The sequence below is a fragment of the Enhydra lutris genome, unplaced genomic scaffold (genome assembly GCF_002288905.1).
Source record: "Enhydra lutris kenyoni isolate GAN:26980312 unplaced genomic scaffold, ASM228890v2 scaffoldscaffold34, whole genome shotgun sequence".
NCBI classification, from domain to species: domain Eukaryota; kingdom Metazoa; phylum Chordata; class Mammalia; order Carnivora; family Mustelidae; genus Enhydra; species Enhydra lutris.
The window spans coordinates 21,321,292-21,391,715 of record NW_019154118.1 but is presented as its reverse complement, the minus strand read 5'-3'; the positions used below and the strand labels follow the sequence as shown (position 1 = coordinate 21,391,715).

General features: G+C 39.3%; 5 protein-coding genes across 8 annotated transcripts in view; 3 read left to right on the top strand and 2 right to left on the bottom strand.

Moving 5' to 3' along the window:
- Positions 1-11,980, bottom strand: part of LOC111153900 (interleukin 18) — a 19,398-nt gene extending 7,418 nt beyond the window's left edge. Inside the window, exons 1-4 of one of the 2 annotated variants that reach the window (XM_022513204.1) lie at positions 11,701-11,759; positions 5,872-5,979; positions 1,916-2,002; positions 1,087-1,098 (exon numbers count right to left, since the gene is read on the bottom strand). In XM_022513204.1, the coding sequence (XP_022368912.1) occupies positions 1,087-1,098; positions 1,916-1,994 (91 nt within the window). In that variant the 5' untranslated portion in view covers positions 1,995-2,002; positions 5,872-5,979; positions 11,701-11,759. Of the gene's footprint in view, positions 1-1,086; positions 1,099-1,915; positions 2,003-5,871; positions 5,980-11,700 lie in introns of both variants that reach the window. The other variant, XM_022513205.1, reaches the window with a different exon arrangement.
- Positions 11,981-16,703: 4,723 nt separating this feature from the next.
- Positions 16,704-18,731, top strand: LOC111153686 (testis expressed 12). Its single transcript, XM_022512838.1, has 4 exons — positions 16,704-16,766; positions 17,543-17,654; positions 17,740-17,791; positions 18,587-18,731. The coding sequence occupies exons 1-4, from the start codon at positions 16,704-16,706 to the stop codon at positions 18,729-18,731; spliced, it is 372 nt and encodes a 123-aa protein (XP_022368546.1).
- Positions 18,732-21,404: 2,673 nt separating this feature from the next.
- LOC111153876 (beta-carotene oxygenase 2) lies at positions 21,405-57,168 on the top strand. 2 transcript variants are annotated; one of them, XM_022513151.1, is made up of 12 exons: positions 21,405-21,761; positions 25,709-25,914; positions 38,471-38,682; positions 38,880-38,995; positions 40,275-40,377; positions 45,219-45,347; positions 46,365-46,525; positions 47,441-47,608; positions 53,126-53,263; positions 54,750-54,932; positions 55,610-55,720; positions 56,770-57,168. In XM_022513151.1, exons 2-12 carry the CDS (start codon positions 25,724-25,726, stop codon positions 56,881-56,883), a joined length of 1,626 nt encoding a protein of 541 aa, XP_022368859.1. In that variant the 5' UTR covers positions 21,405-21,761; positions 25,709-25,723; the 3' UTR covers positions 56,884-57,168. The 2 variants fall into 2 exon arrangements, with proteins under 2 accessions (XP_022368859.1, XP_022368861.1); XM_022513153.1 differs by lacking the exons at positions 21,405-21,761; positions 38,880-38,995; positions 40,275-40,377 and having other exon boundaries at positions 25,721-25,914; positions 38,471-38,715; positions 56,770-56,927.
- Positions 57,169-60,048: 2,880 nt separating this feature from the next.
- On the top strand, positions 60,049-67,174 carry LOC111153903 (6-pyruvoyltetrahydropterin synthase). 2 transcript variants are annotated; one of them, XR_002641049.1, is made up of 7 exons: positions 60,049-60,153; positions 61,889-61,968; positions 63,240-63,262; positions 63,643-63,699; positions 66,218-66,288; positions 66,471-66,647; positions 66,852-67,174. XR_002641049.1 is itself a non-coding variant. In XM_022513208.1 (6 exons), the coding sequence occupies exons 1-6, from the start codon at positions 60,065-60,067 to the stop codon at positions 66,592-66,594; spliced, it is 444 nt and encodes a 147-aa protein (XP_022368916.1). In that variant the 5' UTR covers positions 60,049-60,064; the 3' UTR covers positions 66,595-66,663. The 2 variants fall into 2 exon arrangements, 1 of the variants encoding a protein (XP_022368916.1); XM_022513208.1 differs by lacking the exon at positions 66,852-67,174 and having other exon boundaries at positions 66,471-66,663.
- Positions 67,175-67,801: 627 nt separating this feature from the next.
- LOC111153902 (high mobility group box 1) lies at positions 67,802-69,004 on the bottom strand. The gene has a single exon (XM_022513207.1). The coding sequence runs from the start codon at positions 68,905-68,907 to the stop codon at positions 68,260-68,262; it is 648 nt and encodes a 215-aa protein (XP_022368915.1). The 5' UTR covers positions 68,908-69,004; the 3' UTR covers positions 67,802-68,259.
- Positions 69,005-70,424: the final 1,420 nt, after the last annotated feature.

Sequence of the window (70,424 nt, the reverse complement as noted above, 5' to 3'; positions counted from 1 at the left end):
GTCTCAAATACTTCCTCTGGCTAACTCCGATTCACTCTTCAAATCTGTCCCTCCTTCAAAATGTCCCTCCCAGAATCTAATGGACTGAATTAGGTGCCCCTTCTATGTGTTCCCATAGCATCCTGTGCCTTTGTAAACTCGATATACCATATTCCAATTGCCTTTGTGATGTGCCTGCTTCTTCCCATAGGAACCATGTTTTGTTCACCGTTGTAACCTACTGCTTAACCCAGTGTCTGGGATACAGATGCCAACATGTATTGAATTAAATAAAAGGAGAGTAGGGGAGTCTTTAAGAAACACGACGAGTTATATGTCAATTATATCTCAATAAAGCTGGGGGAATAAAAGAAACATGAAAAAAAAGCTTTTTTTTTTTTTTCCAAAAAAGAAGCTATCTTCTATTTCTAGTCCAGTAAGGGTTACCTTAAGAATGGGAAATGTGATATTTTTCAGGAAAAGCATGAGAAACTAAAGGGCTTTAATAATCTGGGAGTCTGTTAGAGGATCACAGACCAGGCATGGGTATGATCTTACCTGAATGCCAGGACGAGGAGTGGATGCATCCACATCTTAATAAGACTCAATGACTCAGCCTCACAGCTCTGCTTGCTCTACCCTTCCCCATCTCCTCTATTTCCAGAATTCTCTGCCCCCTGGGAGCCTCCGAGGTTTCCTCCCAAAGCATTTCTGAGAAAGAGGGTTGAAGAAGGAGGATTCTCATGATTTTGGGCAATTATCTTCTTCAATCCCTTTTTCCTCCAGAAAATTCATAACTTCCTGCTAATCTCAGGATCTGTATAACAGGTGAAGTCTACTTTGTAGATTCTAAGAGCTAGAGCATTTCCTAAGATGTAGAAAGCAGTATATTTTGGTGGAAGTTCTTCTTTGTATTCCTTTTGGTCATCTTTATTCCAAGGCAATGCTATGGAGCCCACATTCCTCTGTGGGAAGATTCGCCTCTCAAATATACTGAAACTGTACCAGTTTCTCTCAGCTGAGAGTGATGATATGGATGTGTCTGAGAGATGCTTTCTAAAGTAGTTACTTATTTTACAAAGATAGAGAAACAAATTTATACTTTACCATCATTTTCAGCTAAAGGGGAAAAAAGAGAAACAAAATATGTTAAATTCTATATTTCAATTCAGAATATCTTTTACCCTACCATTTCATTACTCTCCTGTCACTCCCCAATATTTAACCACTATTTTACCAATGATGGCCTTTATAGGCCTCCACAAGTAATATTATAAAATCATCCCAAAGGTCCTGTAAAATGAAGCTCATTAGACTTAGTGTGTTCTCAGGTAAATTAGATATAAGACCTATATGCAGGGTTTATAAATTCAAATTTTCAGTTAAAAGGAAGTTTTATAAAATGATAGATTTACTCTTAAGTTGATTGTTTAAGTGGAAAGTCACCTAGGGACTTTCTATGAAGCTTTCAAAGGAAGCCAGCCTTTCAAGTGAAGCCAAACTGCCCATCAAAGATTAATCATTAGAATCTGTTTTTATATTTCAAATATATTTACATAAAATGGTATAACTCACTCACAGAACTCTAGATGTAAGGTATTTCTTATATGATTTGCCCGTTTGTTTTGGGAAATTATATTCCCTGAATGTGCCCAATTCTGTGGGATTTTCATGATGTGCACCTGAAGCCACCTTATGAGTTGGCTACTATTAACTAAAGAGCCAGGACATGTGGTAGGATGAGGTGCTAGAATATGGGACATATTGTGGCTAATTTCTAGAAGCCCATTTCTTTTTCTTTCCAGAGAAGAGCATCATTAGTATTACAATGGAATTTGGTGACAGAAAAAGAAGCACTTAAGAGTTCACCTCACACATATTTTCTAGCTGCATACATTTATCTGAACCCTTATTTGGCCTATGGCTTTAGGCTTACCTACAAAGTAAAGTGTATTGTCAATAAATTTCATTCCCACAAAGTTGATGCAGTTGTCTTCTACTGGGTTAGTAGCCATCTTTATTCCTAATGAAAGCAAAGCATCATCTGTGAAAAGGTAGTGGTTGTTCCATTTACACAAAAAAAAACCCTTTACTACTTACTGCCTCGTACTACTCCCAATTCAAAAGTCAGTGTATCACCTAGTATGCCGATGAACACGTTGGACATTTAATAAATGCTCCGGTCTTTGGCCTATGAATACACATGTTCAGATGTTCTTTTTTTTTTTTTTAAGATTTTTTAAAAAATATTATTTATTTGACAGAGAGAGAGAGAGATCACAAGTAGGCAGAGAGGCAGGCAGGCAGGGGGTAGGGAGAGGAAGCAGGCTCCCCGCTGAGCAGAGAGCCTGACACGGGGCTTGATCCCAGGATCCTGAGATCATGACCTGAGCCGAAGGCAGAGGCTCAACCAACTGAGCCACCCAGGCGCCCCCACATGTTCAGATGTTCTCTTGCAAACCATTAAGATATTTGGAATCTAGAAAGCATCTTCTCATAAGACAGAGTTATAAAGGATAGATAAGTGGTCCACTACTGAACTGAAATACTGTCCTAGTATCTTGGGGGAATATATTATCAGTATAAACACAGGATGCCTATCATTTAACTGTGGATTGGCTCTCTCTCTGTCTTTCAACCAATGGGTTCATGTGCATGGGAGATTGAAGGTTTGTGACTTCACTGTCAAAGTGCTAAAGGTGAGACAATGACACAAATGGTGTTTCCTCCTGGCAGTGAGGGCAGGGTGGTGGGGGTCTTGGTGGGGGGAGGCTGAAGGGCTTGGCATCTGGTGGCCTTCTTTCTCCCTATGCAGCCGGAGCTTTCGACCTGGAGTTTAGGTTATACTATGCTTTTTCCACAAGGAATACATAAATATATAATATTTCCGTAAAAAAACGACAACAAATAATTTAGAATTTGAAAATGTTAAAACTTCTTTTTGCTCTTCTCCTCCGCCCCACCCTACTCCACCCCACCCAGTCTAGTGTGTACCCTTCCAGACCTGTGTCTGTGAAGCAAGGATTCTCTATCTGGGAAATTTCTGAATGTGGATGTGAAAAAAATTACAGATTTATTTTCACCAACTTCTAACGGAAATTTAGCAGTTCCTTCCATTATGGTGTAGGGAACAAACGTATTAATAGCAATACCTGTAATGTCACTAATAGAAATACATATTTCCTATTGTATTATCTTGAGATCTTGAAATAGGGTTTAAACTCCTTTCTGTTTTGAAATATACAGAAGTTATTGGTCCTACCAGTAGATTTTGTGATTTATGTGTTAATAAGGAAGCACACATATACTATAACAAAATTTGCTAATTTTTTGATAACCCCATTTTGATATAATAGGTTTTCTTTATAATCTTAAGTATTTAATGTTATGCATGTAAAAACATTATTTTGAGAAGGGGTCCATAAACTTCGGATTTGTCCATGAGGGTCCATGGCACAGAAATGATTAAGAGGCTCTACTCCAGAGTTCAGCAGTACTTTGGGTTCTTGAGGGTAGTTATGGTTGGGGCTCTAACTCTAAGGCAGGTGCTTGGGTCACAGTTGTCACTGGTATTTATAGAGGTATTTAAGTTGAAGCTCCTAGGTAGGATACTGGGTCGAATATTTTTCTGGCATAGTCTGCTGAGGCCAGATATATATGGTAGAGGAAGCAGGAAATTAAAACTCAGTTAAAAAACTTAATCCAAATTAAGTTAACCCAAGACACTTGTCGGTTGGTGGCTATTCATCAGTTTAATCTATATTATATTAATTATATTATATTAATCTATTATATAATTATATTAATCTATCCTTTATCCTATCCTATTATATAATTATATTATATTAATCTATCCTTATACACATACAAATGTGGATAGTTATCAAATTTATACAGATATATAACATACAAGCATATGAAATAATGGCTAGGCGATCTTCTCTACAAACTTTAATATTATGTAACGCCCTCATATTTTTGGAAAATGATTTACCTGAGACGTACAAGTAGTACATGCAGGAATTGGATGAAATTACTTATGTTTACTACAGGCAGTATTCAGTCAATGAGTGAATAGATTTAGAGGATACTGTTACCTTAAAAATAACATTACACAATATTTGAAATCATCAGTTAATTATCGAGCATGCACTGTGTGGCAGTAATGGAGCTTGAAAGCTGACAAAACATAATACCTACCCTCCAATTACACAGAGTCTGGTGAAAGACAAATATATAAACAATTGCAAAACAGTATAAATGCTATAAGAGCTGGATTTATAAGAGATCCTCCGTCTGCCTGGCAGTGTTGAGGAAGACTTCTTAGGGGACGTGATAATTGTGTTGGCTTATAAGAGAGACAGGCATTTTCAAGGCCAGGGGAAGAGCTTTCACAAAGAGGGAACCATGTGAGCAAAAGCCAGCAAGCAGGGAATTCTGAGAGAACATGGCTTATTTGGAGCCTTTTACTGTAGTTAATGCAAATGCAGCCCCATTTTACAAGAAGAAAAGCATTTTTGAAGATCTCACAAGTTCAAGATTAAATTTTCCCTGGGAATAAATAGAAATATATGTAAAGAGATATCCTTGGAGTACACAAATCTACAACAACCAAGGTGTATTCTTGCTTTCTTTCTTTGTTTCAACTTTCTCAGCATTATAAGTAATGCTTTGCGTAGTGCTCTCTCCACACATTCTATCATGATTGTACTTTGGCCCTTTTACCATTGTTTTCTTGCACCTGTTTTTCCAACTTATTTATCTGGAGGTGCTTCTCAGCACAAGCAGTAACCATACTCCTCAGCACTTTGATAGCATTACTATCAGATATAAAAATATTTAAAATTATAAGAGTAGTGAACATTTTTTTTTAAAGATTTTATTTATTTATTTCAGACAGAGAGAGAGAGGGAAAGCACAAGTTGGGGGGAGGGGCAGAGAGAGCAGCAGGCTCCCTGCTAAGCAGGGAGTCTGACATGGGAATCTATCCCAGGACCAGGGGACCATGACCCAAGTCACAGGCAGACGCTTAACTGACTGAGCCACCCAGGCGCCCCAGGAATAGCGAACATTTAAAAAACAGTGTCACAGTAACCAGTACGTCTCAAGAACTTCTGGGATATTTAAAGAATAGCCTAGCTTACATAATATTGACATGGAAGTAGCTAATTCTATCAGGTGTAAGAGACACTTAGGTGTGTCAAGAGTGTTAACAGTTCACAACTCACTTAACGTACCAGCTCTGAAATCGTGTCATTCTAGATAAACTAATTTGGGGGACTTGACATATTTTCATTTTGCCTGTAAAGTAAGAGTATTATTTTTATATTGTATGAGTTGATTACGCCTAGTTCAATTCACATAAAATGCAACTTGCTGTGTAGTTCAGTTTGACAAAAGCTCCCAAAGAAGAGTCAGATTATAAAGGCCTTGCTTGGGGCGCCCGAGTGGCTCAGTGTGTTAAGCCTTTGCCTTCGGCTCAAGTCATGGTCTCAGGGTCCTGGGATCGAGCCCCACATTGGGCTCTCTGCTCAGTGGGGAGCCTGCTTACCTTCCTCTCTCTCTGCCTGCCTCTCTGCCTACTTGTGATCTCTGTCAAATGAATAAATAAATAAAATCTTAAAAAAAAAATAAAATCCTTGCTTAAATAGGCTAAAGAATTTGAACTGCTCTTCTGAAAAAAAAAAAAATACTGACTTCCTTTAAGTAGGAGAAAGACGTGATCAAATTTATGTTTTAAAAAGCTCTCCCTGGCAGTGGTGTAGAGGATGGATTCTATGGGCAAGACTGGACAGAAGCCAGAAAACCACCTCAGAAGTAATTTTGACTTAAAGTACCCGTTGATGAAGCTGTAAACTAAGGTAGTTTCTGTGGGGATGAAAGGATATTTACCTGCAGGATTTTTTAGCTGATTGGTTGTAGGTCAAATGGAAGGAGGAACTGCAGATGACGTCAAAGTTGCTGGCTTGGGTAGTTTGTTGAGTGGTTACCTTATTATAACTAAGAAAAAAGAGACTGACATGCTTAAGTAGAAAATGTGTTCAGTTTTGCAAATACTGGAGAGAAGTGATAGAAGGCAAGGGAGAAAGGAGCTTTAAAGAAGAACTGCTTGAGGGAGCCTGGGTGGCTCAGTGGGTTAAGCCTCTGCCTTCGGCTCAGGTCATGATCTCAGGGTCCTGGGATCGAGTCCCGCATCGGGCTCTCTGCTCAGCAGGGAGCCTGCTTCCCTCTCTCTCTCTCTCTCTCTGCCTCTCTGTCTACTTGTGATTGCTCTCGGTCAAATAAATAAATAAATAAATAAAATCTTAAAAAAAAAAAGAAGAAGAACTGCTTGAGATCAGAAACTGACGGGCTCAAACTTGCTCACTGAATTTGGCTGTTAAGAAGTTAAGGAGTCGAAGTGGGGAATGTGGAGGGAGCAGAGGCATGCTGACAAAGATCTAGGGCAGAAGGGGTGGGGCAGGATGGGATGTGAGGTAAGACAGCAAATATGAAGTATTCTTTTAGGGAGTCTGGCTCTGAAGCGTAGAGAGGGTGGTAGCTAGTTAGGGGGGAGGTGTATATAACTTGCAAATTTCAGTTTCTGGCTCCAGACCCACAGTCCAAGTGCAGGATATATTAATGAATTACTTTCCAAAACATGCCCAAGTACCTGTCCCAAATGGAAACCTGGGAGTCCTCCATTCCTTTGTCTAAACTACCTCATAAATATTATAGATTATAACTCAGAAATATCTTTAGAATTTGATATCTTTTCTCCTTCTCCACCAGCTCTGTTTTTTAAAAAATAATTAATTAGTTTTAATGACTAATCAAGTTCTTTTTTTAAATTTAAATTCAATTAATTAACATATAGTATAAGTTTCAGAGGTAGAGTTTAGTGACTCATCAGTTGCATATAACATCCAGTGCTCCTTACATCATGTGCCATCCTTAAAGCCCATCACCCAATTACCCCATCCCCCCAACCACCTCCCCTCCAGCAGCCCTCAGTTGTTTCCTAGAGTTAAGTCTCTTGTGGTTTTTCTCTTTCTCTGATTTCATCTTATTTTATTTTTCCTTCCTTCCCCTGTGATCCTGTTTTGTTTGTTAAATTTCGCATATGAATGAAATCATATGATAGTTGTCTTTCTTTGATCTATTTATTTCACTTAGCATAATACCCTCTAGTTCCATCTGTGTCGTTACAAATGGTATAATTTCTTCTTCTTCTTTTTTTTTTTTTTGGATGGCTGAGTAATATTCCATTGTATTTATGACCACATCTTCTTTATCCATTCATCCGACAACGGCCATCTCAGCCCTTTCCATACTTTGGCTATTGTGGACATTGCTGCTATAAACATTGGGGTGCAGGTGCCCCTTTGGATCACTACATTTGTATCTTTGGGGTAAATACCCAGTACTACAATTGCTAGGTCCTACAGTAGCTCTATTTTTTTTTTAAAGATTTTATTTATTTATTTGTCAGAGAAAGAGAGAGAGAGAGCGCACACGAGCACAGGCAGACAGAGTAGCAGGCAGAGTAGCAGGCAGAGGCAGAGGGAGAAGCAGGCTCCCCGCCGAGCAAGGAGCCCGATGTGGGACTCGATCCCAGGACGCTGGAATCATGACCTGAGCCGAAGGCAGCGGCCCAACCAACTGAGCCACCCAGGCGTCCTGGTAGCTCTATTTTTAACATGAGGAACCTCCATACTGTTTCCTGAATGACTGTAGCAGCTTGCATTCCCACCGGCTGTATGAAAGGGTTCCCTTTTTCTGCATCCTTGCGGAACATCTGTTGTTTCCTGACTTGTTAATTTTAGCCATTCTGACTGCCCACCAGCACTGTTTTAAATCCAGCCCTCATCGCTTCCAGTATCTTCTATTTTAATACTCCTCGACTTGGTTTTCTTGCTTCGAGACTCTCCCGGACTACATACCGTTGTTGTCAGTGTCATTTCTCCTGCCAGACCGTACCTTTCCTGCTTCTGCTGCCTGCCAAGCCCTTCATTCTTCATCTTCTAGGTCCCCACTCAACATTTTCTCTAGGGAAGCCTCCCTGACTCCTCTATTTCTACTTAATCATTCTCTCCTCAGTGCCCCCCCCACCTACCTCTTCTCAAATAGCTCTTACTATGCCGAATAAGATTATTTTGATTACAAATAGGTCTGCCCAGCTTCCATCTGAGTTTCTTTATGATGAATTGTCCTTTTTTTCTTAAATCTTCAACATCCGGAAGAAGTTTATGCACATGAAGAGCTCAATAAATGTTAAATGAATAAATGTTTGCTATGATAAACTGTGTTGCCATGACAACAGTGTGTAAAGGGACTGGTAGAATTTTTTCTGTCTTAAAACCGTTACTCCATCTGAAAGCCAATGAGAAGGAGAAGGAAAATCTGAAACATATTTTATTTTTTAAAAGATTTTATTTATTTATTTGAGAGATAGAGAGAAAAAGAAAGGGACAGAGAGGGCATAGGAAGAGGGGCAGAGGCAGAGGGAGAGGGAAAGGGAGAGAATCCCAAGCAGACCTCAAGCTAAGGGAGGAACCATATGCAGGGCTGGATCTCACAACCCTGAGATCATGACTTGAACCAAAAGAAGAGTCAGATGCTTAACCCACTGAGCCACCCAGGCGCCCCTGAAACATATTTTAAAATTAGAGTAACTTCTCCAATATTTAAAAAAAATTTTTAAAAATAGAGTAATTTCTCCAATAAGCTCCCTCTTTCTTTTTTTTCCTCTAGTGCTTTCTTATTTCATGTGTTTATTTTCTTACCACTCTTTTTGTTAGATCTCAATACATCTATGATTACAAGTGTTGTGCCTCTTTTCACTCCTCCCCTCAATTTTCATCTTGTTTTGTCATCCATGTTCCTTTGCTTTCTTAACTCTGGTCTATGAAAATTATAGTTCCCATTAGATAAAGATGCTTTGAATATTTCATCTAAAATTCTCAGATTATTGAGTTTTTCTTCTTTTAAAGTTACAAACCACCTCAGAACCATCCTCCCAGGAATATGCAGTGGCAATTGGTTCTTTGAAACAAAAACCATTTTAGTTATACAAGACCTGGAAAACTAGCCAAAGGCTAGCGGATGATAGAAAATCATGATGGAAATTAGGCCACAGGGTTTGCAATCTTGCCTGGGGCAAGTCACTTAATTTTGAGGGTCTCAGTTTCCTCATTTCAACAGAAGAAGTGAATGGTTAATTTTTCAGGTCTTAACCAGCTCCAGCATTCTGTAATTCTAGATTCTAGAGAAGGCTGCAAGGATAGAATCATTAATATGCAGCAAATATCCTCATAACCACTTCCTCCTAATTGTAACACAACATGTATTGATTGAATATTTACAGTATAGCCAGTGTTGTTAAGTTGTAGGAGTTAAAAAACATACAATTAGATTGAAAGTAAAATTGTCCTGAACTTGAAAAGCAATCATGTTTATTCTTGCTGTGGAATTACAATTTTGTGGCATAGGCATGGGATGTAATGAGAAAGCATATTACCTAATTCACTAAAATCAGGTATGTAGTCATCTTTTTTTTTTAAGGTTTTATTTATTTATTTTGAGAGAGAGAGGGAGCATGAGCGGGGTGAGAGGCAGAGGGAGAAGCAGACTCCCTGCTGAGCAAGGAGCCCGCGCAGCACTGGCTGGATGACAGGACTCCAGGACTCCCGCATCATGACCTGAGCTGAAGGCAGATGCTTACCCAACTGAACCACCCAGGCACACCCATAGTCATCTTGATAGCAGCAAGATCAAAACCTAACTATTCAGTTCTAGAAATCATTTTATTCTTGGAAATATTGTCATTTAAAAAAAGAGAAAGAGAAAATGTTGTCATTTTATGAATATATGCATGTGCGTGTGGCAGAGGTAGGATGGAAGAAGACCTAGGCAAAAATTTAGGCAGTTAATGATAAAAGGTGTGTACGTAATCAACGGCTAAATACAGACTCAGAGCAAACAGCCAAAAGGGAATGGACGTAGATGGAATGGCCTTGTGTGAAAATGAGAATTGAATTTAACCTAAAGAATGTTTAAGATTTGAATGGATGGAAAAGGAGATGGAAGAACATTTATGTGACCATTAAAACAATGTTGTGGTGAAGGATGGACTGAGAGGCCATTTTTTGGACTGCAGTGAACTCAGTGTAGGGTGGGGTTAGGGCTTTGGAAGGCACTAGAAGAATGTGGATTTATTTATTTATCTATCTATTTAAAGCACATTTATTTTTCTTAGAAATCTTTACACTCAGTGTGGGGCTCAAACTCAGGACCCCCAGATCAAGAGTTGCATGTTTTTCTGACTGAGCCAGCCAGGCTTCCCGGAAGAATGTGAATTTAATCTCGCAGACAATAGGAACGCAGATTACTGAGTGGGCAAGTGCATTATGAAAAAGATAGAGACAGGCTATGACACTACTGTAAGAATTCATGTAGGAATTCACATAAGAATTCCTAATATTCAGGTAAGGATATTATGAACAAGCCAGATTAAAAAAGATATTGTGGAGGAAGATTTAATAGAACTTGAAAAAGCTGGATGTAGGCAAAAAGAAAAGAGGAGTTTAAGGAAGTCCTAATTTTTGTTATTCGTACTTCAAAATAGAGATATTTATTCAACCCTTTCCTTCTTGTGAAATAAAATTCTCCTGGGGAATGCTATAATTTTGTACAACTATAGCCCGGCTAAGGGTGTTGATGCAGATTCCATTAAGATTATCAATCTCCGGCAAAATTTTTTGTTTGCTTTTAGAATCATGGATTCAGAGTGGAGACTCCCTTTGAAGAGGAGCTTGCTTATTTTATTGTTTTGTTTTATTTTATTTAATTTTATGATTTTATTTGTTTATTTGAGAGAGAGTGAGCTAGAACAAGGGGAAGGGGCAGAGGGAGATGGAAAAGCAGACTCCCAGTTGAGCACGGAGCCCCCCTCCCCCACCGGGCAGGGAGCCCGATGCAGGACTGGATCTTAGAACCCTGAAATCATAACCTGAGCTGAAGGCAGATGCTTAACTGAGCCACCCAGGCACCCCTACTTTTTTAAAGCAGTGATTCTTAAGGTGCTCATGAGGTCAAAGCTATTTTCATAATAATTCCAAGATATAATTTTTCTTTTTCACCTTCTTCTCTCAGGAGTGTACAGGACAGTTTACCAGAGGCTACATTCTGTGTGATATCGCATAGATTGAATGCAAAAGCAGACAGAAATGCAGCTGTCTTCTATTAAGCTAGATAATAAAGAGATTCATGAAAATGAAAAACAATGTAACTCTTCAGAGTAGATTTTTAAAAATATATAGTTATCTATAATTTAAAATGCTATTTATGCTAACCCATGATGTGCTTACTGTTATTTTAAAATAAATGAAAAGGTCGCTACTTTAAAATTTTCTCAGTTTTAATTTCTAATACAGTAAATGACAGCAATGCAGTAAATAACCTAGAGAAACAAAACTTTTTCAGGGTCTTCAGTAATTTTTAGGAGTGGAAAGAGGTCACAAGACCAAACAGTTTGAGAACATTTGCTCAAAAGTGATACACTCCAATGTTGGTTAAAAGACAAAAAGTTTCCACTCCGACTTTGCTGTGTTCCCTACATTGTTACTCCCTGCCCATCATAGTGGTGTCAGAAGACTGAAATTGCTCTCAAACGCTTTTCTAAGCTTACTTACTTCTAAACCATGCCTCATTTCCAAATAAAGAGGAATGATTATTTCTTACCTGTGCTTGACAGTTTCCTACGAGGGGAAGGGATCTGGAAAGTTTGAGGTCTCTTTCTTTTCTTGAGGCTGTGGAGATGGGAAAAGGTGGCAGTCGCGTCAGCAGCTGAAGCCGGCAGCTGGGAATGCAGAAATCTGCTTTGGAAAGCAGAGCGAGCTGGTTGTCAGTTCTAATTGCCATCTAGGAGGAGACCAAGCCTCTGGGGGAGGAGACCAAGCGACTCCGAGAAAGGAGGAAGAAGGTGGAGGGAGGAGACTGTTCTGGTACGCCTTGAACCCGCCTTCAAATGTCCTAAGTTCTAGGGCAATAGAACTTAGAGTAATGTCAGAGAATATGGGTACTACTTCTTTTAATGTAAAATCACTATTTTAATGAAATAATTTTTTCTGTAAAAGTTGGAGTTCTGGCCCTCCCAAAGCTTGTGCCTCTTTCAGAAGTACTGTACTTCCAAGCTTCTCCCTTCTTTAAAGTTTTGTGTGTATTGGTGTTGTTGTTGTTGTTTAGAATTACTTATTTTAGAGAGAGCGAGCATGGGTGGGATACAGGGAGAGAATCTCAAGCAAACTCCCCACTGAGCAGGGAGCCCAACAGCGGTGGAGGTGGGGGGCTCCGTCTCACGACCTGTGAGATCATGACCAGAACTGAAACCAAGAGTCAGATGCTTAACCGACTGAGCCACCCAGGTGCCCTCCAAGCCCTTTTAAAAAAGCACCTGCTTGGTCAGTTAGAAGCATCTTTTCTCACATTAATCTCTCTCTGTTTTGAGACTTTCTTTCTTTCTTTGTTTTTTTAAGATTTTATTTATTTATCTGAGAGAGAGAGAGAGGGAGAGGGAGAGAGAGAGAGAATGAGAATGAGAGGGGAGAGGTCAGCAGGAGAAGCAGACTCCTTGCCTAGGAGGGAGCCCAGTGTGGGACTTGATCCCAGGACTCCAGGATCATGACCCAAGCTGAAGGCAGTTGCTTAACCGACTGAGCCACCCAGGCGCCCTGTTTTGAGACTTTCTATTCACACTAAAGCACAAAAGTTCTTCCTTATCTTCCAGTGCTGAATTATCAGCCCTATTAGAATAACCCTTATAATGTAATAATAGCACCTAAAATGTAACTTTAAAAAGGGAGAGGAAAATATTACAGCCTTGAAAATAATTAGCAGAAACAAAGTTCCTTGGACAATTTTTTCTTGAACATGTGCTAAATTGTATTACCTTGCTAGCAAGGGAATTAGCAAAGTGACTTTCTGTTTTTGCTTTTTTTTTTTTTTTTTTTTTTGGCCAGTATAGAGCCTGGATAGAAACAGAGGGGTTCTAGAATTAGGAAGGAAAATGCTTCCATAAGTAGCTAGTTGGGTGTTTTGTTTTTTAACAAAATAGGGTTTTCATTTTATAAGGTCATAAATACATCACATCCACAGCAGTGATTACAAAGGAAGCCTGTGGTGGGATGGTCACAGGTGCTTGGTGCAGAGACTACTGGAAGAAGAAAAATCACACATTTAAGAAGTATATGATAAGAATACACACATGATTGAAATTGAACTAACAGATTTCCATCCTCCAACTATAGTGTATGAAAGCATGAAATGGAGTCCAGTAGTGATCAGAAGCAGAGCACCAGACAAAATAATTTTAAACGGCCCATTCCTGATGATTTCTCTTCAACTGTAAAGATGTAGAATGCACAATTTACCCACTTCTTAGTTTGGGGATAAACATTTTTTTGATACAGAGCAACTCAGATGTCTTCATGTCCTGCCTATTTCACAGGATTATTTGTAAAGATTAAATGAGATGAAGATAACCCTTTGAATGTTTTAAAGCACTAGACAACTATAACTCTCCACACACTCTCATTTATTCTTACTCATTTAGCTTATGCAGTGGAGATAACATTTTAAAAATAAAATAAAATGTCTCTGGTGTTCTTTTAATCTGGTGTAAACATTTATGTATTCGGTGGAATCACTTTTCCTTGAAATATTTTATGAACTAGATAACTATATAGTTAGATATCATACAAGGTGAATAGAAGAGGAATAGATGAGTATTTCCCAGACTTTTGGGTTTAATGGACTATAAAGAGTAATGACAATAATGATAATAATGCAGAAGAGATAAACACTGAGTGGGCAACTTTATATTTTGCCAAGTAAGAGCAATAAATATCTTAAAAATCTTTGTATTTTTATTTCATGAATGACCACTTTAACACCAAAAAAAAAAAAAAAAAAAAAAGTCAAGAAGTACATAATACCAGAGTAAAGGACAATTCTTTCAAGAGATGGTATGGCTTTATGAAAAACTCATTACTTTTCCCCCTCATTTTACACACATAGTAAAAATTTCAACACAGATTGTTATCAGTCCTCAAAGAGTGACTGGGATCCTATAAAGACTGTCAATAATAATTCCCTATATTTAATCCAGTCTTATTAAGTGATTTATATATCACAATATTAGCAAATCAAGTTAAACTGAGTACCTATTTTCTGGGAACTTACTTAAAACGAATGACTTTCTCACAAGGAGGAAAAAAAAAAATACACACAGAATTCTTTACGTCAACTAACATTGAGATAAACCAAAGGGAAAAAACCTTGTTGACTGTAGTTTGCTAAGGTGCAAGAGTGTGTACCTGAAATTTATGGACGATGTCATTGACCTTTGTTTTATGAGGTGATATTTTTTTCCTTCCACATCAACTAACTGTGCATAACCTTAGAATGTCTGAAATTGCAGGTCAAAGTCGCCACATGAAAGCACTGCGAAGTATGTGAGCCATGTATGTTAGAAAGTATTTTTTAAAAGCTGCCAATTAAGGTGACCAAACCTATTGACATCAGGAAAGGAATCTTCCAGAAGGGTGTGATTCTTAAAGTGTGGTTGCATCAGAGAAGAAAGAGGCGAATGAATGGATGTCTGGGTCTGGAAGTTGCGAGCCAGGAGAACTCTGGCTTCCTTCAAACTTCCTTCAAACAAACCATCTGGAATATTTATAGTTTTATTTGAGTAGTAGTGTCGGGTGTCCCATTTTGTGTTCCTTTACAGACATTGCCAGAGGGTGGGACACACCCCACCCAGCCTCGTTTAGGCAATTCTTTTTTTTTTTCCTGAGAGGCTAGTCTCAGATTTTTCCCATCTTCTCCACACACTCGGAGGCAAGGAGAGATGTTTGTGTCAGAGGTAACAAGTCCAGGGGAACAGCGGGAGACGAAAGGAAGAAAGCCGCCCCTCTGCGAAATGCCAGAGGACTCTTGGCTGGGCGCCGGGAGCCTGCGCAGCACCTCACGTGATTCACGTGACTCACGCGCTGACTGCTGGGAGTCCGCGGAGACTGCGCACTCGAGTGCGGGAACGCGGTATCTTCATTCCCGCGCTTTCGCTGAGGAGGAAGGTCACGACGCCATGTAGTAGACTGGGCTTGGGGTGGGGCTGGAGGGATGCGTGCACTTTGGAGTGAGAAACCGGGCAGTGAGAGGATAGACGCTTCCTCTCAGGGATGTTCGTGGGGGGATTAAATACAAGTAGGGAGGAAAAGACAGCAGGGAGGGAAGTGAGAAAAAGGTAGGTGAAATGGCCCCAGGGGCCCACTAGGCGTTGAGAAGAAAGAGAAGAGTAGGCGAAAGAAGTTGCGTAAGGTGCAGGGTCATTGCTTTGTAAAGTCTAGGTCACCAGGGCATTGGATTGCATGGCCCAGGTTAGCATCTGCGAATGGGGTGTCCCAGGAGGAGCCGCAGCCTCTTGACCGAGCCTGGGTTCAGCAGGGAGGCCTTATTTTATGACAGAAAAAAAAATGAGGGTGGTTTTTTTTTTTTTTTTTTTTTTTTTTTGCAGAAACAGAGTTCCCTAACTATAGAAGTTTTCATTTGCCATACAGGCACATTCTGTTACTCTGAGAGAGGAGAGAAGAGGTGTAGAAGGAAAACGGAAGAGAAAAAGGGGAAGGGAGAAGAGAACAGCTCTCACGTTGGCTTGCTTCTCTTTTGGAACTTCCCAAGGCAAAGTGAGCAGACAGTGTGCGTGTAGTGTTTTTCTGCATGCTGCTATCACAGCGCTTACATGCTGGAAACGCACTGACAGTAATGTAGGAGCACTACGGGGAATTTCTTAATTGCAATTTGTTGTTGCTATCTTTCTGTCTTATTTATATGAACGTATGACTAATCAGTTTCACTACAGTTATCCAGGTCGTCATAGTTTCTGCAAAAAAACCAAACAAACCAAACAAAACCAAAAAACAAAGTAAATTAATAATTGAGTATAGATTCGGCTCCTCATCGTTTAAGACATGAGGGCTGTCCCCTTGTAGGTTTCTACGTCTTTTTTTTGTTTAAACGTAATCTTTCAGATTCCTAGGGAAATGATTTTCAGAGTTGATGGGAGAGTAATTTAAGAGTAAAATTTGATGCTATATTAAGGTAAGATAGGGCAGTGGAAAGTCAGACATGAAATCTTGGTTCTAGTCTGGCTCAGTTTTACTTGTTTGAACCTGATCAACGATCTCTGCCTCTGTTTTCATATCTGTGAAAAATGACATTGAATTAGATAAACTATAAGATATATTTTAACATTAATATTTTTTGAAAGTAGAGGAATCTTAAATTCTGAAACAGGCACAAGTGCCCAAGAGACTAGTTTGGCTGAGGGAGTAGATGAAAATCATAGGAACAGTAGGTTGACCCCATGTGATGTAGGACTTTGGGCGGCCATACCATGGAAATTGAACTCGTTCTGGAGCAGTGAATAGTGGGAAGGTTTTTGAGTTAAGGAAATATGGTAATCAATTTTGAAAGATTGCCCAAACAGCAGTTGATAGGATGGAATAAGGCAGGGAGAAAGTGAGTAGTTCAGGTAAGTGACAGATAATGAGAGCCTAAAAGAACAATGAGAGCCTGAAATAAATTGGTGGGACTGGAAAGAACAGGAAAGACTCAAAAAAGCTGTAGCATGGAGTTTGTACTAAATTTGGCATTCCTCTAAACCTTTCAGCTCTTGCCTCCAGAATATGACGACAAGTCACATTTTAAAACCTGATACTCGAAATTGCAAGAGACCAAGAGAACTGGAGGTAATCCATATGCTCCTGGAGCCTTAATCTTTGGTTTTATTTTTTATACTTCTCAAATTTTTTTCTACTTAAGAAAATTCTGTTGATGAATGAAATTTAATGTTTTCATATTCCCGAAGTGGGATTGTCCCAGCGGGAACTATGTTGACTCCATCTGTTTTTTTCACTAAATAGTATAGGCCTTCAAGAAACTATTGGGAGATGGAATTTCTTTGTTGTAATTCATGAGGGAGAAACAGAAATGGCTTCGTGCCTATATGAAACATAGGATTTTAAGTAATTGTTTTGCTCTAAAAAGTAGGATACCTAGGTACTATAGTTGCTGATATTTTAAAATTTAGAGTGTTGCATTCTGCCCTTCTTCACTACTCCATCTGTTTGCATTTGGGACATTATTTGCTTCCTTTTAAAGGTTATGTTATCTTGCAAAATTTTGCAAGCATTTGGCTATTGTCTAAATGAAAGTTTTACTGTATTGCTATGGAAACATCTGCTGGTTCAAGATACAGGAAATTTTTTCATCAAGGAATTAATATATTCAAAGTGTAATGTAAAACCAAGCAAAATTTAGTATGTTCGACAAGGTGCTTGTTAGGCCTAAAAGTTTTCTTGATAATAAAATTTCAAATGACTCATTAGGACATGAATGCATATAATTTCTAGCATGTTTGCTTTTTTCCTGAAAGATGTTTTATTTGCCTTTTTGGGGGACAGAATACATATTTCCTAAGGATCTTGTTGACTATTTATCTGTTTTCTTTACTTTCTTCTATTAGCCTCAAATGCCAGATAGTCCACAACTGTCCTCTCTTGGAAAATCAGATTCCTCTTTCTTGGAAAGCTCTGGACTGTTTTATAAAGATGAATCCCTGGAGAAAGATTTGAATGGTGATACATAAAATGCATATATTTCTAAATACTGATTTTATAATACAGAAAGTTTATAGTTCATAACAGTAATTTTTTTTAACAGATATGAGCAAGGAAATTAATCTAATGTTGTCTACATATGCAAAGATCTTAAGGCAAGTACTTATAGCATATACTCTTGAGTCTTTCTCTTAGAAATAATGTTTTTCTGGAAACTCCATAATGAGAAGTTTAGTTCAGTGGCTGCAAACCTATCCAGAAATTGTAATTTCAGAGTTTTTTATTCTACCTTAGTTTTTTATAATAAATTAGTTGGTTATTTTCAAAGAATAACCCCAACTTTTACACGAAACATCCTTTGTTTTGTTATTACCAGAACTAAAGACTAAGCTGGATGTATTTTGGTCTCTAATTAGATGATCTAACATTTAACATTTGATGAAAAAACTTATTTGAGAAAAATGCCATTCATTGAAGATAATGCTAATAAGAGTGATATTAAAGATAAATATATTTATGAAATATTTAAATATTATGTCTATATTTGAAGACTGAGTTTAATATTTTATTGGCCTGAGATTATCATGTTTATAAGATGTTCTTTTTTGTTGTTTTGTTTTTTAAAGTTTTTTTTTTTTTTAAACTACTGGACAATCATTGTGTTTGGATGATGGTTTATGTGGTTGTTAAAATAATGTATATAGTTTAATATTAGAATTACAATGTATTATAAGATACATAGTCTGCAGTGTCAGGAGACTGAATTGTCAAAAATATTTACATGACTAATTTAACTTTTACTGAAGACTTTCTAAATTAATGAAGCTTTTTGACGTACAAAGCTATTTAAATGAAGTAGCTAACAAGTATAACATAATAAAGAACATCACTGTGATAGTGTCACTAGACATTCTATTTAGTTTAATGTAATACTTTTTTTTCCTCATTAGTGAGAGAGCAGCAGTAGATGCATCTTATATTGACGAGCTAGATGGACTCTTCAAAGAAGCCAATACTATTGAAAACTTTCTAATACAAAAAAGAGAGCTCCTGAGACAGAGGTTTACAGTGATTGCAAACACACTGCACAAATAAAATTGTGTACTTAAAATAAGCCGAGAATTTAAGCCCATTGTTGTTGTATTAAAAGAATGACATTTATGCTCTGAAAGCTCTCTAGTTGTTAAAGAAAATGTGTGCCTTAAACATAGAAGGGGAGAGTCCTTGAATTTCTTTTCTAGATTTAAAAGGGGCTTTAGACTGGACATTAATATGAAGTATGTAGTTTTTTTTTGAGGGTTAAATATTTGGCATATTTCATAAAAGTGTAAAGTATTTTAATTACATATAGATTCTTTTTTCCCCTTAAACTTCCTAGCTTTTCTTAAAATCCTAAAAGAAGACTCAGTGAGTTAATTTGATAATATTTCACAGTATTGCACTTTTTCTTTTAGAATACTCTGTCTAAATATCAGATAGCTATGGAGATAGTTTAAAAATGTTTTTCATGGCAGTATTATAAAAAGCTAAAACCTCAAGGTAATTTGTCCAGTTTCACAATATGTAATAAAATATGACTAAGGTATTGCTATTTAATGTTACCATTTGATTATTTTCACTATTAGTTATTCTATATGACTAATAAAAATTCTTGGTTTAAAATTATTTTCTTGTGGTAAAAGTGATAAAATAAAAATGAGAAATTACTAACCAGAACCTTACATGAGTTGGCTTTTTTACATATCAACCGTATCAATGATGAAGTTAATAAATTATATTTAGAGCCTTAGCATCTGTGTGGCATGGGACAAAAATTAGTGATCCAGAAGTAAAAAGATTGCCTTAACAACAAGGTAACCTTGGTGAGTCATTTCACACCTATTATAAATTGAATAAATTGAATTTCAATTAGAGGATCTCTAAAACTCCTCTAGCTTAAAAAAAAAATCCTCTAAAAACAAGTTGGAAGGTATTGCTATGATTTTATTGAAGAATTTTAATATGTTGTATAATTCTATATGATAACTATTAGATGTGATTAACTATATTAATCAGGTTTTTAAAAATCACAGCACACATTTTTCAATCATATAGATAATTCAATCTATTTTATGTATATTTTACCAATATAAGTAATCACAAATTTGTACATATTTACAAATGGCACCACAGGGAATTTGGTATTCCTTTGGTGTATAGCATATTTGCCTTGCTACCTTCTAAATGGTAAAATCTCATTTGATAAATAAAACAGCAATCAGATTACTATTTTAAAGCATATATACCACATTACATAAATACTCAAGAAAAGATTGAAAACATTAAAATAAAATATTAACTAAAAATACTGGTTAAGTGGAAAAAATTAGGTTTGCAGAGGGATATGCTAATGGTGCAGGGTAGGTTGGAGGTCAATGAAGTAACTATTAGTATTTGAATTTTAAAATACTGAATGTAAACAGAAGACTATATTTGAGTTAATATGACATGTCTCCTGGAGTTTGAGTTATTCTGTTAACTTACAGAATTTTTTAGTGTTCTAAATACAAAGATGTCTCTACTGACACATCATAATTCACACTTACTAACTAATGAGAAAGACAAGGCTAACGTTATTTCAGAGGGCTTTTCATAATGTGCTTGTTATATCTTGATGGTGTCACCATTGTTCAATATGTTCTTTCCTATGCTGGCTCAGAGAATTGGTTTGATCATTTCATTTGGTATGATTAAGACTAGGGAACCGATCTTTAGTCACAATGTGTTTACTGGTCAGAACAGCTACATCCTAGGATAAAAGTTCTTGACAGCCGATAAGACTGATTTTTTATCAAATTTTGATGTCTTTGGTACCATCCACACAAACAATAATTATCTCTGAATAATTAACAACTGCAGATATGCTATTGCCCTTTAATTTACACTTCTAATACTCATTTCAATAAAATTTCACAAGTTTATAAATTATTTCTCACTGTTTACCAATAAAAATAGATATTGAATGTCTTTGTACATCAATATCTGCTAGGCACTATGGGGAATACAGCATAGTTTAAGGAACTCTTTGTTCTCCCTTCTGACAGTTGTCAACACTCCTTTCTCGAAATACACTTACATGTCTTTGCTAGGAAGACATGATAGGTAAATGTTAGAAGTGTGTCTGTGCAGTGCTAGTTAACTCCTTTCGGTGGAAGTTACTAGAAGAGTTTGCAAAGGGGTCAGAGAGGTAGTGAAATGGGTTTTTGATAAGGAAAGAGGGAGGATATTTCAAACAGGAGAAAGTTTGTTAAAATGGCACCGAAGAACAAAAGTACGTGCTATGTTAGATAAGATTTTTCCTGAGCTGAGAATTCACGAAGGGCATCATCTAAACTGCTGGAGAGCAGGGACTGAATCTTGTTTCCTTATATTCTTAATTTGTAGCACAGTATTTGATGTATTGGTGCTCAAAAGCGTTAAATGAATAAAAATATACATGATTATATGTTTATCAAGGGCATACCTTCACAGAGCCTTATTCGTACTATATTGTCAGAAACTGTTTTGTAAATTATATAAATGGAAAAGAAAAGGAGGGATGAAATGCTAGAAAGCAGAGGGGCAAAGATGGAAAGGTAGGTGTGGCCAGATTGTAGAGTCCTTTGTTGATAGACTACAATTGGACTTTATTCTGTAAGAAAAGAGATATGACTCTTTCAGAGGCGAGAGGTGGCATAATGAAACTGAGCCATGGATCAAGGCGCTTAATCGTAATGTGAGAAGAGGTTTGAAAGAAGAAAGTTTAGGAAGGGAGACCACCATTGGTGGTCCAGTTTCAGAATTTCAAACAGCTACTTATCATAAGTAGGTAATTGGGATACTTCTGGAAATGCGGCCAAACAGGAGAGATTGCAGGTTCTGGAAGCCCTGTCCCTTGTCTGCCCTCCTTGGCTTCCTCCCCCATTCCCTCCTATTCTGTCAGTGAGCCAAGGACAGCCCAGGAAGTTAACTGGGAGGTTTTGGAAATCACAGGATCTGTTGCTTAATTCAATACCAGAACGTTTTTTCAGACCTTTCTCCATTTTGTCAGCAACCTTTCTACCATTGCAGTGGGCTTGCTTTCTGTGGTAGTACACTCGATCCCAGGTAGGGGATTTGCCTCCCCCCCCCCCCCCCTTCCTCCTCTTCTTAGCAGCTTAGGCTTTTAATTCTGTGCCTCTTTCTGAAGAGTACTGGGGGCTTCTAAGCTTTTCACCGTAGCAGATACAGGCAGCAACACCACAGAGCTGAGAGTTAAGGAAGAATGAGTCGATTTCTTTACCTGTCAGGGAAGCAGTCTTGTATTTATATATTTTGTATAACATATGGGGCAGGATTCAGGGTGTAGGGATTCTCTTGGATCTGCAATAGGAAGAATAGTCACTATTTAGAACCTTCTCAATTGAAAATCACTGCTACATGTCCTAATGTAAATGTTCGGTTCTTCTGTTTGCATTCTGGGGGACTGCCTTAAATTCTTAAATTCTGGGGTTTTTTTGGTTTTATAGCTTTCTATTACAGCTACTATTGTTACATGATTTTATTTCTTGAAATTGGCTGGTGTTGAGCTATCAAAAATCCTACTAATATGCACTATAAACTTGAAAATTCTATAATTCAATAATTTAGTGCTTGCAGTACGCAAGGCACTGTTTTAGGTACTGGAGTGGGAGTAGAAACAAGTGACCCTTTACTCAAGGAGTACCAGTAGTAGAGGTTATAAATTGTATTCATCTTTATTGCACAAGAGAGAGTAAGATGAGTGCCGTAACAGAGCTGAAATAGGTGCTGTGTGAGTTCAGACTAAGGAGAATCAGTTCTTGCTATAGGAAATGGGAATGTTGTGTTTAAGAAGTGGGTGATGTGGACACTGGATCTTCAGTGATCTTGAAGGATGAGTAGGGTAAGTGAATTTCACCTGGAGGAGATGGGAAATATCCTAGATGAAGAGAAGGATATAATTATGATGAAGAGGAGAGAATGGGGAGTGGTTTAGTTTGGCTGGAATGGAAGGCATTAGTGAGGGGGGACGTGGACAGGTAAGCTGGTGTGAGATTGTACAGTGTCTTCAGTGCCTGGCCAAGCAGTTTAGACTTTACCTGGTAGACAGTGAGGAGTCATTTGTGAAGGCTTTTGGAGGATTATTTGATACAGTCAGATCTGTACTTAGGAAGATTAATTTAGTAGCAGTGCTTCCCAACTTTTTTCACATCATAGCACACATAGAAAATGATAATATTTTTACCTCGATGGGATCTGGAGCCCCGTGTGCTGTTTAGGGCTGGAAGCAATTGGCTTATGGCCTCTAGCCATCTCAAGGGATAAAGGAATCAAGAGGCCTAACCATTTGGAGGCTCCCATAGTAGATAACTTCCCTGTTTTCTCCTTCCAATTAAGAGATTTTGATAATATCATCTAAGAGGTTGTGTGGGCCTTAATTAGGTCAGTAGAAAGGGCATGACTGATGGGTAGGAGAAGTTGAAGCACTGATGCTGAGGAGGACAGGTTCGGGCCGGAAGAAAAATTGGGGGAGCTGCCCGGGTGGTGTGGACTAGCACAAATCTTTACAAAGGATTTGCCCAAGGCACCCTTGTAAACTTCTGAGCCTTAGTAATTTATACTGGCCCCCCTATATCATCCCTGTAGCATTCTCTTCCTGGCCCTGTCTGGATATAGTCAGAATTTAACCACTTAGTGAATGTGAGGGGACAGTGAAGAAGAGGAACTCAAGGCCCACAGAGATTTTGAAGCTAGGTGATTTAGCAGGTGGGAAAAGTGGATTTGGAAAGGTGAAAATGAACAGTTCTCATTTGACATGCTGAGAGTCACTTGCAAGAAGTACTTGGTAAAATTAAGGGACTAGATGAGACTATCAAGGAGGGTGTGCTGAGATTATAAAGAGTCCAGGTTCAAGGTCAGGCTCAGGAGGTGATAAGGGGGAAGAGGAGCCAATTAAGGGAGTTAACATTTAGAAATTACTACCATATTTAGTTACGACAACAAACATAAATGGGAAGTATTATCCTTCTTTCATCCCCATTACCCCCATTATCACTGAAAAACTCGAGGCTCAGAGTGATTAGGAACTTACCAAGGTTGTCAGCTAATAAGTGAAGCAAACAAAGAGGGAGCAAGGAAGTTAGACAAGTGCAGTGTTTTCAGGAACCAAGACTAGAAAGGGGATTAAGGAGGTATAGATCACAATATCAAGTACGGTGGAAATTTTGAAGAATATATGAAAAACGGCCAATAACATGCTATGAAGTACAGTACATATAGACATGTAAGTTTTTTCTAAAATGTGAAATGTTTTAAATTCATGAATCTCTATTCAGACAAATGTCCAATCAGGGTATTCAATTTAATTCCACTAAAGTGAGAGGACTAAAATAACTGACCTCAGGACGTTTATTTTAATGTAAAAGGAGAGTGAGATGAATATGCATAATATAAATAAAAGTAGTAAGATAAGGGTTTCAAAGCATCCTCTTTAACCCCTAATATTGTGGTTCTCAAATTTTCATATGCCTAAGAATGCTTGCTTTCTGTATCCCAAAAATTCTGATTAGGTCCAAGGTGGAGTCCATAAATCTGCATTTTAACAGTAATACCACGTATTTTTGTTCCAAGTAGTCCTCAGACCATACTTAGAGAGACAGCGCTCAAACAAGACACTGATTACAGTATAAACGGTCTGTTTGTATGTTCATTTACATCAGGTTTGAATACTTTTTATCCCTGAATAAATAATTTGAAGGAAGATGATACTACATCTTGTTGATCATGAAAAGCTATGTAAATAATGATAGCTAACATTTTTGAGCATTTACTATGTTCTAAAAACCTTATATAACCTATTTGTTATTTATAATCTTAGAAGTAATAAGAATTATTATTATCCTCACCTTAGAAAGGAGGAAACAGAGCACAGAGAGGTTGCCTTGCTCAAGGCTATTTATTTGAAAAATGGCAGATCAGGATTTGAAACCAAGCAGTTTGACCCCCAGCAGAATCGGGGACAGTACTCTTATTAAATATTACACTACATTTCCTCATAAAGGAGGTAGCATTTAAGATAGAATTTGAACAATAGTAGCATTCCTTAGGGATAGATTAGTCAATTTTATTTGGGAAAGCAGGAAATATTTGGCTTTGACTGAATTGTTATGTATAGGAAAGTAGAAGGAATCATGTACTCTAAACTGAATTTTATAAAGATTTGAAAGAAATGAGATAATAAATATAACATTGTAAAATATTTTGCTAAAGTAATGCAAATCTCACTTCTTCAGAGGAATAGTGTCTCTCTGTGTGTTAGTTTTTCTAGTTTAGACTCTATATTACTGTTAAAATTTTATGAAATAAAATAAAGCACTAATTAACTTCATATCTGACCACCCCTCTGTGTTAGGCAACACTGCCTTGTGAACACCAAATAAATATGAAATAAAAAGGATAATTTTCAGCTTCTTATATAATAATGATTTTTTTCTTCCTGTGGCTTTTTGAACTTCAGGTAATTTCAGACCAGGTATCACTGCATAATTCAGTTCATGACACCCTTCTGAAAATGCCATGCAAGTTCATGCATATGTCAATAAAGTGGAAGAAATTGAATTACATCCTACTAAATTCTCATATAAGTTGCTGTGAAATCTTTGGCATCCCATTCTGGTTAATATAATTAGTATAGTGATGAATAGTGGTCATTTTTTATCATTACAATGGGTTGCTTTTAGCACATCTAAGGTTAATACGTAGATTCAGTCTTTTGAAAAGAAGAGCATTGTTCAACCAGGAGAAATGATAATAATACATTCCTGAGTTAATTCTTAGGCAGATTTGTACAGCAAGAATACAAAAAAAAGGGGATTGTTGTAGTTCAAAAATGGAGAACCAGAGAGGTGACAGTTTGAGAATGAGGAAGGAGAGGAATTTGGAGACTATATTTGGTGTTGGGTTTACTTTTCCCTTACCAGTAGGTAAGAGTATTGTCTATGGAGAAACACATATCTTATACAATTTTTTTTGTGCTCTTGATTTCCTCTTCACAGTTTTGAAAAAAATACATGGAGGGTACCGATCAGAAGAAGGCAGCGGTCGGTAAGCGTGAGGGGCTTCCATGTATTACACCGCTGCTAACCACGGTGGAGGAGACGCCACAGGTGGTCTCTGCTCAAGTCCGAGGACATTTTCCCAAGTGGCTCAGTGGCAGTCTGCTTCGAATTGGGCCTGGGAAATTCGAGTTTGGGAAGGACAAGTAAGTCTTGATTTTGGAGAACGATTTCGATTTTTTGGCATGGCTGGTTCTATGGAATAGGCATTAAATCTGTTTTCTCTCTAAGGCTAACATGGTTATGCAGTCCCTTTGATTACAGGTGAAAAAATTGTAGTTTACAGGAAAAAAAAAAAAAGAGAGACACTTAATTCTGGGGGGAAAAAAAGTCCTGACTTTTCTGCTTTGCAGAATATTATGAATTTGTCATCCTCTGAGGGCTTCTGCCAAAAGAGAAGTGTCAGGAACGGTCCGTATGACTACCGAAACCTGTTTCACCACAAGTTCCTGAAGGAAGAAGCAATGTCTTCACCTCACACACCTCCCCTACCCAGTGTTCCCCAGACACGATGGCTCTTTCAGTTCCTCAAACTGGACACATTTGTTTTTGCTCAGGGTCTTGGCATCGGCTCTTGTCTATCTTCCCAAGTCTGATTCTTGTCATTCAGATATCAGCTCAAGTCTCACGTCCTTTGAGCCGTCCCTGATCCCCAGATCTAAAAATGCTATTATTAATTATAGTACATATTGGGGCACCTGCATGGCTCAGTCAGTTGAGCATCTGACTCCTGGTTTCTTGGTTTCGGCTCAGGCCATGATTTCAGGATCCTGAGACCCAACCCACTGATGGGCTTGGCACTCAGCTCAGAGTCTGTTTGTCCCCCTCCCTCTACTCCTCCCCTTGCTCGTGTGCTCTCTCTCTCTCAAATAAATAAATAAAATCTTTTTAAAAAATGGTATTACCTCTTTTAATTCTCTGCATAGCACTATCAAATGCCTAGTATTTGTTTGTTTGTTTATTGACCATGTTCCTCCAGTAGAATATAAGTTCCATGTAAGCAGAGAATTTTTCCTGTTCACCCAAAATCCCTAATATCCAGGGGGTGACCTGCTCTTAAATAGCTCTCAATAAATACATGTAAATAAATGAAAACACCAATAATTCTTAAGTATATTATTTCTCTGTACATTTAGTTAGGGACATGAAGTGATGTAAAGAAACCCCTATGGTAGGGAAGGAATCATCTTTGTTTTAAACATTTTTGAATATTAAAACTTTTTCTCATTTTAGAAGTTTTTTCTTGTATAAAACTTTCTGAAATACAGAACAGAGCAGAGGGAAATGTGGACCACATCCTCTGTTAGCACTTTGGTGTATTTCCTGCTAGTCTTTGCCCCATTTTATAGATTGGTTTTATATAATTACAATCATATTGTATGTAGAGTTTTTTAATTTAAGTATAATTGACATAACATTATATTAGTTTCAGGTCTACAACATAATGATTTTATGTTTGTATGTGTTGGGAAATGGTTACCACAGTAAGTCTAGTTAACACCTGTCACCACAGGTAGTTACAAAAAATTTTTTCTTGTGATGAGGACTTTTAAGATTTATTCTCTTAATAACTTTCAAATATGCAATATAGTATTATTGACTATAGTCACCATGCTGTATATTACATTCCCATTACTTTTATTTATATTTGTACCTTTTGATGTCTTTCACCCATTTCAGCTACCCTTACCCTCTCCTCCTTCCATATTTTGCAACCACCAATCTGTTCTGTGTATCTGTGAGCTTGGGCTTTTTTGTTTTTTGTTTGGTTTTGTTTTGTTTTTTGAAGATTCTGTATATAAATGAGATCACATGCTTTTGGAGTTAGTGTTTCTATTTTCTTCAGATAAATACCCAGAAGTAGAATTAATGGATCATGTGATAATTCTGTTTTTAATTTTTTGAGGAACCTCCAATACTGTTTTCCACGTGGCTGCACCAATTTGCATTCCCACTGACAGTGCATGAGAGTTCCCTTTTCTCAACATCCTCACCACCTTTTGCTATTTTTCATTTCTTTGATACCACCCATCCTATCTAACTGTGAGGTGCTATCTCATTGTGGTTTTGATTTGCATTTCCATCATGATTAGTGACGTTGCGTATCTTTTCATGTGCCTCCTAGACATTTGGAGGTCTTCTTTGGGAAAATGTCTATTCAGATCGTCTGCCCATTTTTCAATTAGAGCGTTTATTTTATTTTTTATTTTTAAAAGATTTTATTTATTTATTTGATAGAGAGGGAGATAGGGAACGAGAGCACAGCAGGGGGAATGGCATGCAGAGGGAGAGTAGGCTCCCTGCTGAGCAATGAGCCAGATGTGGGATTTGATCCCAGGACCCTGGGATCATGACCTGAGCCAAAGGCAGAAGCTTAACTGACTGAGCCACCCAGGTGCCCCAGACAGTTTTTTTTTTTTGCTGTTGAGTTGTACACTTCCTTTATGTTTTGGATATTAACTGATTTTCTTTTTGCTCTGATTTAAAAAACTTTCACACTATCCTAAGCCTTTTAATCCATGTTCCTATGAAATCTGAATGACCATCATTTTTAATTTTTAATGGCTGAATGGGAAGGTGGTTTGGAGGCAGAGAAAAAGAAGGTGAATGAGCTGGCCTATAGATCCCCCTGGCCCTAATCAGCATAGTTGTGCTTTTTGCTACTTAGGTATCTGTATTCGATGCAAGTTATAATTTGAAAAAAGATTCTAAGGCAAAAAGAAGGGGGAGGAAGAGAGAGAAAAATAAAACTACTAGTCCAACCCCGAGAGAGTAACAGCCTCTTGCAAAAGCATATGGTCTTTCATCTGCTGCTGAAGTAGCTCTAGTAAATTTTAAAACCAAGCAGCAGAGCTACTGAGGGCCTAGGCTTGCACTACAGGCCTCTTTAAAGATAAACATCTTTGTGGGGGAAGTGGTGCTGTGGCTGGTCCCCATGAATGTCTGCTTAGTACTTTAAATCCATTTCTTCTGAGCCAACGGTAGGCATTTACAGCAGGAACAGGGTCTGGCCATTCCCTTGAGTGTGAGGTACAGGTGCCTTCAGGTCAAAGAGGGGGTTTGGTTTAGTGCTGGGCTCCCCAGATCAGACTCCTTAGGTGGGTGGGGTCCTAAAGCCAGGGCACCCCAACCTGCAAATGAGAGTAGCCCCCCTCCATTCTGAGTCTCTGGTCCCTTAGTGTGATGCCATTCAGGAATCTCTGTCTCCTGCAGAGATTTTTCTTTAAAAAAAAAAAAATATTTTATCAGTGATTTCATCCATGATATCAATGATTGCGTGTTTATCGGTTTTTTAAATGTCATGAATCTGGGTAGAATAGGAACTGTCCTCAGCATTTTATTTTGTTTTGTTTTATTTTATTTTAAAGATTTTATTTACTTGGCAGAGAGACATAATGAGAGAGGGAACACAAGCAGGGGGAGTGGGAGAGGAAGAAACAGGGTTCTTGCTGAGCAGGGAGCCTGATGTGTGGCTCAGTCCCAGGACCCTGAGATCATGACCTGAGCCGAAGGCAGACACTTAATGACTGAGCCACTCAGGCACCCCTGTCCTCACCATTTTAAAACTTACAGCTCTCCCAGACTGACTTCAGGATCCGTAAAGAAGGTAGTCTAGCCTCCCATCCTCTCTGCGGTGACTGTCCCCTCTGTGCCACTACAGCAAGGCCACATTCTGGAACTTATGCCACAGAGTCATCCTGCCCTTGACATCTTGAACCCTGAGACTCTGCTTTCTGCTCAAAACCCCCATGTCCTCACTCCTCCGTTTCATCAAACTTACTTCCAACCTCTTCAGGCTCTCCCCTCCTCTGTCTTCTCTGTCCTCTCAGTTTATCAGCGCTCCTTTGACTTCTTGTCGCGGGTGCAGATTCCACCGTCAGTCACTTCAAATACACTCTCACCGCCCTCCCCACCTCTTGTGCCCTGGGGATCGCTGGCCCCCTCCAACTGCTGCCGGTCTTGCATGAGCCCATCCCTGCTTCCCTGCCCCGCAGTTCCAGAGGAGACCCGCAACCTCACTCATGGATTCAGTGACAAAATCATGGTTTGCAGCCCTGGCTGAGTCCTTGGTGTCTCCAGGGCATATTTATTTATTTAGCTTTCCCTGTACTGCCAGCATCCCGCAGTGTCCCTTCAGTGTCCTTTCCCAAAGCCTCCATCATTCTGTTTATCCCTCTCGTTGTCAACTGGCAAGCCGGACGACTTCAGTAGTGAAGAGGGACGATTGGATGTGGGCTCCTTGCCACTGCCCTGGTTAGCAGTTAGATCCCAGGACTTGACCTTTACTGTTCTGCTTATACCCACTGATCTTTATCCCCCATTGTTCCTGGAGCCCTTCTTTCCAGTTTATCTCTTAACTCAGACAAGACCCGGTGGCTATAAACCGAAACTCTACCCCTGGAGCAATAACCGCTCAGACTGCCCAGACCAGTTTGAGTTTAACCCCTGACTCCTGCCTGCACAGATGGACCATGCATGGAGTGACCCAGGGAACGACTGACAGTCACCTTCACCTCATTATGGTGCTAAAATCTCTGCCCAGGGAAGAGCACAACACACGTCTAGGCACATCACCTTAAGGTGCATGTGTGAACTTATGCTCTCCCCACCCCCCCACCATGGCAGGGCTCCTCTTTCCTTTTCTTTCTTTCTTTCTTTTTTTTTTTTTTTTTTTTAAGATTTTTATTTATTTGACAGGGAGAGTGGGAACACAAGCAGGGGGAGTGGGAGAGGGAGAAGTAGGTTTCCCATTGCGCGGGGAGCCTGATGCGGGGCTCCACCTGAGGACCCCGGGATCATGACCTGAGTGCAAGGCAGACCCTTAAGGACTGAGCCACCTAGGCGCCCCGGGCTCCTCTTTCTAAATATTCATCCTAACCCTAAATAAAAAGAACACATTCTCCCTTGCTCAGGGAGTTGCAGCTTTGGAAATTGCTCCCTGTGATCTCCTTGTCTGCTACAAATAAAGTTTTCTTTGTATGACAGTTCCACCTGGTGTAGTTTCTGTATGTGACTCACCGAGGAGAACTAAGTTGAACCTTAGTTCAACTTGCACTTTTTCCCCACCTCCAGACTTATCCACAAAAGGACCTTCTCAGGCGCCTGGTTGGGCTCCCTGCTCAGCAGGAAGCCTGCTTTTCCCTCTCATGCTCGGCCAGCTTCTGCTCCCTCTCTCGCCATCTCTCCGTCAAATAAATAAATCAAAAAAAAAAAGTGCCTTCTCTTGCCTCCTCATGATCAGAGGAGGAAGTGGCCCTCGTCCTCGCCTCTGAAACTTGCCACATCATTCACACCGTCCCCTTGTGTCTGTTTCTCTTTCACCTACCCCTCATCTTGGCCTCCAGATGTCCTCTCTTCCTAGAAAACCCTGGCTCCCTATTTCACCTTCCCCTCCAGCTAACATCCATTCTCCTCTCACTGCCTCTGTTTACCTGCTTCCTGGTGTTTTCTGGGTTAGCTGCCCTCTGACCTTTAATCCATCACTCTACAGTATCTGTTCTCAAAAAGGTCACCAAAACCTGTTAATTATTAAATGAAATGGGCCTTCCAGTCCTTAGCCTGACTTTTTGACAGTGTTTGACTTTACCGACCACTCGTCTTAAAATTCTGTCATCCTCGGATTCCCACACTTTCTCCTGATTCTTTTTCTATCCATCCGATTGCCTATTCTAATTATTTTTAAATTATTTATTTATTTACTTTTTTTTTTTTTAAAGATTTTATTTATTTATTTGTCAGAGAGAGAGAGAGGGAGAGAGAGCAAGCACAGGCAGACAGAATGGCAGGCAGAGGCAAAGGGAGAAGCAGGCTCCCTGATGAGCAAGGAGCCCGATGTGGGACTCGATCCCAGGACGCTGGGATCATGACCTGAGCCGAAGGCAGCTGCTTAACCAACTGAGCCACCCAGGCGTCCCTATTTATTTACTTTTTAAGGAATCTCTGTGCCCAATGTGGGGCTTAAGCTCACATCCCTGAGATCAAGAGTTGCATGCTCTCCTGACTGAGCTGGCCAGGTGCCCCTATAATTTTATTTTTTGCTGATCTCATTATATTTAGACTAAGATGGAGTGGTTTCAAATCCCCCCTTTTTTTTTTTTTTGCCATTTATCAATGCTGTGGTCTTCAGCAAGTTTTTCCATAAGAAATGCAGCTAATAATACAGATTTAATGATTGGGTATGAGAATTAAAGGAGATAATGCATAAAAACTGCCTCATTCAATGGCTGGCAAAAATTGGCAGTCAAGGGGCACCTGTGTGGCTCAGTGGGTTAAAGCCTCTGCCTTCAGCTCAGGTCATGATCTCAGGGTCCTGGATCGAGCCCTGCATGGGCGGGGGGGTCTCTGCTCAGCGGGGAGCCTGCTTCCCCCTCTCTCTCTGCCTGCCTGTCTGCCTGCTTGTGATCTCTCTCTGTCTGTCAAATAAATAAATAAAATCTTAAAAAAAAAAAAAGAATTGGCAGTCAGGACATTTTCATTTTCTTCTTTTCATTCAGTGACCTCTCTCCCAACTCCCTTTTCTGCCAAATTACTTTTTTAGTTCACCTTACTTTTTGGGGTGTTGTAAGATCCCAGGATTTGGGGCTCAGCACTGAATTCAAATCCCTTTCCTACCTCTTAACCAGCCCTGTGACCCTGGGCATGTTGTTGCTCTCAAACCTTGGTTTCCACATCTATAAAATGGGAATAGTAGTTCCTTACAGAATCAGTGTGTATGTGTGTGCAATGGGGGGTGGGGTGGAGTATAAATAAATAAATAAATATTAAAAATATATTGCATATATATAAATTAAAATATACATTATATTTATTTTTATGTACCTACGAAAGGATATGGTGAAGTGCTTAGTACAGTCCTGGCAGGTAGTAAGCACTCAGTAGATGGTAGTTACTGTCTTATTTGCACCTGGCCTATACCTGTTACCCACAGATACCCTCAAACAGGCATCTCCCACCCAGCCCCCATCTTTTGTGCTCTAGCCCCTGTATTTTGCCAAATGGCTGTAGAACATCTTCACTCTGGTGTAAGGAGTAAAGAGTCTTGATAGCTCAGACTCTTGTTCAAAACTGAACTATGTGGGGGGTCCCTGGGTGGCTCAGTTGGTTAAGCGACTGCCTTCGGCTCAGGTCATGATCCTGGAGCCCCGGGATTGAGTCCCACATCAGACTCCCTGCTCAGCAGGAAGTCTGCTTCTCCCGCTGACCTCTCTCCTCTCATGCTCTCTCTCTTTCATTGTCTCTCTTTGCCTCTCAAATAAATAAATAAAATATTAAAAAAAAAAAAACTGAACTATGTGCTCTTCACATATTCTCCATCTCAGTGAAAGCAAGTCTTTCCCTCAGATACAACTTTTTGTATCTTCTCTTTTTTTTTTTTTTTAAAGATTTTATTTATTTATTTGACAGAGATCACAGGTAGGCAGAGAGGCAGGCAGAGAGAGGAAGGGAAGCAGGCTCCCTGCTGAGCAGAGAGCCCGACTCGGGGTTCGATCCCAGGACCCCGGGATCATGACCCGAGCCGAAGGCAGAGGCTTTAACCCACTGAGCCACCCAGGCGCCCCTTGTATCTTCTCTTTTTGTCACTGCTTTTATCCCATCAGCCACCTGACTTGTTTCTGGAATTTGTCCTTTTCTAATTATACTGCTTCAGTTCAGGTCCTTATAATCTCTCACTTGAATTATTGCCTGGTCTCCTCATTGGTTCTCTGAATCTGAATGCTCCTCGTTCTATTCCGTGTTCTACTGTGTGTCCAGAGTGACCTTTCTAGGATGCAGGTCTCACTGTTGTACCCTCCTGTTTCAAAATATCACACATTGCCATTGAAGGTCTTTGAGCTTTAAGTCTAAGTGTGGATAGGTCTTGTGCTGACCTATTTCTCCACCATCATCCCCGGCCACTGAAGGCTCTGCCCACACACAAATTTGTAGCTGCTGTTCCTCCTGGATACCATATGCCTTCAGTGCTCACTCTTCCCTCCTTCTTCCCTCCCTCCCTTCCTCCCTCCTTGCCTTCCTCCTTCTTTGTTTTGTTTTGTTTTCTTTTTTCTTTTCTTTCCCTCCCTCCCTTTCCCTTCCTTCATTCCCTTCCTTCCCTCCCTCCCTCCCTCGCTTCTCCCTTCCTCCCTCCCTTACTTTCTCTGTTTACTTCTTTCTCTGTTTGTCTTTCTCTCCTTTTCCCTCTTTCTTTCTTTTCTTTCTTTCTTTCTTCACCACCTCTCCCTAGGATGCCTTTTTCCCCTTCTCCAACTGGCAGACATCCTTAGGGAACCAGACAAATGTCTCCTTTCCTCTAGACCCTTCCCTGATCCCCACATCCTTCCATCCTGTTGCTTCTTCTGTGCACAGATAGTATTTTTTAATGTTTATCTGTTGTCTCAGAGAACGACTTTATGACACAGTTATGTGCCTGTAAGCACTGGTCTTGGCACAAGCCAGCAGAATAGTAGGGGCTCAAGAAAAGTTGGTTGGTTTGAGTAAATGAATACCTGAAATTATAGGGTCTAGAAAGATCTTATGAGATGGAATCTAACAAGTTGAAGATCATTAAAGGTATATGTAGAGGAAGAGAAATTCTACACGCACAAGGATGAAAGTAATGTGGTTTAACAGCAAAATGTGTTAAAAATCACTTAGGGGTTTTGGTTGACAACTCTGTGAGCCAACAATATTAGATGGTAACCAAAAAAAAAAAAAAAAGAAAGAAAAGAATATGAAGTTTCTTAAATGAAGAAACTGAGTGTCTACTCTTACACCTAGAGTATCATGTTTGTGACTGTGTTTTGTGGTTTTAGAGGGATTTAGATTAAAACAGCAACAATTATTGAAATTACTTTCTTTTTAGTGTTTTTGAAAACAAACAAACAAAACCCAAATAGAGAAACCACTAGCTAACACAGTCAAGAAGAAAAAGGGAAGAAGCACAAGGGTACAAAATAAGAAATGGCAGGGGAAAGGAAATCATCGAAACAGACAAAAATGTACAGGACACTTTAGGCCTTCCAGCAAATACATTTGAGAGCTTTGTGAAATGCATGGTTTCTTGGGAAAACAAAGATAACCAATTGATAGAGATAGCAGGTGTGTACAGAGCAATTTCCATAGAGGAAAAAGAGATACTTAGTAAGTATCCATCTCTCAAAAAAAGCATCAGGCCCAGATTTCTTCACAGAGAAATGCTACCAAGCCTTCCAATATCAAATAGTCCCAATGCTCTATACATTATTAAAGAGAGTTGAAAATGAAGGGAAACTTTCCACTTCTTTTTATGAAACAGGTATAATATTGACTATCTCCACATGATACAGTACAGAAAACTATTACTTATTCATAATGTTTATAAATATCCATGAAAAAATATAAAATATATAGTGCTAATATAAGACAAATAAATATTTTATTAACAAATAGAATCCAACACTATGTAAAAATATAATTCACTATGATAAGTCAAAGTAACGGCATTATTTGGAAATCCATTAATATCATATACCATATTAGTAGGGTTTAGAATAATCATAGGATTATCTCCATAAATGCTGACAAAACTTTTGTCAGAATTCAACATCCATTCTTCGTGAAAATATTCAAGAAAATAGGACTTGATGGATACTTTCTTAACATGATTTTATATATATATACACATACACACACACTTATACACATATAAGTATATATGTATGTGTATACACACATAAATGTATGTATATATAACATGTATATACTATGTATGTATATAAAATATGTGTGTACATGTGTATATATATATATACACATGTTGTGTTCTTATGTAGGTGTATGTATATCTATGCACATAATGTATTTTCATCTTAGTCTTAAAACCAGTAATATTAGGAAAGACTACAAGTATTTTCTTTAATACAGGAACAAGGAGAAAATAACCATTGTTCCACTGCTTTTCAACCAGATGTAACCATACAGTTAGACTAAAGGGATTGATTAGAGGCACAAGGATTAGTAGAGTAAAACTATCTCTGTTTGCAGATGATATCTTAGTAAACCTGGAAAACCACACAGAATCAATGACATGACTAACTCAGACAATAAAAGGTAAGGTAATAGGGTGTAAAATTAACCTACCAAAATCAATAGCCTTCATATACACCAACAATAACCAGTTAGGGAACATAATGGTGGAAAAAACCCTTTACAGTAGCAACAAAGAAGATTAAATATTTAGGAACTGAACAAGAAATGTGCAAACTTTAAAACACTCCGGAAAAACATGATTAAACAAATGAAAAGTCATCCTGTGTTCTTGAGTAGGATAATTCAACAATAGAAAGAAATCAGTACTTCCTAAGTAATTTTAAAATTTAATACAATCTTAATAAGAATTCTAACAAGTTTTTACAGGAAGTTAGACAAATCAATATAAAGTTTACATGGAAATATAAATATGCAAGAATGGTCAAGAAAACACTAAAAAAGATTTTTCCGGAAGGGACTAGCCCTTCCAGACATTAAAATATACTATAAGGTGCCTGGGTGGCACAATCAGGTACGTACCTGACTCTTGATTTCAGCTCAGGTCACGATCTCAGGGTAATGAGATCAAGCCTTGCATTGGGCTCCATGCCCAGCACGGAGCCTGCTTGAGATCTCGCTCTCCCACTGCCCCTCCTGTTCACGCTCTCTCTCTTTCTGTCTCTCAAATAAATACATAAATCTTAAAAAGAATACTATAAAGCATCAATGATTAACACATTATTCAGTGCATGAGTAAATAAGTGAAATAGACTAGAAAGCCATGGAAGAAACCCAAGAACGAATGGAAATTAGGTCAGTAATAAAGATGGCATCTCAAATCACTGGGTAATAGGTCTTTTTTTTTTTGAAATATACTTTATTTCCTGCATTTTTTTTTATTGTGATAAAAACATAACTTTTTTCAGTCAGTTAAGCATCTGGTTTTGGTTCAGGTCATGATCTCAGGGCCCTGGTACCGAGCCCTGCTTTGGGCTCTGTGTTCAGCATAGACTGCTTATTTCTCTCCCTCTGCTCCTCACACCACTCATGCTGTCCCCCCCAATATATAAATAAAATCTTTTTTAAAAACCATATAACATAAAATTTACCATCTTAGCCATTTTTAGGGGTAAAGATTAGTGTTAAGTTTATTCACATAGTGAAAAAGATCTTCAGAACTTTTTCTTCCTGCAAAACCAAAACTATACCTTTGTGTGTGTGTGTGTGTGTGTGTGTGTGTGTGTGTGTGTGAGAGAGAGAGAGAGAGAGAGAGAGAGACAGAGAGAGACTGGATTATTTCATTTATAAAAATGTCCTCAAAATTCTTCTCTTGTAACACGTGACAGAATTTCCTTCCTTTTTTATGGATACTGGATTGCTTATTTTTTGGTTATTGTAAATAATGGTGCCATAAACAGGGGTGTATATGAATATCTCTGATTCCCTGCTTTTGGGACCATTGCCTTAAGGCAGTGTTGTTAGCCTTGCTTATCTGTGCTGAAGTCTGTCAGGCACATGAATGAAAAGACTGTATAATGTGAAACCCTTTAAAAAGCAAAGCCACCGGCGCCTGGGTGGCTCAGTGGGTTAAGCCGCTGCCTTCGGCTCAGGCCATGATCCCAGGTCCTGGGTTCAAGCCCCACATCGGGCTTTCTGCTCAGCAGGGAGCCTGCTTCCTCCTCTCTCTCTGCCTGCCTCTCTGCCTACTTGTGATTTCTCTCTGTCAAATAAATAAATAAAATCTTAAAAAAAAAAAAAAGTAAAGCCACCAACTTTTCCCTGTAGTTTTTTGATATTCTGGCATTTCAGTAGATTATTTCTACTGTAATCATATGTACAAAAATGATTATCCCGTAAGGACAGTCATCTTGATTACTTTAGCATAATTCTGATAAATTGAAAAATTTTAAAGGGAAAATATAAGATATGAAGATAACTATTTCTAAAAGCTTAGGACCCATTTGAATTGAGAAAATGTCAAATATTCCATATCCTTGCACATTATTCTCTTGGCTATAGGGTAAAAATCAGAATTATCTTAGGTATCACCAATTTGGAGGTTTTTTTTAACCTTCTAAGAGTGAATTTTTTTTTTAAAGATTTTATTTATTTATTTGACAGAGAGATCACAAGTAGGCAGAGAGGCAGGCACAGAGAGAGGGAGGCAGGCTCCCCGCTGAGCAGAGAGCTCGATGCGGGGCTCAATCCCAGGACCCTGAGATCATGACCTGAGCTGAAGGCAGAGGCTTAACCCACTGAGCCACCCAGGCACCCCCTAAGTGTGAATTTTTTGACAGGGTAGGGGTCAGGAGCATGTAGGTTGCTCTTTTCCATTGTACTCCAGGATATACACAAAAGGTATCATGCCTTAATTTCAAGTTTTCTGAATAATCAAGTTGTGCTGGGAACCCATTCCAAATCCTTATTTCTATATTTGAAGGCTCTCATTTTTTCCCTGTGTTTTTCTTTTTCTTTTTTTTTAAATTTTATTTATTTATTTGACAGAGAGAGATCACAAGTAGACAGAGAGGCAGGCAGAGAGAGAGGAGGAAGCAGGCTCCCTGCCGAGCAGAGAGCCCAATGTGGGGCTTGATCCCAGGACCCTGGGATTTTGACCTGAGCCGAAGGCAGAGGCCTTAACCCACTGAGCCACCCAGGCGCCCCTCCCTGTGTTTTTCTTACTGGTATTTGTTTTTCTCCTTTTGATCCTGTTTGAAGGTACAATCACTGGTTTGACGGAACGGCTTTGCTTCACCAGTTCAAGATGGAGAAGGGCATGGTGACCTACAGAAGCAAGTTCCTGCAGAGTGATACATATAAGACCAATAGTGTTCATGACCGAATTGTGATCTCAGAATTTGGCACGCTGGCTCTCCCTGATCCGTGCAAGAATGTTTTTGAACGTTTCATGTCAAAATTTGAGCTGCCTGGTAAGCAGCCTTTATCATACCCAGAATTTGTGGGTGATAATGATGATTATTTAGTTATGATTTGCTTCAATCTATGTAAATACATACATTGAAATAGATTTTTTTTTTTTTTGTATGAGAGGATATTTAAACTGTGTTGTTGCTCTGATTGTGTGCTACAGTGCCTTGTGGTGTTTAACTCTGGGGTTTGGTTTCAGCAGTAACTGACAATACCAATGTCAACTATGTGCGGTACAAGGGTGACTACTATGTTAGCACTGAGACCAACTTTATGAATAAAGTGGACATTAAAACTCTGGAAAAAACAGAAAAGGTAAAATAAAGCCTAAAAAAATGAATAAAATAGACCCTAAAATTTCTTTTCTTTCAGAATGCTTCTTAGAGTAATATATCTGAAGAAGAAATTGAAGGGGCGCCTGGGTGGCTCAGGCAGTTAAGTGGCTGGCTCTTCCTGCACCGTGTCTGTCTTCGTGCTCAGTAGGGAGTCTGCTTCAGGATTCTCTTTTTCTCCCTCTGCCTCCCCCCTCAAAAATAAATAAATTCTTTTAAAAAGAGAGACAATTCTGGACTACTACTTCCTTAATCCTAATATCTGAAGGCTATGGTAAAGGAGAGATAGAATAGTACATATTTACTCTGGCCATTTCATGTTCTTCCTAGCTATAGGTAGAATTGGACTAGAGATTGTCTAGACCCATGCTGCATTCACTTAACACTTTAATTAAAAGTAAATAAAATTTTGGGGACACCTGGGTGGCTCAGTTGATTAAGCTGCTGCCTTTGGCTCAGATCATGATCCCAGGGTCCTGGGATCAAGTCCCGCATCAAGTTCCTTGACCAGTGGAAGCCTGCTTCTCTCTCTGCCTCTGCCTGCCATTCTGCCTGCTTGTGCTATCTCTCTCTCGCTCTCTGACAAATAAATAAATAAAATCTTTTAAAAAAAAAAGGTAAATAAAATTTGGACCAGAATTTTAATTTTAATTCTTTTTTTCCCTGGTTCATAGAGATCTTCAATTTTTTTTCATTTTATATATATATTTTTAATTTTTTATAATCATATAATGTATTATTAGCCCCAGGGGTACAGGTCTGTGTTAATTCTTATTTTTTAATTTTTTAAAAAAGATTTTATTTATTTATTTGACAAGCAGAGATTACAAGTAGGCAGAGAGGCAGACAGGGAGAGAGAGGAGGAAGCAGACTGTCTGCAGAGCAGAGAGCCCTATGCGGGGCTCGATCCCAGGAGCCTGGGATCATGACCTGAGCCGAAAGCAGAGGCTTTAACCCACTGAGCCACCCAGGTGCCCCTAATTCTTATTTTTTATACTTTCCTATGATCTTGATGAAAAAATCCGTATTGGATAATCTTTTTTGTCCATTTGTTGTTGGTGGTGGAGTTTTTTTGTTTGTTTATTACTTAGCTTCTTTAATAGGAAAAATAATTTTGAGTTTTTAGAGGTGAGATATTAGGGATTAAATTATAGTTTTCCTATTCCATTTTTAAAATATTTGGCACATTCCTAATGCCTATGGGTCTAAGTAGAGATCTGCTTATGTAACATTTAAAAGTCTTGATGGTCTTAAATTTGCAGGTAGACTGGAGCAAATTTATTGCTGTGAATGGAGCAACTGCACATCCTCATTATGACCCAGATGGAACAGCATACAACATGGGGAACTCGTATGGGCTGCATGGTAAAGTTGGAACAGAGGCCTTTTTAAAAATAATTAGAAGTCAACTATCTTCCCAGGGTTTCATTATGGTTAAATCTGTAAGCCTATAGGAACTTAGTTTGAAAGGTCCAGAAAGAAATCTCCAGACTGGTATAACTGAGCTTAAAGTCTATAATTTACTGTGTTCTGTGGTCCTTGTGCACATAAGCTTAGCAACTGATTTGCTGTTTGACCTTTTCAGCATGACTTACGTTTATATGTTCTATTGTGCTTTTCATCTCACAGGGGTTTTAGGGATTTCCAGTATGTATTTCTCAAACTTGAATTTCTTAAAAGAATCCTATTGTAAGTACAAAAAATATAGAATGCTGCAGCAAAGAGATATGGGGAAGGTACATTGTTTATTACATGGGAAGGAATTTATTTTTATCATGAGAGTAACACACTATGGAGTAGGTTAAGGTTATAGTGTGGTTGCATTTCCAACTGTTTATATCACATCTCTTTCCTCGTCATCCACATATTTTCCAGTTGCCTACCAATCTGCCCCAGAAAGTTCTAATAGCTAATAATGATAGCTAACATTTATTGAGTGTGAATATCTAGTGTACGTTGGTGTTAAGCATTTTTCCGTATATCTTGTCATTTAATCCTTATAACAACTCTCCAAGAAAGGTACTATTATTGCCTCCATTATAGAGACAATGGCAGTAAACCTTGAGAAGTTTTAGGATACTTGCTTAGGCAAGCTTCTAAGTGTGTAAGATGAATCTTGAGCCTGAATCACACCCAAAGTCACTTTGATAGACCATCTTAGTAATTATTCATTAATGAGTACGTTAGACTCTCAGAGCATGCAAATTCATGTTCCTGTAACCTGAGCACGTGTCTCTCTGTTTGAAAAGAAATGGGTCAGGTGCCTGGGTGCTCAGTTGGCTGAGCAACTGCCTTCGGCTCAGAGGTCATGATCCCAGAGTCTTAGGATCAAGTCCTGCATCAAGCTCCCTGCTCAGTGAGGAGTCTTCTTCTCCCTCTGACCCTCTTCCTTCCCATGCTCTCTCTCACTCTCTCTCTCAAATAAATAAATAAAATCTTGAAAAAACAAAAGAGAAATGGGTAGGTGTTAGATATTTCTATCTGTCTTAGCTGTCAATCTATCATCTATAACCTGTGAAACCTCTGTAGAGCTTAACTTTTGTGTAGGTTAATTTATAGTTTTGGTGAGTGAGTGTTGGCTTTCTGCAGTTGTTGGTCTCTACCTCTCGTATTTACACATGTGATGAATGTTATAATGAATACTGCAGGTTTATTTTTTACTGGCTCAAGGTATCCTGAAACTTCGTCACTCAGGTTTCTCTCTCATCTTTCTAACCTGATCTAGGATAGGGTTTTATCCTTCAAAGCTGTTATAGTACACAGCAAACACCCTTTTAGGTAAAATGTTTCAGCAAATGGGTAAACTGACTCAGCAGTTTTTTTTTGTCCATCCATCCATTTTGATCATTAAAAAAAGATTCCTTTTTAAAATTGTGTCTGCTCTCTATACTTTTTTGGTCTGTTTTTTCTTCCCTTAGCAACGTATTAAGATACTATAGTTAATTATTTCTTGTGTCAAGAAACATTTTGCCGAACCGGCTGCATAGAATTCTCCTAAGTAGGTGTACCTATCTTTTTAAAAACTATTTACTTGTTAATATGGTTGACAAAAAATATATTTCATAATAAATTGACTCTATTAATCAAGTAGATAACTTTGTAACTAGTTCATAATATGATAAAAACTGACCATTCTGAATTACATATTCTAAAATAAGTAGTCATGAGACCAGCGGTTCTTAGCCTTTAGTGTGGCTAAGAATGTTCTGGAACACTTCTAGCAGTATAGATTACAGGGCTTTATCTTCAGAGATTTTGGTTCAGTAGACCTGAAATGGGGCCAAGAATCTGCATTTTAACCACCCCCTTATGCCTAATCTTGGCACCTGTGAACAAGGTCTCAGGTGATTTTGGTGTAAGTGACTCCTGGATCTTTGAGAAACCCTGCCCCCAGTCATCAGAGGCTGTCTTGTTAATTTGCCTCAATTTGCTATTACACAAAGTCCTGAAGAGTCTTCCAGAGTTAGACTCACGGTATTGGGGAGGTAATTTTTCTGGGCTTTCCTTTGCGGAGGATGTTTCCTGGGTATCTGTCTGCCTTGCTTAGGGCTTCACAACTTGTGGTTAGAACAGTTCATTAACTAAGAGTGGTTAAATTTAGTGAATTGAGTCTTGTCACTTAATCCAGCTTCTGAGATGGGCAGCTCTTCTATCATCTCCTAACCTTAACTGAAACTGAATTTTCTTTCCTCTTCCCTCTTCTCCTCCTCCTTTTTACTTGATGATTTAGTCCAGTGAGGAGTTTTTGAACTGGAACTCAAATGTACATGTACCTGCAGGGAACTTCAATACCTAAGTTGTATTTGGAGGAAATGTAGTTATTCTCATAGTAAAGTGCTTGCCAGTAATTTCTATGGTTAAGAAGTAAAAAGCTTTTAATTGTTTTAGCCTTTCCATATATTTTTAAAGGACTTTTAAAAATGAACAAAAATCCTCTAAACATTAATCAATTCAGCTAGTTTTTAGTACTAATTAAATATATGTAATCAGTTAGATGGTAATATGATACTCTTGAACTGTAGAGCTTGTCTTTTATCACTTTTATAACTCATCACTGTTTATATATCATGAGTGCTCAGAACACATCCATATCCCCAACTCACACCTCTCCAGTATTTTATATCCAGTTGCTTACTTGGTGTTTTTAACAAGATGTCTAATAGGCATTACAAAATTAATTTATCTAAAAACCAGACTTCTGAAATTGTTCCCTAGATTTTTTTTCTGCTTAAAGTATTCCCCATCTCAGTTGATTTTTCATCCTTCCAGTTGCTCAGGATAATTTTGGAATCATCCTTCCCACCTGTCTCTCTCACATCTGTATCTAGTTAGTCAAAAAGCAATTGCAGCAGTGCCTTCAAAATAAATAAAAAATCCATCCACTTCATATGACCTCTGCTGCTGGCACTCTGGTGTAAGCCCACCATCCTCTCTCATGTGAATTGTTGTAATAGCTTCTTAACGGGTCTCCGTGCTTCTGTCCTGCGTCAGCTCACGCTCAGCGTATCAGCTAGTTATCCTTTTAACCCACCCACCTTGTCTCCTTAGATTCTTCTCCTTGTTTACTACAACAGGGCCACACTGGCCTCCCTACTGTTATTTGAACACTCCAGACTTACTCTTGGCTGAGAATCTTTGCATTTACTCTTCTCTCTGCCTGGAATGTGATTCTCCAGGTGTCCTCAAGGCTCTCTTTCTCACCTCCTCCTGGTCTTTCCTCAAATGTCACCTTCTTGGTGAAGCCTTCTCAGATCACCATATCGAAAATTGCAAAGAGTGGCCTCCATCTTACTCCTAATCCCAGTTCCCTGTTTTATTTTTCTTTGTAGTTCTTATCATCATCTCATACTTTATATTTTTACTTATGAATGCTTTATTTGGGCTTCATCAGAGAAGAGCCTTTTGTATATTTGCATACTGCTGTTTAGAACTGTCTGGAAGATAAACTTAGGACACTCATAAGAATGCCTGGAATGTAGTTGGCACTCAATAAGTTGTTGCTGAACAAATGAGTAGAGAACTGTATGGTTATTTTGTTCCAAAAGAAGCTCAGTGATTGCAAATTTCTGTAGGCTATTGATCCAGTTTTTCAGGACCAGCATTGGCAATTTTAATACCAGAAATATAATTTGAGGTGATCTCAGTATTTGTTTATTCATTGAATTACTTTATTTTTTTATTTTTTTAAAGATTTTATTTATTTATTTGTCAGAGAGAGCGAGCGAGCACAGGCAGACAGAGTGGCAGGCAGAGGCAGAGGGAGAAGCAGGCTCCCCACAGAGCAAGGAGCCCGATGTGGGACTCGATCCCAGGACGCTGGGATCGTGACCTGAGCCGAAGGCAGCTGCCCAACCAACAGCCACCCAGGAGTCCCTCATCGAATTACTTTAAAAAATGTTGTTAATTAACCTGTCAATAGCTATTTGTACTGTGCCTATTGCTTGGTACTGAGGTTGTAAAGAGGAATCCGTTTCTGCCCTTGAAGAACTCACCAGTGTACTGGAAAGGAGATAAACAAGCACAAAATTATAGTTCAGTAAGATAAGTACTGTAGCTGTATAGGATATAATCAAGGCATAGAGGAGGGGCACCAAATACCTTTGGGGTAGAGAAGACTCGGAGTGCTGTTTGAGGAGTGGTTGCCTGAGCTGATTCTTGATGAAGCAGTAAGATGAACGATTACATGAATGAAGGTGATTGCATGAATGCATTGATGAGAAAGCATGAGACAGGACTTGGAGAGACCCCAGGGATCCAGAGGACTGGAGAGAAGAAGGGGGTGTGGGGGCACATGGAGACTGTAGTTGTAGCGATGTGGGAGTGGAGAGGGGACAAGTAGAATTTGAGGATTCCTGGCTGGTACCTAATCTTTTGCTGTAGAGAATGAGTTCATCTTCAGGGAGTGAGAGGGTAACCTTTTGAGAGCATTAAAATGCAATAAACGTAGCTACTAATCATGAAAAAAAATACAATAAACTGTTGGTTGATTACTTGGTGTGTATTGCTTTAAAACATCCCCTGATGTGACTTTCATAAAATTAGTATTTTTTTTAATCCAAGACTTTGTTTGAAACAACCTTTTATGAAATATGGATATCAGGCATATGTTGTATAAATCTCTTAACTGCTTTTGTGTAGTCCATGAGCACGAGGGTTGTCTTTTATTCTAGAATGTGTGTAAAACAAGACAGGACTCTGTTTTCCAGGTTCTTGCTATAATGTTATTCGGGTTCCTCCAGAGAAGGTGGATCTTGGGGAGACAATCCACGGAGCCCAGGTGATATGCTCTATTGCCTCTGCAGAGAGGATGAAACCTTCTTACTACCATAGCTTTGGTAAGGCCAGAGATAAGGTAAATTACAGTGGCATCTGCCTTAACGTCGGTGTAGCAGAAGAACTGTTTTGGGCAAATACTATGTCTATATGGCTTCTCAAAGTATTCTGATAATGAGACCAAGGCTGCATTTTAATGCCAGTGAAGTTTATTCTGTTTAGTCGCATACTTCTTATCCTGGGCAAATGACTGCTTAAAAAGACATATTTATTTTAGTACTAGCAATTATTTAAAAATTGACAACATCAAGAGTGAACCATAATGTAAACTATGGACTTTGAGTGCTTCTGATGTGTCCTTATGGGTTCATCAGGTGTAGCAAATGTACCAACCATTGTGGTTGGGGGTGTCAATAATAGGGAGGCTCTGCATGTCTGGGGACAGAGGGTATATGACAGGCCTCTGTACCTTCCCTTTAATTTTGTTACAAAACTAAAACTACTCTAAAAAAGGTAAAGTCTTAATTTAAAAAAATCATTTGACCATAAAAAATTGACACAATTCAAAATTTAGGTAACTTTAAGCCACAGGTAATAATCATCCATGAAAAAGTCTTGATTATATTTCTTGGGAGAAATTTTTATTCTGTTCCTTTGCTTTAGCTCTTTCTTGGAATATTTATTTTCTACATTCTAAACTTTTATAGCCAATCTCCTCCTACATCCTTACCTTCAGTATAAATAGCAAATGGAATACAGAATAAACACCTCGATCGCAAATGACACTTTAATATTATGCTTCTTTACTTTGTTCCAAAATAATTTGAAAAGAAAACCAAGAAAGATAAAAAGCAAGCTGAGGGCATTCACTCCAAGCTGTTCTAAACAGTTCTCTTTTTTATGTAGGAACAGGAAATATGTAAAGCAAAGCTGGGAAATAGCGAAGGATTATTTCTGGCTGGCTTTTGCTTAGGTCAGCAGTACTATGTCCAGACATTCAGATAAGTCCCCGTAACTGTCACATTTCAGAGAACTCTTAATTGCCAGATAACGTGTTATTATTTGCCGGAACCTTTTAGGAATGACAAGGAACTATATAATCTTCATTGAACAGCCTCTAAAGATGAATCTGTGGAAAATGATCACTTCTAGAATTCGGGGAAAGGCCTTTTCAGATGGAATAAGCTGGGAACCGCAGTATAACACACGGTTTCATGTGGTGGATAAGAACACTGGACAGGTGGAGTATTTTGAGTATATTCATCATGAAAATGATTGGACATAAAGACACATTTTCCTGTGGTTTTTACCTTCCCTGGGCATTGCTTGTGCAAGACTCTCTTAATCAAGGATATTACCTTCTTCCGTAGAGTAGGTATGGCTAGCTCACTTATTAGTTAATACAGTGAGTTCTGCATATTAGAAAGTTGTAAGAAATGGTTTTATACTTTTAATTATCTGCCTTAACTAAAGTGGCATGTAGGAAACCTTCGCATTTTAGCATGGATTTTTCCATATCGTGTATTTGCTAAGGAGAATGTTGTTCATGCAGAGGTCCTATGACTTTTGCACTGTTACTTTAATTGCTTACTTCTGTGGCTTCTTGATATGTAAATGTGATAATCCTACCAAAGTCCAGGACGTGTTGGTTAAATGCCTTTCTATACTTCTGGTTAGTAGTTCTATTATATTTGTCTTCTTTTAGTCTTTTTAAAGAGATAATATCCTAAATTTACTGTACCCTAATTTCATTACAACAGTCCTATTTTTGGTAATGAGTGCATTTTTTCAAAGCGTTTATCATAAGCTAATTAGTAGCAGTATTTTCTATTTAATCATATAAGATAGACTCCAGGATTTATTTATCCCTCAAAACATTGGGCCATACTTCATCAGGACTTTTAAGTTTGTTGTAACCGTTGATTGGTTTGCATCAGATAGCCCAGTTCATTGTTTAATAGGCGACGTGACAGCTAAACAAGGATGCTTAAATCAAAATGTCTTTCTACATTCCAAATTCTACTTTTTACACTTACTAGGCCTGTCATTTAAAGGGGAGGGAATCTTTTTAATTTAAACTTTGTGGATCTGTCCCCTAAAAATAAAATAAAATAAAAAACAAAATATATCTTTTTCACTGTATTCTCCCCTGCAGCTGCTTCCAGGAATGTACTACAGTAAACCTTTTGTTACTTTTCATCAAATCAATGCCTTTGAGGACCAGGGCTGTGTTGTACTTGATTTGTGCTGTCAAGATGATGGAAGAAGCCTGGAAGCTTACCGACTACAGAATCTCAGGAAAGCTGGGGCAGGGCTTGATCAGGTAAACATCTCTGATTTGTCAGGTTCTGGTTGGCTTTGGAATTAGCTGTTTCTCTTGCTTCTTTGGCAGATAAGGAGAATGGTTTTGATGCATTGAAGACACAGCTTTATCGTTTACTTATTTAATACTTAAAAATAATTTGAAGTACTTACTTAATACCTAATAAATAAAAAGTATAGTAAAGAAAACCAAGAGATGGATCGCAGACAATCTAAGAACTCTGGACCCTGTACCTCTGCCATATTCCCAATTTATACACTACTGTTGTTGTATATTTTATTTTTCTCTCTATTAAACCCTGCAAAGGCAGTATTGCTTTATGTGATCATGGTTCCCCATACTACCCATTTACCCACATCTGTACCTTTCAATTGCTCTTAATTCATCCCTGTCTTGTGAGCTTCCATGTGGAATCATTTTCTTCCTGACAGAAGAATATTTTTTAGTATTTCCTTTAGTTCAGATATGCTGCTGATGAAATCTATATTTTTGCCTGTTAAAAAAGTCTTTATTTTACCTTATTTCTTGAAGGATGTTTTCGTTGGATAAAGAATTTTAAGTTGTTAGTTATTTTCTTTTGACACTTAGATATTTGATTGTATTCTGATTTCTATTGAGAAATTAGTAGTCAGTCTAAGCTTTGCTCCTTTGAAGTTGATCATTTTTCCTCCTCTGATTTTAAAATCTTCTCTTTGATTTTCTGTAGTTAGTCCTATGGTATCTCTCAATATGGCTTTCTTTTTGTTTATTTTATGTGCATGTTTTTAGGAATACTTGAATCTATGGTTTGATGTCTTTCATTCATTTTAAAAAAGTCACCTATTATTTCTTCAGATATTACATTTGGGAAATCCTTTCTCTTCTGCCTGGGACTACAGTATACATATGTCACTCCTTTTCACTCTGTCCATCTGTTGCTTATGTTCTGTTTAGTATTTACCATCCTTGTGTCTCTCTAGGCATCTCGTTTTGGATATTTTCTTATCTATCTTACAGTTCATTCTTTCTTCAGCTTTGTCTTTTCTGCTATTAAACCCTGCTACTAAGTTCTTAAATAAACACTTTGCATTTTTCAGTTCTAGAATTTTAATTTGGTTCTCTTTTATAATTTCTAGTTCTCTGCTACATGCTCAGTTTAAGAGGATTTCCTCCAACATATTCAGAATACTTAAAGTCTGATAGCTTCTATTATCTGGATCCCTTGTGGCTTTGTTTCTGTTGTTTGTTATCTTGTTTTTTTTTTTTTTTTTTTTATCATGCTCTCTCGTCTTTTCATGTACTCGCTTATTTTTATTGCATACAGAATATTGTGTTTGAAAAATTGTAGAGATATTTTGAGATCCAGGATGGTATTATGTTCCTCCAGAGAAAATTTTATTTGCTTCTGGCAGATTGCTAGAGTTAATGATCAGTTCCAGATAGTCTTCAATGTAGTTACAGGGATTGAAATATTGTGAAGCAGGGTATAGTCCCTGAAAGAGATGGACTATTCCTTGTTTATTCTTACTCTTAGGTGCTGACTTAAGGGGTCCTGACCCAAAGAACTAGGGGTTTATCAGGGCTTCTTCTCCTTTTTGGCAGTCATTGAACTCCTCCTTTTGTCCCTCTAGTTCACCAAAAGTATCAAAATCTCTACCTACTGGGGTCAAGTGGTAGGGGAGTTACCTTTAAAAATTATCTTTAAAAATAGGTAGCATGAAGGATCTTGGTGGTGATTTTATATCTTGAGTGTGGTGGTGATCACATGCATTTACATGATAAAATTGTATGGAACTAAATACACACACACACACACGAGTGTGTGTTGAACTGGTGAAATCTGAATAAAATTGGTGGATTATATTTTTTTTTTTTTTTTTTTAGATTTTTATTTATTTATTTGATAGAGAGAGATCACAAGTAGACGGAGAGGCAGGCAGAGAGAGAGAGAGAGGGAAGCAGGCTCCCCGCTGAGCAGAGAGCCCGATGCGGGACTCGATCCCAGGACCCTGAGATCATGACCTGAGCCGAAGGCAGCGGCTTAACCCACTGAGCCACCCAGGCGCCCCTAAAATTGGTGGATTATATTAATGTAAATTTTCCAGTTGTGATATTGTACTGTAGTTATGCAAGATATTATCATTGGTGATCCCTCTGCATTATTTCTTCTTTCTTTTTTTTTTTTAAAGATTTTATTTATTTATTTATTTGACAGGCAGAGATCACAAGTAGGCAGAGAGGCAGGTAGAGAGAGGGGGAAGCAGGCTCCCCGCTGAGCAGAGAGCCCAATGCGGGGCTAGATCCCAGGACCCTGAGATCATGAGCCGAAGGCAGAGGCTTTAACCCACTGAGCCACCCAGGCACCCCATTATTTCTTTTTTTATGTGATAAAATATGCATAACATAAAAATTACCATTTCAACCAGTTTTTAGGTGTTCCATGGCATTTGTACATGAACAGTATTGTGCAGCCGTACCACTGTCCATTTCTAGATTTCTTCATCATCTCTAACAGAAACTCTACCCATTAAATAATAAGTCTCTATTCCCTCCTCTCTCCAGACTTTGGGAACCTCTATTCTACTTTCTGTTTCTATGCATTTGCCTACTCTGGGTACCTAATATGAATGGAATCAGATAAGATTTATTTTTTGTGTGTTGGCTTATTTTATTTAGTGTAATCCTTTCGAGGGTCATCCATGTTGTAATATGTATCAGAATCTCATTCCTGTTAAAGTTAAGTATTTCCTTGTATATCTGTATTACATTTTCTTTATTCATCTGTTAGTCGACATTTGGGTTGTTTTTTACCTTTTGACTATTGTGAATAATGCTGTTATGAACGTTGGCATACAAATATCTATTCGAGTCCCTGTTTTGAATTCTTTTTGTATACCTGAAGTGGAGTTGCTGGATCCTATGATAATTCTATATCTAACTGTTTTGAGGAACTGCAGACTATTGTCCACAGCAGCTACGCCTTGCACAGGGGTCCAGTTTCTTCACAGTCTTACCAGCACTTGTCATTTTTGTTTTCGATTCTGTTTTTGTTTTGTTTTGTTTTTGACAATAGCCGCCCTAGTGAGGGTGAAGTAGTATCTCGTGGTTATTTATTTATTTATTTAAGATTATTTATTTATTTATTTGAGAGAGAAAGAGAGCATGAGTGGAGAAAGGTCAGTGGGAGAAGCAGACTCCCCACTGAGCAGGGAGCCCGAAGCGGGACTGGATCCTAGGACTCCAGGATCATGACCTGAGTCGAAGGCAGTTGCTTAACCAACTGAGCCACCCAGGTGCCCTCGTTGTGGTTTTGATTTGTATTTCTCTAAGGACTAATGATGTTTAGGATCTTTTCATGTACCTATTGGCCATTTGTATATTTTTGGCGAAATGTTTCTTCTAGTTCTTGCCCATTTTTAAATCAATTGTTTATTTTTCTGCATTATTTCATGCCAATCTGCAGTGATCTGAAGATTAAAAAGTTTAATTAAAAAATTCTTTCATTTTCTCAACCTTTCAGCTGCCTTTTCCTGGAAGCAGCTGATATCCTGAGGGAACAAATTTCCCCCAATATCTTGTTTACCTGTGGTTTTCCTTCTCCCTCCAAATCTCTGCCCTACTGATAATCTTCACTGCCTTTTTAGCTCACCAGTGCCTTTGCACAGCTGTTCTAAACATTTGTTCAGCTTCTTTAGCTATCCTCAGTGGGATAGTTGATCCACATTACCTAATTCACCATTATTGGCAGTCTCTTTTTGTTTAGCTATGGTTTTACAAAAGGAAAAGAAAAATTAAATAAATTTAAAATTAATTTTAAAAACTCTAACTCTTTGTGAGGCTTAAAAATAGCACTAAATCGGGACGCCTGGGTGGCTCGGTTGGTTGGGCGGCTCCCTTCGGCTCGGGTCATGATCCCAGTGTCCTGGGATCAAGTCCCACATCGGGCTCCTTGCTCAGCGGGGAGCCTGCTTCTCCCTCTGCCTCTGCCTGCCATTCTTGCTCTGTCTGCCTGTGCTTGCTCTCTCTCCCTCTCTCTCTCTCTCTCTGACAAATAAATAAATAAAATCTTTAAAAAAAAAAAATAGCACTAAATCTGGGTGCCTGGGTGGCTTAGTGGGCTAAGCCTCTGCCTTCAACTCAGGTCACGATCTCAGGGTCCTGGGATCGAGCCCTGCATCAGGTGTTCTCGGTAGAAATACTTTTGTGTGAGATGGAGATGATATGGACCAGGTGTGTGAGGGGAAGTGGCACAGTTTGCCCTCATCTTACAGTATTTCAAGAGAGGAAAACATGTGTAAAGCATTCTCAATGTCAGAAAAAAACAAAACAAACACTTATTTTATTAGAGTCTCCTGCTTAAACATGACCTCTGCAGGAAGGTTGTGCTGGGGGTCCTCAGAGCCACCTTTGGTTTGACGATTCACTAGGATGGTTCACAGGCTTAGAAAAAGCAGCAAATGAAAAGGTGCATGGGATGAAGTCTAGAGAAAACCATCCAGTACGCCCTTCCAAGTCCTTTCCAGTGGAGTCACACAGGACACGCCCGATTTCTCTACGTACTTGTGATAACCTATGTGAAATGTTGCGTGCCAGGGAAGCTGATTGTCCAGGGTTTTGTTGGGGATCAGCATATGGGCACAAAGCCCCTACACACCCTCAGTTATCAAAGCTCCATACGCCCACAGGCCAGCAGTGTTCCTTATAAATCACACTATTATTATAAACTGTCTGGACAAACTAGTACAGTGTGACTCAAGACCTCAGGCATGCAAAACCACTCTTGGGAGACAGAACATTCCAAGGGCTCAGTTCTCAGGTGTCAGCCAAGGACCAATCGTGAAAACAGACCTTTCTTGAGAATGTGCCACATTTTAGCAACCCAGTCCTATTAAGTTGATGCTTTTCCATGCAGAGATATATTATGACTAAACATGAAGAGAGAAGCACTCTGTTACTCTGTAGGCTCTCACCCTGCAGTATGTTTCTTACCGGTACTTATTACTGTCAGACCTTGGGCTATGTAATCATTTGTTTATTTGACACTAATTCAATAATATGTATTTTAATTTTTATTTATTATCATCCATTCTCCACTAGAATGTGAGTTCCATGAAGCCAAAGACTTTGTTCACTGTTGCATTCCCAGAGTCTAAAATGGTGCTTTGGGGGCGCCTGGGTGGCTCAGTGGGTTAAAGCTTCTGCCTTCAGCTCAGGTCATGATCTCAGGGTCCTGAGATCGAGCCCCGCATCGGGCTCTCTGCTCAGCGGAGAGCCTGCTTCCCTCTCTCTCTCTCTCTGCCTGCCTCTTTGCCTACCTGTGATCTCTGTCTGTCAAATAAATAAATAAAATCTTAAAATGGTGCTTTGCCTATCATAGGTACTCAACAGGTATTTGTGGAATAAATGAATAAATGAAAGTTTATCACTTTTGCAATTACTTAGGAATGCCAATAAAGTTGACTGGGTATAAATTATTGGGACATGCTGTTATCCCATGAATGACATTTTTTCATCTATTTCTTTGTCTCTCCTAAACAGGTCTATAATTCAGTAGGCAGATCTTTCCCTCGGCGGTTTGTTTTGCCCTTACATGTCAGTTTGAATGACCCTGAAGGAGAGAACCTCAGCCCATTGTCCTATTCTTCAGCTAGTGCTGTGAAACAAGCTGATGGAAAGGTAGGCTTTGAAAGACATTAGATGGACTTTGAATTTTAGTCATGTTACTTTATTCCTTGGCTGTTCTCCACAATGTTTGGTGCCCAGTAAATCTGAAACCATTCAGCTGAGCAGGGTAAGGTCACAAGAACTGCAGGGTAAGAACGGGGCAAGGTCACAGTGGGAGGGAGCACTGTGTTTACCTTCCTTTTTATGTTTTCAAACAGATAGCTGCAGTTTTCTAATGTTGTGTAAGTATTTGAGATCGGTATTGATTATCTTCACCTTTTAGGTAATTTGCACTTACCATACACATGTTACTGTGTAGCTCTCAGTGTTTCAGCTTTAGTAGAATAAAAAGTCCACTTGCCCCTTGTATGGCATCTGACAGCTTAGTCACAAAACCTGATGATCTTTTTTTTTTTTTTTTTTTTTTTTGAGAAAGAAAGTACATGTGGGCAAATAGGGGGTGCAGAGGGATAGAAATCTTTTTTTTTTTTTTTTTTTAGTTAACATATACTATATTAGTTTCAGAGATAAAGATAAGGGATTTATCAATTGCATATAACACCCAGTGCTCATTACATCATGTGCCCCCCTTCATGTCCATCACCCAGTTACTTCATCCCCCCAACTCACCTCCCTACCAGCAACCCTCAGTTTGTTCCCTATAGTTAGGAAACTCATATAGCTGGTCTACCTCTCTGATTTCATCTTATTTTATTTTTCCTTCCCTTCCCCTATGACTCTCTGTTTTGTTTCTTAAATTCCACATATGAGTGAAATCATATAGTATTTGTCTTTCCCTGACTGACTTATTTCATTTAGCGTAATACCCTCTAGTTCCATCTGCATCATTGTAATGGCAGGATTTCATTCTTTTGATGGCTAAGTAATATTCCGTTGTATACACACACACACATTTACCACATTCTTCTTTATCCATTCACCTGTTGATGGACATCTTGGCTCTTTCCATAGTTTGGCTGTTGTGGACATTGTTGCTATAAACATTGCAGTGCATGTACTCCTTTGAAGGGGTACATACTATGTTTGTATCCTTTGGACAAATACCTAGTAGTACAGTTGCTGGGTTATAGTATAAGCTCTATTTTTAACTTTTTGAGGAACCGCCATACTGTTTCTTAGAGTGGTTGCACCAGTTTGCATTCCACCAACAGTGTAAGAGGTTCCCCTTGGGGAGAATCTTAAGCAGGCTCCACACTCATTGCAGAGCCTGACGTGGTGCTCGTCAGGCTGAGATCATGACCTGAGACAAAATCAAGAGTCGGATGCTTAACTGACTGAGCCACCCAGGTGCCCCAAAACCTGATAGTCTTTTATGCATTCATACATACGATGGAAAGAGGAACAGTGGGAAAAACATGACTTAGAGTCTGAGTTCCCAAGCCCTGTCACAAACTCTCAGCACCTTCACTGACCTACCCTGCATAAAATAAGTGAGAAAGTAAGCAATTACTCCAAATCTTTTTGGGACCCCTTTTAGATTTGGTGCTCTTATGAAAATCTACATCCTGAGGATCTAGAGGAGGAAGGAGGTGTTGAATTTCCCCAGATCAACTATGGCCAATTCAGTGGCAAAAAGTACCGTTTCTTCTATGGCTGCGGCTTTCGGCATTTAGTGGGGGATTCTCTGATCAAGCTTGATGTGGTGAATAAGACACTGACGGTAATGAAAATCTTTTTCCCTTTCTGAACTCTTTTTAAAAAAAAATATTTATTTGAGAGAGACTGAGAGAGCATGAGTGGGCTGGGGAGGGGGAGAGGGAGAGGGAGAAGCAGACTCTTGCTGAGCAGAGAGCCCCACCCAGGACCCTGAGATCATGACCTGAGCTAAAGGTAGATGCTTAACCGACTGAGCCCCCCAGGTGCCCCTTCCTTTCTGAATTTTTTAAAGACCTGTTCTGCAGTTTGAATTAGTTTCTGTTTTGTTAAAGTAGCTCTTGAGATTCTTTAATATTTAGGCAGCTCAGCCATTTACTTTAAGTTTGAGAACCATGGAATCACCTAGGCAAGGGGTATATGCTGTCTTGGGAATCTTAAATGAATCACAAGCCCAGAAAAACAAGTCTCTGCTTGGTGTTATTTTTAGAGAAATCGTGGGGTTCAGGTTATTGGGACACTTATATTTCAGGTCTGTGGGAAATTATAATTGCACAAATTGTGTTTGGTGGTGATGGAGTCTGCAGCTGCAAAAACACCCCCACCCCCCAATTCAGTGAGCCTGATTCTCTAACTGTTAGAATATTGTACTGACCCATATTCATGTTGAAGTGACAAAAGCCATAGAAACCTTCCTGCTCATAATTAACTTTCTATCAAATACTTTTTTGGGGGTACTTCTAGATTTGGAGAGAAGATGGCTTTTACCCATCGGAACCTGTGTTTGTTCCTGCGCCAGGAACCAGTGAAGAAGATGGTGGGGTTATTCTCTCTGTGGTGATCACCCCCGACCAGGTAGATGTGTTTCCCCATCACTAGTCAAAGAGGTAGCAATGAGCCTTCTGAGGATTTTATTCAGTGATGCTGTCAGTTTTTTATTCCAATGCAGCACGTTTTCCCTTTTCTTCCTCTCCTCATATGTACATACTCTTTTATTATAATCTGTGCCATATTATTTAAGGTTCCATTTATAGAATCATCCTCATAATATACATTTGCACAGAAATTCATTTACAGACGACTTTCACATGTCACCTTATTTACTCATCAGAACAGCTTTGTTAGATACCATTTTATGGATGTGGAATTTGTAACTTAGAGAAGTTGGGAGAGCTGGTGTCAGATCTCATAATGGTAAAGCCTGTGTTTAAATCTCAGTCTTCTGATGTCTAGTCTGATGTTCATGCCACCGTCTGTGCTGCCAGTTTCATCTGAGTGCCCCAAAAGTCTTATGTGGTGAGCCCTGGTGTCTCAGTCATTGATGTCTTAACTTCTTGTCGAAGGCAGTCTTGTGGCAAGTAGGTTGAGTACCAGCTTTGTGGCTGGTTGAGTACCAGTTATTAGCAGCTGCCTGGGGTGTAGCATTCTGAGGCTTTTTAAGGGTTTGATGAGAAAAGTGCCATGATCGATTACTAATATCTGTCATGGGCTTAGGAGGACTTTGTCCTCATACCATGTACTTGCCACTCCTATAATTACACCAGGGCAAATATCAGTCTGCCTTGTAATGCTACCCTTTGTACAGCTCCAAAGTAACACAAAATGGAAGCATTTCTAATTTGGAAGAAAAAATTTCTGTGTCTCTTAGGAGATTGAAAAGGGGCAGGTAAGAAGATCCTTAAACTCCAAGAGATTCTAGGAAGGTAACTAATATAAACAACTTAATTTCTTCACTCTAAGTATGAACTTCTTTGCCATAATGTCCTTCTGAGGCTTGTCTGGCCATTCAGCAAACATTTAGTGAATGAATGGATAGTCAAGTCACAGTGTTAGGTGCTGAGGATACAGAGGAAGAGGCATAAGACACGATCAAAAGAATTTTCAGTATTGTCTTTCTGTTCTAGAATGAAAACAATTTTCTCCTAGTCTTGGATGCCAAGAACTTTGAAGAACTGGGCCGAGCAGAAGTGCCTGTGCGAATGCCTTATGGGTTCCATGGTACCTTTGTAACAGTCTGATGGAACAACTCGGAACACCTGGAAACTTGCTTTCCTTCCAAACCATAGACACCCAGTTTTAAAATTTCTATTAAAAACAGGATTCTTGTGGGGCGCCTGGGTGGCTCAGTGGGTTGAGCCTCTGCCTTCGGCTCGTGTCATGATCTCAGGGTCCTGGGATTGAGCCCCAAGTTGGGCTCTCTGCTCAGCGGGGAGCCTGCTCCCCCCTGTCTCTCTGCCTGCCTCTCTGCCTACTTGTGATCTCTCTCTCTGTGTCAAATAAATAAAAATCTTTAAAAGACAAAACAAAAACAGAATTCTTGAGATAATAATGGTTTTATAGTTTCTTAGAGCTCTTTCTTAAAAACATTAAGCAAGTGTTGATACAACCTTTTGAAGAGAGTTTTAAATTTATATTTACTAGATAGATCTTCCACTAGATAATAAGAATACATGAAAGGAAAGATAGAGCTTTGTCATTACTACCACCAGATAGCGTGGGTGACAGAGGTCCTCACACTTGAGAGGAAAAAATACAAATAATCGTAGATAGTAAAATATGAGCTCTAAAAAGCACCTTGTTTTTTCTGTCACAGCCTGCCTATTAGCACGGGTTCTAGGGCTCACAGAGGGGGAAGCCAGCTGTGTCAGGCTTAGAGGCTTTCTTCCAAACTGGTTTTCCGCTGTCCACAGGACACAGCAGCAGTTCAACCACCGACTGCCATCTTTTGCCCTGCCCCTAGCTAAGCCTTAGGAAGGTGTTGTTTTGTGGAACGTCACTAAAATCAGGCATTTCTTCTAATCTCCATGTGTATAGTTCTCCAGAAACTGGTAAGTCAGTAGTTCTTCATTCAGTTGGGCAACAGGTGGCACTAGAGGCCATATAATCTCCCCATTTCTAACCACCCCATGCCCAGTTTTACCAACAGCCCAAATCCCCCTACATCTGTCACTTAAACCACACTCTTGCCAACAACTTCAAGATCTCATGTTCCCTTTTCCTTCAGTTATACTTCCTCCCTCTGCTTAACTCCAGCCTGGGGCCAGTTAAGCCTCCTAGATGCCTAGTTTGGGGCATCTGTGAACTCACGGTTAGGCTCATGCACAGCCCCAGACCAGCATAGCCAGTTTCTTCCCAGTATCTTCAGGAGTTATTACAGACGTCATAAACCCTGTCCTTTTCACTGAAGTGTTCCCGCAGGTACAAAAATGCCACAGGTAATGGCTTATATTGTGGCAATAAAGTGAAAGTTCTAAGTTTTGTGGCTGGCTTGATGAAACACAGAACAAAAACAACAGGTACCAGAATGACGGGAAGATGCCTAAATACAGCTAATACACCAGATGTGGGAGCTTTGAGGCTGAAGTCATTGTAAGAGAACATAAATATATCTCACAGAAATCCTCAAAAAGACATTGTACTCCCCCAGACCAGACATGGAAGGTTGATTTAGATCTTATCTGGATCTAAAGGGTGGAGGAGATTCTAGCTGACTTCTGTGAAGTATGCAGAGCTGATAACGTCTTTCCTCTATAAATTCCATCCTAATCACGGGGAGTGAAGTTCAAACATATAAAGGTAAGCGGTATAATTAAAAGATTTTGGCCCATGGATGACCAGATTCTGCTGAGGTTCTTGAAGGAGAAGACAAAAAAGAATCAATAGTATTTTGTAGTATGCCTATGCCTGGTAATCCAGTGCAGAGAGTTCTAGTAAAATTGAGTGAGCATATGACTAAGTTTCAAAGCCTGGGCAGGGCCTCTTCCTGTCCCTAAGCCCAGCTCATAACTCATCAGTGTCCAGAGACTTAAGGAAAGGGAGTATGTGGTGCATAAGGAAAGGAGAAAGGGACTAGGGCTTCTTGTGACTTTCTCTTAACTAATAACATCTGCAAAAACCCTATTCCAAATAGAGTCACATTTTGAGGTACTGGGGGGCCCAACACATTAATTTGGGGGGACATAGCTGAATCCATAAAGGACCACTGAGGGTAAATTAGGTAAGTATCCTTAATAAAAACATTTAGAGATCTCTGCAAATGTAATGCCATATTTTACTGAAGTAACTACAGCAATTTCTCAGAAATTCCTTTGGTTTGTATTTTGATTCTTAAGACTTCATTTGGAATGAGTCAAGTATTTTATCCCTGATATGGTCAGTGCCCCGGAAATACTGTTTTATTGTAAGTTATCTTGGATGAATAATTCACTTATCTGGGCCCATGTTTTCCTGTCTGTGAGAGGACTGAACTAGATAGTGTCTATCTCAGGTATCTCAGTTTATCTTCTTTGACGTTCTTCACAGCCCAACGGGGGAGAGAATAAAAATATTTGAAAATGTGTTAAGAATGTTTGCTGCATGACCATAATTTCTTGCAGAACAGCGTATGTAGCTGGAGACAGGAGACATTTGAGAGAAATCACCATTTGGGGACTGTATGCCTGCCACTCTCATGATTTAATCTATCCTTCCCAGTATCTGGAACACTGCCAGCCTCATGATTAGCTATTAATTATTTAGTGAGCTAATAAATGGAGAAAAGAGGTGCATAATACTGGAACTACAAGTAGTTTGGATTCCTTATAAGTAGGTGTGAGGAAACAGGATTGGTTCACTCCAGAGGTGTCAACGTAAGACAGAGAATCGCTAATGTGTGTGTGTTCACGACTGCATGTGTTCACACTGTGATAAATGGCTTCATGTATGTGGATGATAAAGCTTGAGAATTTTCCTCAGTAGGAAGAATCTTTACAACAGTCTGAAAGTAGTATTGTTTCCGGAAGCCAAGTGCTCCCACACGTGCTGTGAAATTCCCGCTCCCTTTAGGTTGGGCTCAGCCAGTGGAGGTTATTGTAACTAGGGCTTTCTGGAAGGGAGTGGCAGGAGCAACTCAAAGAGCTCTCTCCAGTACCCAAAGTGTGCCCAGGCCTACGTGGCCTAAGACCCAGCAGTCAGTATAATGAAAGACACTAAGGCTCCACCCACCTTTTCCGACCGGCCGCTAGGAGGTTTGCCTAGTTTATCCCAACTCCGCCTATCCAAGAGGCTCACAGTACAGGACGCCTTACTGCCTCCAGACCAGTAGAGGGGGCCTGTCGCAGCGCGGAGCCGAAAGTGCGTCCCAGGACGCCGGCCGCACTGCGCAGCCGCGGGACGCGTGGCCGTCCAGCCCCGCCGCCTGCCGAAGAAGGAGGCGAGGCGATGAGCATGGCGGGCGCCGGCGAGGGCGGGCATCCCCGGGCGCGAGTGTCCCGCCTCGTCTCCTTCAGCGCGACCCACCGACTCCACAGGTGGGGATGCGCCCACAATGCCCACGGTGAGGGGCGGGGCCCGGGTGCGGGAGCGCAGGTGTGAGAACCGACGCGCGCCCCCGGCCGCCCTGGAGCCACGGTGACGGTGACAGCTGTAGTCGACCAGAGGAGGCCGTGGGGGCGCGGTGGCAAACAGAGCCGACCGCCGAGGGCACGGCCCTGCGTGCGGAACCCGAAGGCTCCCCCGCTGGCTTGCTGCTCTGGAGCAGCTCCGGGGTCGCTCACGTTCCCTTAGTGGATCGCGAAGGGTTGCAGTAGCTCCCAGAGCAGTTCGCCTAGCCGGGGTGACACAGTGTCAGGGAACATTCGGCAAGTGTGAGCCGCTGTGAGGTGCCAGGAGTGCTAATCATCGTCACCAGTACCACTACAGCATCCCAGGTGTATACCCTTCTTACCACAGGTGTCATGAACCCAGGCGTTCCCTTTCCTAAGGCAGCCCTGAGAGCAAGGAGCACTGCCGGGCTTTGGATCCGGAGCATGGACTGCTTGACTGCACTGAGGAGTCGATGTGGGGGAGTTGTGCCTCTCATTAGCAAGCTCCGCTCTCAGCATACGTCTCCCCGTCTGTAGAACGAGGACAGTAATTTCTAACAAGGGCCATCCATTCATTCACTGGGCAGGCGTTTGTGGCGAGCGTGTCAGGTCTTGCGCTAGGTGGCAGGGATGCCGCAGCTATCAACGAGCACCTGACCCCGCCTTCTGTGCGGAGTGCACCATCTGGCCAGTTTTGTTGAGGGCACAGTGAGATAACTTTGTGCTATGGCTTTGTGAACCGTAGCATTCTAAGTGTAAGTGGATGGGCAGGAGAAAGTGGAGGTGGGGGCGGGGAGAGACTCAGAAAGGAAGGGGTGGGGTAATAGTACGTTCACGCATAGAAGGACTCACTGAAGATGCAGGGTTGATTGGACAGTTATAGACATAAAAATTAGAATTTTTTTGCGCCCAGAAATACAGTTGAGTATTGTAATTTTAAATTTTTACCTAATTTGAATACTGCTGTATGGATTGGTGAAGTCAGTGAGCAGTAGGTCAGGCATAATAATGCAAGATTGTTGCATTAGGAGATGTAGTAGACCATGTAATTATTTTTAAGAAGAAATGAGATTTTAAAAAAAGTTATTTTATTTTTTCAGTGTTCCAAGATTCATTGTTTATGCACTACCCCCAGTGCTCCATGCAATACGTGCCCTCCTTAGTACCCACCACCAGGCTCACCCAATCCCCAACGCCCCTCCCCTCCAACACCCTCAGTTTGTTTCTGAGTCCACAGTCTCATGGTTCGTCTTGCCTCTGATTTCCCCCAACTCACTTCTCTCCTTCACCCTAAGCCACTTGAAGACAAGCATCTTTTATCATTGTGTGTCCTTGCTTCGTTCAGTCCATGTCTACTACGTAATGGGTACCCAGTAAATGTATGTTGAGTTGAAAAATCGAAGGCCATGAGCAGATCAGTTGGAATCTTGCTGTGGAACAAGGGTGTGGACTTCGTTTACACTCATTTGTACATTATGGTAGCCTAATGAGGGGACATACGCTGGTTCCTGGCAGAAAGTGGAATAAGGAAATCAAGTTGATTTATGACTCCATTTGGTGAGCTAAAGTAACAAATTGTGAAGCTTTTCAAAGGCTAGAGCAAATAATAAATGTAGGGAACAGGGAAAGTGTCTGAACTTGTGTCATGCTAATTATTTTATTTTATTTTATTTTTGGTCAGCAAATCTCTGAGTAATGAAGAAAATTTGAAGCTGTTTGGGAAATGCAACAATCCAAATGGCCATGGGCACAATTATAAAGGTGAGAGAGAAACTGATGAAATTTTAGCCCTTTCAATAAGGATGAAAGTGTGATCAGCAAATAGAGTCTTAACGAGTAAGAAACTTTATAGACAAAGCATCTTTGAGCCTTAAATGAGAAGTTACATGGAAGCTCAGAATGAAAAAAATCTGTTGCCTTGGTTGGATGTGTCTTAAGTTTCACCTTGTAAGTATCTGCTCTGTTAGAGATAATGAATGGTTTAAATAACACCCCCCGTTGGTGTTTGTGTGCATAATGAGATTCTTTTGGCACCTACTTCCTTCTCATTAGGTATTGCTCAGACTAATGTTAAAATTAGATTGTATTAAAAACATTAGATTGTATTCTTTGAGTAAATAATGATTGACAAAAGGGAGATACTGGCTAGGAATACGCTGTATGGCAGAAAAATATGTTGAGTCTAAAACTGCCTGCAGTGTTCCAAGAAGATAATTTATGTGAGTATACAAGACTTAATTCTTTGAGATAAAGCTGGTATCTCAAAAAACAGTTCTGTAAGCGATGGAGTATCAACAGCATATAGTTTGGTAGAGTAAAAAGATTCAAAAGATGTCAGAAGATCAGAATTTCTAGTTCAGTTACTGCTATACAACTATGATGTAAGTATCATAGTTGATCTATGATATTTATCATTTTTAGTTTGCTCACTTATCACGTAATACCTAATAGTGTTTATATGGAGCTGAAAAAAAAATATATATATACAGGTTACTAGTTTGTAAAACACTCTGATCATCACTTTTCAAATGGTTCATACAAGCACTTTGTTAACTTATAGAACATTACCCTAAATTATATATGTTTGTGTGTGTGAAGGGATCAGAATTTTAGGCCCTGTAATGCTTTTGCTTGCTGAGAAAGGTCCTGCCCAGTGTTGGTCCAGCTTGGTGTGTAGCTGGACGTCTTTCTGTACATTTTTTACTTTTGTAGACAGTGATCGAGCAGCATCTCAATTCTACCTAGTGGACATTCCCACCTAGTGCATTGACATCGCAAGCTGAATGTACACCCTTTCTGGCCTTGGCTGGGCTGTTCTGCTTAGCCAAAGCTCCTGCTGAGCTTCTCTGTCTTCGCTGATCTTGCTTTGGTTGATAAAAAGATCTTAACTAACAGAACAGCAGTTTGAGGGAAAATATAAATAGGGCTTTGCAGGGCAGAGATCTAACACTTAAGTTGTATTGTTAACTTGCGTTGGGTGTTACCTGTTGAAAGTCATGTGGTTTTTTGGTATTCTGTTTTCTTTCCCATAGTTGTGGTGACAGTGCATGGAGAGGTACGTGCTGAAAAGATCTGTGTGATTTGTGCAGATTGTGGGCCCTTTCAGCCAACGTGATGGATTCTGTGTTGAAAAATTCTGTTCAAATCAATATTGCTTCATTGTTGTCCTTTGTGTATGGTGAGCTGCTACCGTTCTAGGCCTTTCCTCTCCCAAAGGGTTATCTTTAATCTGCTCTATGTGGACAGGTAGAAGAGCAGGACCATGAAAGGGGTTCTTGGAGCACCTGGTGTTTCCTTACTGAGATCGATGAGTGTCCTGGGGATGAAGGCAGATGTGGGCACAATTTTTGCACATTGTACAGCCTTTAATAATTTAACAGAGGTTTAAATATGACGAGCATATTATACTAACATTCACCTTTGTTTACTCTTTAGATTGATCCTGTTACAGGAATGGTTATGAATTTGACTGACCTCAAAGAGTATATGGAGGTAATGTCATATTGGTTGCTTATTAGGTACTGTCCTCTAGGTATATTTGATACCCCCCCATTACCTCCCCAACCAAGTATCTCCAGAGGTTCCATGACCTTGTGAATGGATTTGGGTGTGGGAGTAGGGAAGTAGTTGGAAGAATTACTCTCATGTTTTTCTAAAGTTGCTTGGGTGATGTAAAGAAAATAAGTCATAGTTATATCGCAGTGATGGGAACAACAGTGACAGGCTCATCTTGTATGTCTTGCTGGTGTATCCTCATTCCCTCCGTTTAGCAAATTCTGCCTTTCCTTCAAGATACAGCTTTTTCCTTGAAGCTTTCCTTTCCTTCTCTGGATTTGCCTTACGCCTTTGATCATAGATCTAACACTACCCTGTGTTACTCACTCTAGTTTTATCATAAACTCACTGAGGCAGTTTACCATAGGGATAACACAGAAGAAGGAGTTCAATTAGTGACTTGTTGACCATATCATTTTAGAAATCCTGCATTGTCAGAGACTTTAGAGATTATCCAAACCAACTTCTTCATTCCATAGATTAAGATTGAGAGAGCCAAACAGTTCACTGACTTGCCTTAGGTTGTGGGGTTAGTCTTTTACAAAGTTGGGAATGGATTTCCTCCTATCCAGCTTTATTCTTATTGTTCCATCATTTTACCTCTTTGTTTGGTTCTTCTCTTAAACTCTGCTCCTTACTCTTTTTTTTTTTAACATTTTATTTTATTTAACAGAGAGAGAGAGCACAAGCAGGGCGTGAGGCAGGCAGAGAGAGAGGAAGAAGCAGGCTCCCCGCTGAGTAGGGAGTCTGACACGGGGCTCGATCCCAGGACCCTAGGATCATGACCTGAGCCGAAGGCAGATGCTTAACTGACTGAGCCACCTAGGTGCCCACTTTGCTCCTTACTCTTGTTCTAAAATCTGACATTTGTCTCATAAAAATGCTGTTAATGATCATTACTGCTTCTATGGTACTTATCATCCATATATTCAGCAACTTTGCCCGCTCTGCTGGTCTTTGAGCTAAGTACTAAGTACAGAGGTGACTGTGACATTGCCCTTATCCACAGAGTGCTCATGTTACCTTTTTAGGAGGCAAATAATAATAAGTGTTCAGTAAGTTTCAGTTGAATAAATAAATCAGGGGCACCAGGGTCACTCAGTCAGTTGGGCAACCAACTTTTGATTCCGGCTCAGTTCATGGTCTTGGGGTCCTGGGATCAGCCCCAAATCAGACTCTGCGCTTAGTAGGGAGTCTGCTTCAGAATTCTCTTTCTCTCTCTGCCTCTCCTCCCACTCGCGTGCGTGCGTGCTCTCTGTCTCTCATAAATAAATCTTCAGAAAAAAAAATAATCAGTGAATGAACAGATAGCAGTGTGTTTCAGGTACTTTAGGAAAGCTATAAAGACAGAGTTTTTGCATTTACTGGGGACATAAAATATATATGCACAGAGTGCTGTACAATTCAAGACAATAGTGTAGGAAATATGAGGCATCCCATGCAAACATATGACCACGTGCTGGAGGAGAGGTTCTTTGTAGAGAACTCTTCCCCACTTTTTGTACCTGAGGGATACCATGTAATCCCATCAGTAAGAGTTGCTCATTGTGGCTTATAAAGTCAGAAGGGGCCTTTGGAAGAAGCTTCAAAAGAAAAGTTGGGGCCTGAATTGGAATCGAAGAGAAAACAGGTATTTTCTTGATATCCATGTTGGAACTGCCTTTCATTTGATCTGTTTTAAAGGCTATTCGTTTTAAGGCTTAACAGTTTTTATATGGTTCTGGTTTTACTCAAAAAATGATGATTAGTATTATTAATGTACCCTTCTGAGAAACATACCATTGGGAAATTAGATTGTTTCACAAATGCTTAGATTTTGTACAATAGCTGAAAGTAAAAAGTGAGAAAAATAAGGCAATTACTGTTCTTGCCACTGACAAAGGAAAACATTATGTTAATATATACACATATTAGGAAGCAACGGTCTTCACATACTTTTATATTTTTTTCTCTTAAGAGTCCAAGATCTTTCTTAAATTACTCCTCATAGCAGAAATTTAGAACTACTTACATAGTTTAACTCTTAGTCTGCTTTGTAAAATGGTACTCACAGGATTCTTGGCCTAATGACGTTGTGGCATTGGGCTGAAGAGAAGACTATATAGAGAAGTATTTTTAGTAATTAGTATTTTGGTAAGTTTTTGGACAGAATTCAAGAAGCGTTAAACTCAATTCTGAACCGCAATGGCTGGTTACAAGAAAGCTCCAATGAATTCTCCTGTACTTTTTGATTTCTTATGTCTTTGCATTTAGTAATGAGGAGAACCAGTCATTATGGAGATCTGGGCCTTGCTTTATTTTTCAACTTTAAGCGTTGCTTAGTGAGACACAGAGTACTTAGAAGTACTGAGTTAGTGGCTCACTGATGAGGTAAGGTTTAGGGGCAAAGATAGAACACTTCAGAATTTGAGCCCTAAATGGAACGAGTGGTGTTTTTCCTTCGTCTTATATGTAGGAGGCAATTATGAAGCCCCTCGATCATAAGAATCTGGATCTGGATGTGCCATACTTCGCAGATGTTGTAAGGTGAGTGTGACCAGCTTTCCTTAGTAGATAGTAAGAAAGAATAATTTGCTGTCAATAGCTGTGTGATTTCTGAAGTTTTGTTTAACATTATGTTTTAAATCTAGAATTTCTGTTCTCTATAAATATCAAAAATGAAATTTTATTTATTTGCCTTTGATCTTCTTTTCTTTTTTTTCCTACAGCACGACAGAAAATGTGGCTATATATATCTGGGAAAACCTCCAGAAATTTCTTCCTCTGGGAGTTCTTTATAAAGTAAAAGTGTATGAAACTGACAATAATATCGTTGTCTATAAAGGAGAATAGCTTTTAGGGGTTAATACTGTAGAAAGACTAATTTCTTTCCATATTTAAAAAAGGTCTTTATATTGGGACACCTGGGTGGCTCAGTTGCTAAGCATCTGCCTTCGGCTCAGGTCGTGATCCCAGGGTCCTGGGATCGAGCCCCACATCGGGCTGAGTTGGAAGCCTGCTTCTCTCTCTCCCACTCCCCCTGCTTGTGTTCCCTCTCTCACTGTGTCTCTATCAAATAAATAAATAAAATCTTTAAAAAAAAAAAAAAGGTCTTTATATACCCTTGGACGATTACGAACTCATCACATACTTGTTATACCTCCACATTGTGTTTGGAGTGCCTGACTGATTGAAATCATTGTGCGTAAGACCTGTTGTGAATTCAAATCTGTCTTAAAACCAAACTTGTAAAACATCCTGAGTGTCATTTAGAGAGTCTTTTATTCATAGATTAAAAATCACTTTATTTTCAGTAAAATGTGTGAAGTTTAAAAGTAAAATAAATCAATTTTTGTTTTTCCGTTATCTCATTTTTAGTATTCATTTTTTTCTTGGTATAATATGAATAGCAAAAATGTTTGCAAGACTTATAGGAGGTGAAACTTAAAAAAAAAAAAAATACAGGTGGCCACAGAGTCCAGAAACCAAGAACATATACTTCTTCCTTGATTGCTTTCTCGGGTATGTAGGGACACAAATTTATTCAGTGAAAATCAGACAACAAATCACCTTGGTGATGCGTTGTTGATGGATGTAGCAGGATTGGTGAAAATACCACTTTAGTGCACGTTGTTCAGTGCAGTTTGGCACGTGTTGTTGAACCAGAAATTGCTAGTGAGGAACAGCACATTCTTTGAGCATTTGTTGGAGTATCATTAAACTATTTATTATGTATATTTGTCCGTGTTTCCAGACCTTATGGCCACCTGAACAGTTTTAATTCAGAAAGCTGAAGAATAATCACATATATGAAGTCCTATTAAATTAACGTGAAAAGGAATATATTATACTGTAATGTGTCTCTTATATACAGTTTTTCCTAATTAATCCCATTTTGTTCTGATCATTAAACTTACACCTCCTTAAGTTGAACTATATTCTTGGCATCTGATATCTTCATGACTAAATCTGCAAGAAGGTATTTGCTTGCTTTGAACAAAGAACTGTTCTCTCTTGTGTTCTCATTTGAATCCTAAATTTCTTTTTTTTTTTTTTCTAATAAAAAAAATTGTATTTACTTAGAAGCATTCAGAATGTCAACAAAACAGCTGCAACTTTTTTTTTTTTTTTGCAATTACAGAGTGGTATTCAGTTAACAGAACAACAATTATTTCGTAGAAGCTGCATCAGAGACAACTGAAGATGAAAAACTACCATCCCCATATATAACTAATTTGTGCTGTGCACCAACAAGAACCTGCTTTAAGTTTCCATGCCAATTTACAACCCCCATACTGTACCAGGCAAGGTTAGTGGCTATTGAAAATACCACCAGGACAGGGCTATCTAAAGACACATTCGGTAGTGTGTTAACTATACAAAAAAAGACACTGTACAGTTTAAAAACAACTCTTACACAGCCTTACATTTCAATTTTTTTCTTTAAAAGGAGTGAGTTGTGTACAGGGGGGTTAAATGCTTTATAGACAAGAAAAAAAAAACTGCGCTAGAACCAACTTATTCATCATCATCATCTTCTTCTTCATCTTCATCTTCTTCATCTTCCTCCTCCTCCTCATCCTCTTCATCTTCCTCATCCTCCTCCTCTTCCTTCTTTTTCTTGCTCTTTTCAGCCTTGACAACTCCCTTTTTTGCCGCATCAGGCTTTCCTTTAGCTCGGTATGCAGCGATATCCTTTTCATATTTTTCCTTCAGCTTAGCAGCCTTCTTTTCATAAGGCTGCTTGTCATCTGCAGCAGTGTTATTCCACATTTCTCCCAGTTTCTTTGCAACATCACCAATGGATAGGCCTGGATGTTCTCCTTTGATTTTTGGGCGATACTCAGAACAAAACAAGAAAAAGGCCGAAGGAGGCCTCTTGGGTGCATTGGGATCCTTGAACTTCTTTTTTGTTTCCCCTTTAGGGGGAATATAAGTTTTCATTTCTCTTTCATAACGGGCCTTGTCAGCCTTTGCCATGTCTTCAAATTTTCCTTTCTCTTTAGCAGACATGGTCTTCCACCTTTCTGAGCACTTCTTAGAAAACTCTGAGAAGTTGACTGAAGCATCTGGGTGCTTCTTCTTGTGCTCCTCTCGGCAAGTTTGCACAAAGAATGCATATGATGACATTTTGCCTCTCGGCTTCTTAGGATCTCCTTTGCCCATGTTTAATTATTTTCCTCAGCGAGGCACAGAGTCGCCCAGTGCCCGTCTGGCTCTCACTTGCCCCGGCGCTGTCTCTATGGAGCTCAATGTACTGCAATCTGTATCCTAAATTTCTTAAATGTAGCGTTTTATTTTTCATTTTTCTCTCCCCATAGCAGCTATTACACAATGGATTCTCAGAATGTTGATGCTGAAAATAGTAAAAAGATTGTGCAATGATTACAATACTAGAAAAATTTTCGAAGGAGTACACTTTTATTCTGGAGAGTTAGTAACCACAGGGATTTTATGATAAATTTCATTAATTAGTGCCCACTTAATTAAATTTGAATGTGTTTTAGTTATCAGAAAGAATTTTTGTTATGTATTCATTGTTTATGCACCACACCCAGTGCTCCATGCAATACGTGTCCTCCATAATACCCACCACCAGGATCACTCAACCTCCCACCCCCATCCCTTCAAAACCCTCAGATTATTTTTCAGAGTCCATAGTCTCTCATGGTTCATCTCCCTCTCCAACTTCCCTCAACTCCCTTCTCCTCTCCATCTCCCCATGTCCTCCATATTATTTCTTACGCTCCACAAATAAGTGAAACCATATGATAATTGACTCTCTCTGCTTGACTTATTTCACTCAGCATAATCTCTTCCAGTCCCATCTATGTTGATACAAAAGTTGGGTATTCATCCTCTCTGATGGAGGCATAATACTCCATAGTGTATATGGACCACATCTTCCTTATCCATTCGTCCATTGAAGGGCATCTTGGTTCTTTCCTCAGTTTGGCGACCGTGGCCATTGCTGCTATGAACATTGGGGTACAGATGGCCCTTCTTTTCACTCCATCTGTATCTTTGGGGTAAATACCCAGTAGTGCCATTGCAGGGTCATAGGGAAGCTCTATTTTTAATTTCTTAAGGAATCTCCACACTGTTCTCCAAAGTGGCTGCACCAACTTGCATTCCCACCAACAGCGTAAGAGGGGTCCCCTTTCTCCACATCCTCTCCAACACACATTGTTTTCTGTCTTGCTAATTTTGGCCATTCTAACTGGTGTAGGGTGGTATCTCAATGTGGTTTTAATTTGAATCTCCCTGATGGCTAGTGATGATGAACATTTTTTCATGTGTCTGTTAGCCATTTGTATGTCTTCACTGGAGAAGTGAAAGACAGGATTTTTTTTTTAATAATTAAAAAAAAATTTTTTTAAAAACATATAATGTATTATTAACCCCAGGGGTACAGTTCTGTGACTCGCTAGGTTTACACACTTCACAGCACTCACCATAGCACATACCCTCCCCAATGTCCTTAACCCCACCACCCTCTCCCTACCCCCCTACCCCCGGCCACCCTCAGTTTGTTTTGTGACATTAAGAGGAAAGACAGGATTTTTAATTCCCACAGACACCATGCAAGGTGGATATTACTCCCATTTTGCAGATGAGAAAATTAAAATTTGAGCACTCAGCAAATAAACAGCAAACAGGGTTTGACACTCAGGGTCTGTCTG

Bases quoted from the DNA above. Each gene is read 5' to 3' on its own strand.
- LOC111153902 (XM_022513207.1), bottom strand. From the start codon at position 68,907: ATGGGCAAAGGAGATCCTAAGAAGCCGAGAGGCAAAATGTCATCATAT.
- LOC111153876 (XM_022513151.1), top strand. From the start codon at position 25,724: ATGGAGGGTACCGATCAGAAGAAGGCAGCGGTCGGTAAGCGTGAGGGG. The intron at 25,915-38,470 runs GTAAGTCTTGAT...TCCTGTTTGAAG, and splicing joins TTCGAGTTTGGGAAGGACAA to GTACAATCACTGGTTTGACG. The intron at 46,526-47,440 runs GTGGAGTATTTT...TCTCCCCTGCAG, and splicing joins TGGATAAGAACACTGGACAG to CTGCTTCCAGGAATGTACTA.
- LOC111153686 (XM_022512838.1), top strand. From the start codon at position 16,704: ATGACGACAAGTCACATTTTAAAACCTGATACTCGAAATTGCAAGAGA. The intron at 16,767-17,542 runs GTAATCCATATG...TTCTTCTATTAG, and splicing joins AGAGACCAAGAGAACTGGAG to CCTCAAATGCCAGATAGTCC. The intron at 17,792-18,586 runs GCAAGTACTTAT...TTTCCTCATTAG, and splicing joins ACATATGCAAAGATCTTAAG to TGAGAGAGCAGCAGTAGATG.
- LOC111153903 (XM_022513208.1), top strand. From the start codon at position 60,065: ATGAGCATGGCGGGCGCCGGCGAGGGCGGGCATCCCCGGGCGCGAGTG. The intron at 61,969-63,239 runs GTGAGAGAGAAA...TCTTTCCCATAG, and splicing joins CCATGGGCACAATTATAAAG to TTGTGGTGACAGTGCATGGA. The intron at 63,700-66,217 runs GTAATGTCATAT...TCTTATATGTAG, and splicing joins ACCTCAAAGAGTATATGGAG to GAGGCAATTATGAAGCCCCT.